At 40.4% G+C, this 72089-nt stretch overlaps 2 protein-coding genes across 4 annotated transcripts in view; both read left to right on the top strand.

The window, feature by feature from the left end:
- Positions 1–2336, top strand: part of LOC131233754 (uncharacterized) — a 2416-nt gene extending 80 nt beyond the window's left edge. Inside the window, exons 1-3 of one of the 3 annotated variants that reach the window (XM_058230541.1) lie at positions 1–177; positions 253–431; positions 2009–2336. The exon at positions 1–177 is cut by the window's left edge and continues 80 nt beyond it. In XM_058230541.1, the coding sequence (XP_058086524.1) occupies positions 58–177; positions 253–431; positions 2009–2066 (357 nt within the window). In that variant the 5' untranslated portion in view covers positions 1–57 and the 3' untranslated portion in view covers positions 2067–2336. The other 2 variants (XM_058230542.1, XR_009165345.1) reach the window with 2 other exon arrangements.
- Positions 2337–29561: 27225 nt separating this feature from the next.
- LOC131232809 (pentatricopeptide repeat-containing protein At5g43790) lies at positions 29562–31846 on the top strand. The gene has a single exon (XM_058229292.1). The coding sequence runs from the start codon at positions 29996–29998 to the stop codon at positions 31778–31780; it is 1785 nt and encodes a 594-aa protein (XP_058085275.1). The 5' UTR covers positions 29562–29995; the 3' UTR covers positions 31781–31846.
- Positions 31847–72089: the final 40243 nt, after the last annotated feature.

Genomic DNA, 72089 nt, shown 5'->3' with positions numbered 1-72089 from the left:
CGGTTGAAGCTGCCAGCATGATCTGATCTTCAGACCCTCTCATGGAAAAGTCAGATCATGCGGCAGTTTCACCCGTTGATGGGGGCACGAAAAAACCCTAATCCTTCCCTACTTTGCTTTTCTAGGGTTTTCTCAAGAAACCCTAGAAACCCCGCAATAGCTGAAGAAACCACAAGGGTATGTTGTTTTTGTATTGATTAATTTTTCTTTTTTGGGTGTTCTTTTATTTGAAACCTTCTTTGTCTATATGAGGTTATGTTCTTCTCTTTTCTGCTACGCGGGTGGAGTTTTCCAGACAAATGTCACATGCTTGTCCATATGTGGGATCTGGGACGTTCATCGTTTGTTGCTCTGTACATTCGTCGCCCACCTGATGAAATGACCACCTGGATCTTTGGGTTGATGAATGGTCACCAAGGGGACCACGCCATGTAAGTCTTGGATCTGACCCACATGTGCTCCTCAGCGTGTTTGCATACTGCTATTCATGGTTTTAAATATCAGCTGATATGTATTGTATCGGCCGATATGTATTGTCCATTGGTTGTGACCTATACAATAAATGGATGCTTATGAGAAAAATCATGAGGAAAAAAATATCAAATAATTAGTTCTTTTTTACTTAATCTTCAAACAAAATATTAATATCATTTATCAATACAGAAGGATTTTTAAAAAGCAAATATATGTAAGAATACTAATAAAATCTTATTTTCATATTTTATCGGATTCAAAATTTCACTTCTCTTTGTCCCACAAATCGGTCGCATTAGTGATCCAATATCTATCGTATCTTGTATCATAGGTCACAAGTATTAATACAATACATGATAATTTGAACCATGCTGCCATTAGAAGAAGAGATTGTTTTCCCAAATCCCATCCCTATGCTCTTTCCTATCAATAGTGTTTCCATGGGAATCCATATGCAAGTTATCCTCAAATCCTCTTGCATGTTCAATCCTACAGGATTTTAGGGATTCCTGCCCAATATCATCTGATGGTGGGAGATTTAGAAACATAGTGTTTAGTGTTAAAGAAGTGAGGTTTGCTGGAATACATCCAGATGTATTACAATAAGAATAGGTCAGGACTTTAGCTTTTAAACCTGGCTTATCTTCCATTGATTTAAACCGTTTATATACCATGGGTGGCACATTGTATGGTGGATATATACAAATCATTAAAGCTCCTAAGTTGGAGCTAGCATTTCAACCCTTGGATATTTTGGCCCTTAATATGGACAGCCATCATAAACATTGTATAATTAAAGGATTTAAATATCTCATCTATGAGTTTTTTGGGTGTCGCCCATCCACAACAAGCAGTTTGGGTGACTGAGTAGAATCCAAAGCCAACGGCTTAAGTCTCCACATACAGAAGTTCTGCTCACATGTGTGTTCGCACATTCACACGCCTGTGTTTTGAGGGTTTTTGATTATGTGGCTAGTGTGCATGCGTGCACTTGATATATGTTGTGTTTGCGCATGTGCAAAAATGCATTGCATGTTAGCCCATAAAATCCATGATTGAAATATCTATTCCTTTCAAATCGAAATTGGTTTTGCTTGAAAATTTTTAGGCACCTTTTATTTATTGAGAAATTACAACAACAACGCCTGTATGTGAAATTTCATATACAACTATTTCTTTGTGGCCAATGTGTGACATTTTTTCAATATTCAATTAGTGGAAAAGGTGACACACTGTGATTGATTGCCGGTGGGAAAATCAGGCCAATCTGATCACAAGAAGCACACACAAAGAGTCATGTGATCGTTTATTAATTGATATTGACATTGTGTCCTGTTCAATAAGTGCATCTCCCTGATTTTCAATTCAGGTGATGATCATGGTGTGACCCACATTTTTAACGGATCTGATATTCCACAAATATGAAACTTAGACAGGAAATAATTGGCTGGCTGTCCGATGTATGCATGGGGTTCATTGCTCTTGCTTATTTGGCTACTTACTCTCTTCGTGCATGCCATCAAAAATCTTTCAGGGAACAAATGACCAGACATGAAACAGAAGTGTTAAATGATGGTACACAACAAACATAGGTGGGCCAATCGCAGATACTAGAGCAAATATGAATTCCTCATATTTGGAGCTGGCATGTACTTATATTTCTCTGTCTTCTTATTCTTTTTTGGGTTATGAAAACAAGGAAGTTATTTGATACTCTGGCATAGGTTGATGGTTCATATGCATGCAGTCAAAACTGTACATGTGGCAAGCATGAGAAAGGTTAAAACCGTCCATGCATATTCAGGGGACCGATTTATATAGGTCATAATACTAATAAAATTGATTTAACGGTTTTAGATCAATTACAATGACCCAATGCAACAGTAAAGATCTTATTTTTCAAGGTTGGGAAACAAGGGCAGCAACAAAACAAATGACAGTAATAGCATTTAGCAAGAGAGATGAAGAGAAATGTTCCAGCTTTCCAAGTTATAGTGCTCCTAGTTGCATTGGGACATTTAGTCCAATCGATTGGTCTAGACTGTTCGTTAGGTTTAACAAATTTCATTGGCTACCATGCTAATATCACAACGATCAAACAAATATTAACCATTTGATCAATACCCTTTAAAATGGATGGTCAAGAATGTTTGATGAGAAGGTCTAACCAACAATTTGATCCATCATTTTCCTATGAGCCATCATGGATTTTTTATGATTATAAGGAATCACTTTAAAAAATGGAAGGCTGTCGAATATAAGGCCAAATCAAAGAGGGATTGTATCATCCGATCAGTATGAAGTTTATATAATAGCCTATGAAATGTTCTCTAGACTTAAATGGACAGTCCAGATTGATTGACTACACTGTTCAAGTCAACCAATGCATCTAAGAGCACTATAACTTAACAGTGCTGTGAGTGCATTGAATCATTTCCCAGAGATAAATCTCTGACAAAGATCTCAAAAGCACAACTCACGTTCAACGCAGCACATGCCTAAAAAAACAAAGGTACAATTCTTAGGAGCTGTTTGAATACACCAACGATGGATTAAGTTTCTTTTTTTCTTTTTTCTTTTTTTTTTAAAAAAAAAAAAAAAACAATCTGTTGACTATTTTTTAATCATGTTTGGTTAAGAAATGACCAGTGAAAAGCTTTTGTCCTTGTTAATCCTTCAAAAATTGGTTATTTTGTAATCTCCTAGTAGTGATTTTTCTTTTCAACCCCTTTCATATTTCTCTCCCTGTCACCTACACACAACTAGGGGAGGCAATGGATCCGAATTTGGCCGGACCTTGTGTGGCCCGACACTTAAGGTCCTTCATTCAAGCTCGGCCCATGCCTAGCACGAGCTTAGAACAGCAGACCCACCCTCAAGCCCGTAAAAAAATAGCTTGACATAGTCCTGCCCGCCAAGCTCGGCCCAAAAATTGATAAAATCCCTGTTTACCACCAAAATGTTACTAATCTATTGGCCACACATGTTAAAAACCATTAGAAGGAACAAAATTAATCATTTAATTACATTCATCACGCATGGGTTGCTTAATAAAAGATTAGGATGACATTCATAGGATAGATATATGTATGAAGTCAGCTCAAGTCGGGCTAAAATGACTTGTGCCCTACTTCACCTTGAAAAATTAATCAAGCCATGCATTTCAGACCCAAGCCTCCATGCTGGCCAAGCTAATAGGTCCGAGCCTAGCCCAGAGCTGAGTCAAGTTTGTTGAGCTGCCCAGCCTATTTCTACCCTTAACCACAACCACACATGAGGAATATGTCTCAAATTCAATCCAGATAATGGGTGCTGCTTTAAATGGATCATAAACCAAAATAAGATAGTCATATCATATTTTAATTTTCAAATTAGTAGATGCTTAATGGACAATACTTTGTATTTTTAATTTTAATTTCAGTACATTATTTTTAAACAAAGTTCAAAATTGTTCCATATTAGCACACGTGTTTACCAAATATGTGAAAGTAATCATTATTTTTAGTTAGTTTTTTAAACCATAATAATTAAAAAAAAAAAAAAATTTGTTGTATCCAAACGGCTTCTTCAATTCCTACGGATCTCATCTGGCAATTCATATATCATAGGTTCCATGATAAAGTAAAAGCCACGTGGCAATGTTTTATTGGATTTTGAAATCATAACTTGGACAATCATCAACAAGCATGACATAAAGAACATACGTAATCTAAATGCTTTGCATGTTGTTTATTGACTTGGAGAGTTTATTTACACACTATACTGCTTCCAATATCCCCCTTAAATTAGACTATCTAAGGTTTACATAGTTTTATAAACTAAGTATGAGTTTAAAGATTTTCTGAAATTGTCTGCAAGTTGTTCCGAGTTCTTGGAAAGGACAAGAGTGTTGATTGATGTCTTAAATGAGTAAATCAACAGGTCTGTCGATGCCATGTTCGATGCCATCGAGCAGATTTCAATGCCATTGAAGTTAGCTCGATGTCATCAATAAAATCCAGAATTTATCAAGTACGTTGTTGAATACTTTAGGTACGTATCTTGTTCGATGTCATTGAATCGATGCCATCAAAGACTGTTCGATGACATCGAAAGCCTACTAGTTGCTGGAACGTTTGGTCTTTAGTTCGATGCCATCGATGGTCTGTCAATGCCCTAGAACGATCATGCAAAAAATATGCAGAATTGCGTAAGTGCAGGATTTTTTCTTATTTTAATTGTGATTCACCTAGAGGCTATATATATGGGTGTAAAAAGGAATAGGGTATATCCAAAATCTTTCTAATTCATTCATAGGATTTTAAGGGCTTAGAAGAGGAGATTCGAGGCTTGTTCGAATCGGGTATTCTCTTTATCTCTTGTAATTTCTGCTTTCATAGTAATATTTGTCGCTTTGTGCTGCGATTTTTTCTTGCAAGAATTTTTTTACATTAAATTCAAAGTATTTATGATTGGACTTGATTGTGCGATTTTATTTATTTATTTATTTTTTAAAGGTGGACGTGCACCACCAATTTTATTTATTCAAAGAGATCAGATGTACAGTCCTTCGGTCAGGCTCCAACAAAAAGGAAAGGAGCCCTGCCTATCATATGCTGGCTCACCCACACTACTATGAACATCAGATCCTAGGGGCGAGCTAGGGAGTGCCATGCAGCAAAAGGCTTGACCAAAACTCCCTAACAAAAGGAAAAGAAACTACACCGAAGTTAGACTCTCAAGTAACCCAACCCGACTTTATCGGCTTGAAATACTTTACTTGATTGTGCAATTGAAATACTTTGCTTGATTCATCTCTGTGTGCTTCCACAGTTCCCCAACAAATGATATCAGAGATAAACATTGGGGCGCATGTTTAATCTGAAAGCTAGTATCAAGGGCATTTAATATAAAGTTCGATGTTGAGAATTGTCACGCCCCGAACTCAGAAACTAGGTTCACAAAATTCTCGATTACCAAATCCGGCGCCGACAACCTCCGTAGAACTCCATTCTCGGCTCCTGGCACCCATTCACCAGGTTCTGATCCTGGGATACTAGAAGGAGGATTTATAATCACCAGTCTGATTTATAATGAGCACAACCAAAAGCATAACCCACGAACAATAATCACAAGAACACCATCACAAAATCCACTATGATAAACACTTTTGAGTACAATGCGTCTGAAAGTGAAAAAATACAAGTTAATGCAAAAGACAGAAACTCCAAAGCTCGTCTGCACGCTCCTGCTGCTATTATGCTATGGCTGCGTCTTGGCGTCACCTGCACGCATCAATCGTGCATAAGTTTATAAAAAGCTTAGAGGGTGGTGTAAGTGTGTGTGCAGGTCAGAGTAATGTGGAATCATGGTGATGAGTACATGAATGCAATTAGTCGTACCAAGGCTATGCGGTGCAAGATATGAATGCCATCGGCCATAACACGGCCATGCGATGCGAGATGCAACTCAAGCACGCCAATCCTCAACATGTATCAGTACAATTCTCATTCTGGATAATCTCCGGGGTTTAGTACACTCCAAGAGGCACTGCCGCTCTCCAAGCCGCACAGTCCAAGTGAGCATAAGAAACCTCACTATCCACCTGACTAATAGTCTGCCAATATCTATTCGGCACGTCGATAGTGGACCCATTCATGAGCTGGTCAAACTCAGCCTAGTATTGCCCCCTACCCTCGGGCGAGTAAGGCCACACTCCTTTCCAACCGACCACGACACAGTGGGAGACACGGCCTCCTCCTGGTATTCAGCCCTCGTATACTCATATATCCACTCGGTCTCGACATTGGAGTCATCCTCTGGTACCATCGGGTTTAGAAATTTTTACCCAGGGACATCTATGGCGCTCCGATACTTAGTAACAACATTTTCGGTATCCAATCCAGCCACCCACGATGTGTCTGTGGAGGCTATGGCCCTGATGTCGCTAGGGCATACAATAATTACAATCACACAAATGCAAGTGCATGAATCATACGATCAGACATGCAACAATTCCTGCGCGTACCGAGCGCTCATGTGGGGCGACTCCACCTATTAGGAAGCCCATAAACAATCTGCCCGAAGGCATATGCTATGATTGGTCAATCCTCACCTCAAGCATACATATGATGCGTATGATCATGAATGATTAATCTATACTAAGCATATATAAAAAGATGAGCTCTGTGTATAACGGAAATAGGCCTTGACGGCTTACTTACTACAAGTATGGGCTTATCAATGAGCCTTTGGGAGAGTGACAATGCGGACATTTAACCAACATTGTACTTGCAATGTGGACGTCAAACCAACATTATTCTCAAGGCATGGCCCACTACAATAATTAACACATGAACCATGGTAGAATCACGTTGTAATGGGCCTTATATAGATCTTGTTGGGTCTCGACCCAAGGGCCCAAATACATCAAATGGGCCTCAAACCATGGGCTCATATATCTCAAGTGGGCCTTAGTGGGCAGGCCACAAATACATCAAGCTGGGCCTAAACACACGAGTCTTACATACTTCACAATGGGCCTCATAATATGGGCCCTATACAAATCAAGGTGGGCCTCAACAATAGGCCTTAAATTATCTCCAAAATGGTTGGACAGTTGGATGAAACACATGCATCATGATGGAGCCCACTCTAATGGAGGGTATGGTTTACAATACATACATAAGTGGGTCCCATGTGAGGCCTACCATAATGTTTATTTCTCATCCAACCCATTAGTAAGGTCATTCAGACCGGGGCCCACAATAATGTTTATTTTTCAAGCAACCTAGGGCCCAACATAATGTTTATTTTCCAACCAACTGTTCATAAGGTCATGTGGACCAAGGGTAGGGCCCACTGTAATATTTATTTATCATCCAATCTATTCATAAGGTCAGGTGGACTAGAGGAGGGCCCACTGGATTGGGGCCCACTGCACTGTTCTTATGACCCCCAAACCGTTCATAAGGCCACTCAAACTTAGGGCCCGTTGTACTATTTATTTGACATCCAAACTATTCACAAGGTCACGTGGGCCTGGATAGGGCCTACTGTAATATTTATTTGCCATCCAAACGGACAGGACCCACAGTGATGTTATTTTTTTTATTTTTTATTTTTTAAAATTTTTTATTTATTATTATTATTTTAATCACGTGGACAGGGAGTCCACTGGAAGGTGGTCCCCAAATCCAGTCCACCCATTATGTGTGTCCCACTGGATTGATGGTTCAGACCAAGATTCAGCTGCATCCAAATTTTAGGTACGCCCCACAAGTGATTATATATATTTTTTTTGGCATGTCTTCACATGATTTTAGATGGTGTGGCCCACCTGAGTTCCGTATACGGCTGACTTTTGGGGTGGACGCCTGGTCTGTGGGGACCCATCAAATGCAAGGAGTAGATGTTCAAAATGCATCACGGTGGGGCCCACAGCTAGGGCCGTGAGCCCCAGCCCGTCCGCCTGTCCGTCACGCAGGCAGCGCCTGCTGCGTGTACTAATAGCAGCAGCTGCTGCTGTCTGATTTTATTTTTTTTTTGTTTTTCAGTGGTTTTTAGTAGGTGGGGCCCACATAAGCAAGATCCACTCCAGCCATTAGATTCCTTGGTCCAAGACCGACCAAAAAAGTCCAATATGCGGCCCATTTTTGGCGAATAGAAGGGTCAGGGTGGATTTTAATGGTAATACCGCTAGTTCCTATGGTATGGCCCGCCAGAAAATGGGATCAGCTTCATTTTTCGGCTCAACGTCTAAAATGACCTGAAGAGTGGAATGGACGGCGTGGATCAGATTCATGAATCAAGGTGAGGCCTGCAGGAGCAGCCCACCCTAAAAGTTAAAGTTTTTTTTTTGTTAGCTTGTCAGTACACACCCATTGTCAGTACACACACTGTTAGCCACCCCAGCCCACGGCTACACCATGTTGCTACAACACTTGCACCATGGTGGGTCCCACATGTACGTGGCCCATCACCATGTATATATACATACATACATATATATAATATATATATATATATATATATATATATATATATATATATAAACATAAAAATAAATATAATATATCATATAATATGTGTAACTTTCCACCATCCTAAAATGGACGATGGATTTTGCCTAAAATGTGGTGGGCCACACCATTGATGAATGGAGTGGATTTAACATGATTTGGTATGGCCCACTTCATTCTAAGGAGAGGAAAGAAAGAGAGAAAAGGAGAGATATACGGTCATAGAGAGAAGGGACCCCGCCACTATGGGCTCTCCATTGATACAACACATACATCAAAGTGGGTCCCACAACAAGTGGCCCTTAAAATTGGAAACAACGGTAGATCACCCACCTTATCTTCCTTCTTCTTGGTCCCTTAGACTCCAATGCTCCTTAGCTTGCCTTTTGATGGAGGTTGATGGACTTTTGATGGTGGGGATGAGGGATGAGAGGGTGGGCCACACTTGTGGCTTGGGAGAGAGAGAACATATGGATGGGTGAGGTGTGATGGGTGATGGGTTGGGTTGAAAATTTTGTAAAAGTGGTATGGTTGTGGTTAAAATTTGTAAAAAGAGGAATGGTGAGGTGGAAAGAGAGTGGACTTTTAAAAAAAGAGGAAATGGGTTGTTGTACTTGAGGTAAGGCTTACACTTGACATTGATTGATGAGACATATCGTAGAGATTCCCTCGATAATCGTAATGCGCGGTGTTTCTTCAGAATAAACACAGATCGACATCTTCTAACCTAGGTATCGGTTCGGTGCGCGAGTCGTGGCGTTGGAACCGCGGCGACGGCGCGGTCGCCAAGATATAGGTTTTAGATCGAGCCGACGTCGGTGTGCGGAACCTGGCTCAGGATCGTGCACAAACGTCGGTTACGGTGCGAAGGTTGCCGGAATTAGATCGAAAGGACCGCGGAAGCTAACGAAACGGTACGGACTAGGACACGGGTCTTACAAGAATACTCCTGGAAAATTAATTTTGAATTATGGAAGGTCAAGATGATCGTGCTCTTAGTTCAGTAAAGATATATAGGATGATGCACTCACTGAGAAGCGACCTAAAATCATGACGGATTATGAATGGAACAAGATGAATAAGAAAGCAAGAACCTCTATCCAGTTATGCCTAATAGATGAGGTCCTCTATAATGTCATGAGAGGAAAAACTGCAGCGAGTTTATGGGTGAAGTTAAAGGACATCTATGCGAAGAAATCTCTTGAAAATTGCCTATACTTAACATTATAATTGTTCAATCTACAGATGATAGAGGGAGGTGATGTTAAGGCCCACATTGGCAACTTTAACAAGATGATTTGTAAATTACTAGATGTGAAGGAAATGATTAAAGATGGGAATCACGCATGCATCCTGTTGAATTCTCTTTCGGCTTCGTATGAGTCATTCAAGGACTGGTTGTGCATCGGTAGATCAACCCTTAGTATCGATACCATTATCTCAGCCCTTCAAGGAAAGACGATGAGAAAGAAAAATGGTAACACGTGCAGCTTTATTGATGCATTGGTTACGAGAGGCAGAATTCTGAGTGAGACTGTGGATCTTCTTAATTGAGAACCAAATCCAAGGGCAATGGAAAGTTGAAGTGATAGAACTGTGGGATGTTTGGGTACATGTAGAAGGATTATACAAATCCTAAGGCAAGAAAAGAGAACTTAGAGGGCTTTTTCTAGAGAAGCCCATACTATCGAATTTAATGAAGGTACAAATGGAAGTAATATGTTGTCAGTATCTATGGTCGGACACTTATACGATGATCATAGGGATGAGTTGATTTTGAATACTGGGGCATCATATCACATGACTCTTCATCGGAGTTGGTTCACCAATTACAGAGAATGCGATGGTGGCCAGGTATTTATGGATAATGATAATGCCTGTAATATGGTGGGTGTTGGAACAATACACATCAAGTTGTTTGATGGCAAGGAATGTACCTTGACCGAGGTGAGATATGTTCTTGACATGAGGAAGAGTTTGATCTCTTAGAGCACTCGAGGCGCTCAGGTGTGAGTTTATAGGTTTTGATCATGTCCTTAAAATTTTAAAGGGGGCGCTCATTGTAATGAAGGATTATATGAGCAGGAATCTTTACGGATTGGTTAGGAGTACTTCATTGGGTGAAGCTATAACATCTATAACGGATTTTACGTCTGCACGTATGTGGCATGCACATCTGGGCCACATAAGCAAGCGAGGCATGAAGGTACTTTCTGACCGTTATTTAATTTCAGTTTTTAAAGTTTTTTATTTAAGTATATGCGAGCATTGTATATATGGTAAACATTTAGGGTTATCTTTTAAATAGGGAAAACATGTATATAAGAGTGTTCTTGATTATGTGCATTCTGATGTATAGGGGTCATCGCCCATGGTTTCCGCCAGAGGGTCGTCATGGTTTGTTACATTCATTAATGACTACTCCAAGAAGCATGAGTTTATTGTATGAAAAATAAATTTGATGTTTTCACCAACTTCAAGTAATGGAAGGCGATGGTAGAAAAATAGTCAAGGTGATAGGTGAAGGTTCTAAGGATAAATAATGATGGAGAATTTGCTTCAAGTGAATTTAATCAATATTGTAAGGATGAAGGGATCGTGAGGCATAATACAGTGCGCCACACACCAAAGTAGAACAGTATGGCTGAGCGGATGAATCAGACTCTCTTAGAGAGGGCCCGATGCATGATTAGTAATGCTGGGTTGGATAATGAATTGTGGATTGAGGCAATTAATAAAGCTTGTTACTTGGTAAATCGGTCCCCTTCTACGGCCATTGATTGTAAAATTTCAAAGAAAGTATAGAGTGGTCAGCAGGTACACTACTCGGTACTGCGTATGTTTAGTTGTGAAGCTTACTTTCATATACCGTCAGTTGAGAGAGATAAGCTATATCAAAGGGTAAAGAAGTATATCTTTGTTAGTTATAGTGGTGGTGTGAAGGGGTACTGGCTGTATGACCGGGTCACATGAAAAATCATCATTAGCTGTGGTGTCAAATTTAATGACGGATCCTTATTCCATAAAGATGAGCAAGAGGGATTAAAAAATTTGGTTGTGGATGATCAAGTGGACACAAATGATAAAGAAGTACAGACAAAGGTACAGGAGTAAGTGGAGCAGCAACATGTGAGTAGGAATCCGTCGTGGGATCGTAGGTTACCAGAGATATACAGGGATGGCTCTAATATAGCATATGCCCTCATTACGGATGAGGAGGATTCGTCTACTCTTTAAGAGGCTCTTGATGAGCCTGCTGCAGAAAAGTGGAAAGCAGCAATGAATAATGAGATGGACTCCTTGTATAAGAACAAGACGTAGGAATTGGTGGAACTTCCCTTTAGCCAAAAAATGATCAGGTGCAAGTGAATCTTCAAGAAGAAATATGATATATATATATATATATATAGATATATATATATATATATATAAGGCAAGGTTGGTAGTGAAAGGATATGCTCAGAGAGAAGGCGTCAACTTCATTGAAATATTTGCGCTAATTTTAAAGCAAGTATCTATTAGATTCGTATTGGCGTTAGTTACCCAATACGATCTCGAGTTGTAATAAATAAATGTGAAGACTGCCTTCCTACATGAGGAATTGAAAGAGCATATCTACATGAAGCAACCAGAAGGCTGTGAAATCAAAGGGATAGAGAATAATGTTTGCAGGTTAAAGAGGTCGTTGTACGGCCTAAAACAGTCGCCTAGGCAATCGTACAAAAAGTTTGATTCTTTCATGGTGAGTCAGAAGTTCATTAGGAGTAAATATGATCACTGTATCTATTTCAAGACATTGAGTGATGAAAAGTTCATTATCTTGGTATTGCATGTTGATGACATGCTGATCGCTAGTCATAGCATGTCTGAAATCAATGTATTAAATGCTCAGTTATCAGGGACATTTGAGATGAAAGATTTGGAGCTTCAAAGAGGATTCTCGACATTAATATATACAGATATAGGGAAAGGAGTAGGCTTTGGTTATCTTAGAAGGAATACCTTGAGAAGTTATTGGTGAAGTATGGGATGAACAGGGCAAAAGTCGGTTAATGTTCTTTACGTGGCTCATTTTAAGCTTTCTACTAAAAAGCAACCTAAAACAGATGAAGAAAAGCAGGAAATGTCTCATGTGCATTATTCGAATGTAGTTGGTAGTTTGATGTATGACATGTTATGTACTAGACCAGACATTTCACATGTGGTTGGTGTTGTTAGCAGATGCGTGTCTAACTCTGGAAAGCAACACTGGGAAGTAGTGAAATAACTACTTCGATACATTCGAGGTATGCATGATTACGTCTTATCTTTTGAGAAATCAAGGGCCAAGTTAGTTAGATATATGGATTTTGATTATGGGGGCAGTATGGATTATAGAAAGTCGACTTCAGGTTACTCATTTATGCTAGCAGGTGGAGCAATCAGTTAGATGTTTAAGGTTCAGTCTATGATGACTCTTTTCACAACCGAAGCTGAGTATATGGTAGTAATAAATTCATTTAAGGAAGGTGTTTGGTTGAGGGGGATGATAAATCAGTTGGAGCTTTAGTAGAAGACCGTGCTAGTTAATTATGATAATGAAAGCGTGATCAATTTGGCTAAAAACTCTATTTATCACTCATGTACTAAAAATATTAATGTCCGTTACCATTTTATCCGACAAGTGATTGAGGAAGGAGGTGTTACTCTAGAGAAGATTCACATGAACGTGAATCCAGTAGACATGCTCATTAAGGTGGTTCCCATAGAGAAGTTCAAGTTCTATGTAAATTCTCACTGAGGTGGTTTCCACAGAGAAGTTTAAAGTCGATTTCAGGTTATTTGTTTGTGCTAACATGTGGAGCAATTAGTTGGATGTCGAAGCTTCAGCTATGGTGATTCGTTCCACAACCAAAGCTGAGTATATGGTAGTGATGGAGGCATTCAAGGAAGGTGTTTGGATGAGGGGGGTGATAAATTAGTTAGGGCTTTAGCATAAGGCCATGTTGGTTAATTGTGACAGCGAAAACGTGATCAATTTAGCTAAAAACTCTGTTTATTACTCATGTACTAAAGACATTGATGTTTGTCAGCATTTTTTCCAACAGGTTCTTGAGGAAGCGGGCATGGCTCTGGAGAAGATTCACATAAGTGTGAATCCAACGAACATACTCACTAAGGTAGTTACCATATATAAGTTCAAGTTCTGTGCAACTTCACACCCAGATCCATAGCTCAACTGGCAGACTAAGTGGAGATACCTCGTTTCAACCCTTGAGGTCTTGCTATCAATCTCTGGTGGCTAACATGGAGTGTGTGTACGGACATGCATGGGTATGTACTAACAAGCTAACTCAAAAAAAAAAAAGTTTTGTGCAACTTCTTTGGGCTCAGCAAAGGTGTAAAGGAAGATACAGGATGCACGAGAAGCGTTGGTGGATCTATGATGTGAGGTGAAATTAGATATGGAGGAAAAAACTATAAAAAATGACGATTGAAGACATGGTGGAGATTGTTGATCGATATCTTAAATTTGTAAATCAACAGGTCTGTCGATGACAAGTTCAATGCCATCAAGGAGATTTCGATGCCATCGATGTCAACTCGATGCCAACGGTAAAATCTGAAATTTATTAAGTTGGTTGCTAGACACTTTAGGTGTCCTGTTCGATGCCATCGAAGGCTATCCAATGACATCGAAGATGTGCTCGATGCTATCAGTAAAATATGATAAATTCATGATTAGTTGTTAGAACGTTTGGTATTTAGTTCGATGCCATCGACGGTCTGTCGATGTCATCGAAGTCTCATCGAAGGTTCCATTGAACAATCGCGTAGAAAATACGTAGAATTGCGTAAATGTAGGATTGATTTCCCATTTCAATTGTGATCCACCTAGAGGCTATATATATTGGTGTAATCAGGAATATGGTATATTCAAGATCTTTCTAATTCATTCCTAGGGTTTTCATGGGCTTGTAAGGGGAGATTCGAGGCTTGTTTGAATTGGGTATTCTCTTTATCTCTTGTAATTTATTCTTTCATAGTGATATATGTTGTTTTGTGCCATGGTTATTTTTCACAAGGGTTTTTTCACGTTAAATTTGGAGTCTTTGTAATTGGCCTTGATTGTGCGATTGGAATACTTTGCTTGATTCATCTCTGTGTGCTTCCGTAGTTCCCCAACAAAGACTTAGTATTTTCTTTGAGCTGGCTTTTTGGACAATGATATCTAGTACTTATTTGCAAAAAATCAACTCTTTAAGTAGCTTTCTTAATCAAACTACTTGGCAAGCACATGATGCAACTATTGTACATTTTGCTATGGTTATGTGGGATAGACCAGTCGAGGCACGCCAGAGGTGATTAGAGATGGTTTGTGGATGATGAGATGTGCGTTCCAGAGTCACCACTAACAAAAAAATTGAAATTTATTATAGGCGAGATATCATAGCATCATGACAACCCAAAGATCAAGATGAACAGTTTGGATTTGAATTACTCCATGTATAGTCTATGTTTGTACATTTTGAATAAGGGCCTCGACACACCTCCATGGGAGAAAATGATCGGAGCTCTTAGATCTTTAACTATACTTTATGAAATTTAGATCATAAGACGATGGGCCTTGTCTAAAGATGTGAGCTAGGACGGAAGAACACTAGCACTCTTATGAGGGAGAAAATGACTAGAGCTCTTCAATTTGAACCCTGCTCCTAGGACCTACTTTACAAAACTTGTGCAATAGTGTCGATTCTTCCTCGAACCTGTGGTGTCCAAGAAAGTGGAGAGCGGATATCATCTTAAATTTCGAAGACATCCTTACCTAACCTTTCTAAGCTCGGTGTGGGAGAGTGGTATGTGGATTCTCCGCCAAACCTATATATGTGAGGGTAGTCTAAAAGAGAGGAGAGCAAATAATTTTTAATCTCAAAGACATCTCCAAAGTTTGAACATGAGGTCATGGGTTCGAGTATCTACTGTGATGTGAGTGCGTGTGTGTGTGTTGGGTGTGAGTGCATATGTAAAATAATTATCTCAAAGGTATCTTCACGTTTGGTGTGGGAAGTGTAGAGTAGTGTCGTTGTTGTGAGTGTTATGTTGGAAATAAGAGAGGTGCAGAGTTTGTATAGACGGGGTTTATGGTATTTTGGCAATTTAGGTGAATGTTAGGGGCAAAATATCACATAACTTATCGTTATTTGTTCTTGAAAGCTCTTGGAATACCTGATATTTTTACATTGGTTGGTTAAGATAATTAGCTTGATAATTTGGGTAAAGGTTTATTATAAAATGGTAAAATAATTATCGTTTAAGTATTTTTATAAATATGGTTGAAAATGGCTTACGATAAGGGAGAATGATTTTTTTTTTTTAATAAAAATTATGAAAATGATGTTATAAATGGGTTGTCGTCAAAAGTAAAAAATTTAATTTTCGTTAGTGATCTCTGACCTAATCTGATACTGACTAATTAGCCATTGATTGCGAAGATAGTTGGTAGCTTCAGGATAAGAAAAGATGACAGCGGAAATTGAATTTCCGATCTTTGTCGTAATAACTTCCGGATGAATGAAGAAGGCAGAAAAAAATTCGATTTTCAAAACCTATCTTTGACCCAAATACCAATGTGTAAGTGGTTTGTTGTTGATTGGGTGGACATATGGTAGCCTCCAGATGAGAAAAATGGTAGCAAAAATTGAATTTCTGGTACATATCTTTGTCCCAAGTTCTAATGTGTGATTGTTTCATTGTTGACTGTGGAGGTACGTCGCAGCTCTCATATGAGAAAAGAGAGTAGTGAAAATTGAAATTTTGCTACCTTTGTCCTTTATCATAATATATAACTGATTAGCTATTGATTGTAGAGACTGGATGCAAAGTGTCAGCAGATTTTGATTTTTTGCTATTGTGAAGAGGTCAAATCGGCCTTATTTAGGGTTTGGATAGCTTCAATTAGGCTCTAGGTTCATTCAGATTAAGTTGGGGGTAATCTGGGATGGGCTTATACATAGACATGTGCTTGTAGTTCCAGGGTTCTGTGGGAGAAGTAATTCATTTAATCAAGCATGATCAGTCATTCCATGGCCATATGGGGGTATCTATAGGTTGTAAATAGTGCCACTATTAGTTGTTATTTTGAAGACCAAAAGATTATGCTTGATCCTAAAAGAAATATGTCATAGATATGTTATAAAAAAAAAAAAAAAATTTAAAAATTTAAAAAAAAAAACAAAAAAAATCATCAAGATCACCATCATAGTCATTATAAGTTAACCCAATCAAAATTTACTTCTCTCCTATAGAAATGCCGGGATCGTTGGTCCCCTTTATATAATGCAAAGCATGCCGCACCGTCTGAAGATGCATGTTCTTCCATAAGTTTCGCCATGTATTAACTAATCAATCTCGCCGCAAGAAAAATATCTGATTGTATAGTTGTCAAATACATCAAATTTCTCATGATGCTTGTAGAGTGTACCATTCACTTCTCTTCCTATGTTATCTTTCTTCAATTTCAAACCTGCTTCAGCTAGAGTACCAAGCTTTCTTTTTTAATGTCTTTTGACTGCCCTTGTATATATCTTTGAAAGTTTAAAATTCCTTCATCAGTTTGCACGACTTTTTTCTCGAGTTAATAGTGCTTGAAGCTTATGCAATTATATAAATTGGTAGGCAATATCAATCACTACTGATATTGAGTCGTATTACTCGTATTAGCCATTACAACTTACTAGCTAATATCGACCAATACTCCCCCATTCAATCAAAATTAAATGGTTAGCATTAATTTCTAAATCATTGTGACCGTAGATATGTTGTCCAAGGTGTCCTACAATCTAGGTATATAGTATGGATGGATGACTGTAAGTGCACAAGTGAGAATGATGAATAATCACCACAGTCCAAGCTCCAACTATATATACTATTTCAACAAATGAGTAAACATGAATCATATATTAGGATCCTTTAACCAATTCGATTTTAGAAGCTTAAATCATAAACCATGGTTTAGCTGGTTTAACCCAACTTGAGTTACTATATGCCATGTGCCTGGTTTCTAAATGCACTAATTATATCAGGCATCAAACTCTATTAAAGTATCTAATGTTGCGGTGCTCGAAAAAAGTGAAGAGATCATGTCTTCTTCTCAAGTGTAGCCCTTGAATCTATATGAAAAGGAAAATATCTTTAAAAAAAAAAAAGTAATATTATTGATGAAGGTGTTGATTACAACACATTTGATATGTTTATATAAGTAAAAGAAGCCCTAGTGTAATTTGACCCAAAGTAAGATTTTTTTTTTTTTTTTTTGAAATAGTAAAAATAATAAAAAATGTTGTCTAAGCTTATTAAAACTAATAAGCAACTTTTAGATGATAAAAAAAAAAAAAAGATTTTGAACCACAATTACTAAACTCTTAGAACTCTAAAAATAGAAAGATAGAACTTACTAAAAACAGTAACTCTTAACTTCTTTTTAATTTAGCTAGGAAAAAAAATGAAATTTCTGAAGCCGTTTAAGTGTCGACAACTTTCTAAATGTATATAAATGTAAGAAACGGATAGCCAGTTACAAAGTTATAGCCACCAGAAGCTAGGATGCATATTTAGGCTGTTTTCCTTTATATGAGCCCTCAGCCTAAATTTGTAGGATCTTGATCCTCCATTTAGTTATTCTTTATTGTTTTACATCTATATTAAATAAGGTTCTTTTAAAATTCAAATTAACTATGAGAGCTATGACATCTGTCATAGGAAGGGGTCTAATCCATACTATGGCTATATGTGATCGATGCTTGATATATATGCACTTAGAAATGGTACATGTGAAAATATTAACTCCGACTAAATTGGTTAAATTGTGGAACCTTGTTCTTGGTATTAATAAGTAATCCATGGCCTAATAATCAGGTTTCAAGCATGATCTGACCATTAATTATTAAAGTGGATCGAACGTGAGCCTTTGAAAATTTTCTTTTCTATGATCGATAATGGCCAGAATCACCTATTCATCATAAATTTCTGACATAGGACATGAATCAAACACGTTCATAGTACACATGGATCGGAAGAAGCCTAAAGAGAAATTGATAGAATTTAGCATAGTTTGATTGATCGAGCTGACATGTTAAAATTCCTGTAGAAATTTTAGATTGGTTAAAGAAAATTTCTGCCAGTTTCAACAGCTTGACATATCTAGTCAATAGGTTGAAAGCCATGTTCGACAGCTTGACCAATTAGGTCGATAGGTTAAAATTCATAGATTTTTATTTATTTATTTATTTTTATTTTTTTTGTTTTGTTTTAGCCTTTGGATGTTCTTTGGATGTTTTTGAGCATGTTCGACCGATTGACTTGATCGGTCAACTACAAGTCGACAAATGAAGAAAATTTGCACGATTTTCAAATTTTGTTTCCTTATTTGATATTAAGACTCTTTTGATTAAGTTTTAGAATTTGTTTAGGGTTATTTAAGTATACTAAACTCGTTTATTTTGGGGAAGCTATCAATAAAATTTCTTAGAAGCTTTTATATCTCTCTCGTGGATTCAAGAATTTTTCTCTTATAGATTTAAGAGTGCCTTGTGGATTTAAGGTGTTCATCGATCGAGGAAGACGGTGATCGATCTCATCACGTCCTTCCTTGCATAAGTTTGGTATCGGAGCAATGCTTCTCCTCGGATCGATGGCTTCTAGCAATGGGTCGGGCCACAATCTCATGGACAATACTTTAAGGAATTATCCTTTAACAACTACGGCTTTCGAAGCAGCACAGTAGGAGAATTAACAAGTCATGTAAGGGTTGCAGACTGCTATTAATTGCATGATGGAGACCCTGGGGAAGCTCCATGTACATGGCAATGATTCGCTCCGGTAGATGCTAGAATTTACAATCATGTTGATTGCTGGGCAATGCCGGCAATGGATCACAAAATCACACCTGAGGTGATACTCCAACATCCCGGATAAGGCGACAATCGAGTAGATCGTACGAATCAAGAATTCAAGATGAAAGTCGATCTTTTTAACTTCAACAACCAAGTCCACATCAAGGACTTAATTGATTACTTAAAGTTGGATGTCTCTTCAACTATATGAACATTGCTGAAGAGAAGAAAGTTAAACTTGTGGCCTACAAGTTTAAGGGCGGATCCTCAGCTTGGTAGAAAAAACTTCAGCTCGAGTGGACGAGACAGATGAAAGTATCAATCCAAACATGGTCATGGATGAAGCAGTTGTTGCATGTGCAGTTCCTCCCCAGCAATAACGATCAGCTATTATTCTAACAAAACTAAATTTGTTGGCAGGATAGTTGATCGATGAGGGGTTATGCAAAGAAATCCCAATGTTTGACGGCGAGAGGTGACTTGTTCGAGATGGAGTCACTACGGGCCACCATATTCATTAGTGGCGTAAGTGTGGCCCTCGTGGAAGTGGAAAACCAACCCAATACTTCTAAAGTTTACAAGCAGCCTCTCATAAATGAATGAAATTTCGTCAAACGCTTTAAGGAGAGGAGAGCGATAGTGGCATTAGTAGAGAAAGAACTAGATGTGGAGTTCATGAACATTCCAAAAGATGTAAAGGCAGTGTTGCAAGAGTTCAAGACGATTGTACTCACTGAACTTCTTGATGAATTGTCCTCTATGTAGGAGATTGCTCTTTCTCAAGTTAAGTTTATCGTCAACAAAACAAATAATCAATTTATCAACCAGGCCCAATTTAAGCTTATGTATGCCCGAGTTCCTAAACATGCACTCAAATTATTTCAATTTCCCAAACTACTTGGAATGAGTGTTGCAATGAAGAATATGATAGTTCAAGTAGCAATTATTCATACTGATGTCTAGGAAAAATTGGAAAAGCATACTACAAAGTATAAGGAAGGGGCTAATAAATGTTGGCACATGAAGTTGAATACGTATTGTGAACCAAGTCTGTTGAAGAACTCGAGGAATTTGAACACGTATCGTGAACCGAACTCGAGGATGAGTTGTTTTTTTTTTTCAAGTGGAGGGGTGTGATGTAGGATGTGGATCAAGCACGATCCTAACACACATAGACTGGAAGAAGTCGAAAGAGAAATTGACAAAATTCACCATACTTTGACAGATCGAGTCAATAGGTCAAAATTCTACCAGAAATTCCAGAATGGTTGCTGGACAATTTCTGCCATTTTCAATAGGCCAAAATTCACAGAATTTTTTATTTTAGTCTTTGGATATTTTTGAGCTAGTTTGACCGATCAACTCGACCGATTGATGACAAGTTGATTTATGGATGAAATTTGTACGATTTTCAGAATTTGTTTCCTTATTTGATTAATACTTTTATTTATTTATTAATTATTATTATTATTATTTAATGTTTTAGGATTTGTTCAAGGTTATTTAAACATGCTATATTTGTTTATTTTGGAGAAGTTATCAATAAAATTTTTAAGAAATTTTTTTACCAATTCTAAATTTGAGAAATTTCCCATGTATTCAAGAATGCATTATGAATTCAAGGTGTTCATTGATCGGGGAAGCTCATGATTTACCTCATCACATCCTTCCCTTGTGTCAATTTCTTACCGTGACCTGTATAGAAAAGCGTCCTCAACATGGACAGCTTTGATCATCAGTCCATCTAAGCATGTGGGCCCCAATGGAGCTGATGATCCCGAGGCGCAACCGTGAAGCATAAATATTGAAACGAACTCGTATATATATCCTGCTGAGAGACTGTAGAGTACCGATACAAGCTTTCAGCTGTCTAATTGGGGCCATTATCCGTTGATTCATACCATTGATATTATGGTCCTAGTTGCGTGTAGTCTCTGTCTCAAAACTCTGTCCGGAGTCGTGACATTTAAGGATGTTGCTATTGAAGACCTGACGCTTACCTGCCTTTGTCTTTATCTTTCGAAGGAACTGTTGCATAGCCTCGTGATCTGTGACGTAGGCACGCTTGGAAGAGAGAAGAACTTGGATACTCTGGCAGAGCATGATGGTTGATACGCAAGCACCTAGAAAATACACACACGCGGTATTGATGCTTCAAGCGAACCGTCCAAATCATGGGTCCCATCTTTGATTGATTTCAAAACAAAACTTTGACAGATTAGATTCCTTAAGTTGCGGGATGGTAGACATTTAAAAAATGTTCATTAATGAGGGGTTGCCCTTGGCTCCTGCTTGGCTGGCTTTGGGCTGGACTTGGGTTGGCATATGTGATTTGAAGGCTGAGTCAGGCTTAAAGTGAAGCACATTTTTTAAGGGCCTGTTTGGTGAGTGGAATTGGATGGTATTGAATTGTATTAAATGGGATTAACATAATTATTGCCCATTGAATGCATGTATGGAAATATCATGGTATTGTAGCCATCCAATTTCATATTTGGAATAAATTTTTTGCTATGGAAAAACATAGGATTAAACAAAATCATGTTTGGTAGACCATAGAATTATAATCAGAGAACCAAATTCACAATAGATGTTATTCTCTTGTGCACGTATATAATCGGAATATCACGTGTATATGGTGTATATGAATGGACGACATGGATAAAAGCATGGTTCAATGCAGGGCGGATTTGAAAATCCTAAGAAATCCTGGATAAGACCATATGCAATTTCATGGGACTAAATGCAATTCCATCCTACTTAATCCCAATCTTTCCCATCCCCTTCAAATGATAGATGGAATTGCCGGGACCAAATGCAAGTATATCCTACCCAATCTCATCTAATACCCTGGGCCAAACACCCCCTAAGTCGGCAAGGCTTGTGTTTATATATATGGACCCTGGGCAAGTCCTTCATGGTTTTCAAGAATATATTCAAAAGTTTCAATTTTTTTTTTCTTAATTTTTATGATATTACCCGTGATGCAGTGTACTTAAGTCTTGAATAGAATAGAATAAAATTTTATGATCCATGGTAGAAATAGGGTGCCGAATATGATGGACGGTGTGCATCTCATGCACATGCCCCCACATGGCGCTAACTAACCAGGTGTAGCCAAGTCCACACATGATATGATGAGAGAAACATTGATATTACCTTCCCTAACTTTAACCCAACTTTATATTATTATAGGTTTCTATAGAAATTTGGATATTGTGTCGTATTAATATTGCCTTAGATTATTTCTACGGTGTGTTCAAAGAAAGTATAATTCATGATATTTAGACACTTGAGGGACATTTGAATAGTAAGTTATTTAAGATAAGCTATTTATGCCTTGAGTAACTTATTTTGATTTTTACTTATTTAGTAACTTTAAGTAAAAAAGTTATTACTTAAACCAAACTTACTTATCTCAAATAAGTCACTCATAACTATCAGATTGATGGACATTTATTAGACGGCTAAGATGAAAAATATAAGTGGTCCTATTTTAACAAATAATAGTCCATGAATCAGAGGTTAAGATTGCTCAACCAATCTGAGTTGGAGATTCTGACTTAGCAACAACAGGTTCCACAATTTTGTCAGATTGATTTGAGGTCAGATGCCACGTGTAACAACTTATGAGTGCATGTGCATCAAGCGTCATAGGCTCCTGGAGTATTGAATACATTCCTAGTATGGTCCTTATCACATGAACATGAATACCGTACATGGCACTCATTTCAACTGTAGAGAAGAGTACACCTGGCATAAGATACATCAATCTGAACGGTCAATCTAGTGACCATGATCATGGATGGGCTATGGTTCCAAACCCCTTCCCTTGGGACATTACCATCCATCACTTTCATGCACTCTTTGCACTGAATGTCAACCATTAAAAACTTGTGTTAGGACTGCCGCTTCGTAAGGGGTTTGGGTCGTGTTGGGTATGTTGCTAGGTTCTCGGGTAGGGTCAGGGGTCGTTTGGCACCGTGGATTGGAGGACTGGTTGTTTGACTGCATAGAGTAACAGGCGGTTTCAAATCTAGGGTTTTCTAACGCCCTCTTGAGGGGGGTTTGTAATCCACGGTTAGAGCTTGGATTAGGCGCGGATTAGGTACTTCCCCACCTGTTCCGAGCTCAGGACTGATAGGCACTATGAGGGCCACTGAGGGTCCACTGTGACGTTTTACTTTTATCAAAGCCGTCCATCCATTTTTATGTATCATTTTAGAATACTGAATAAAAAACAAGACAGATCCAACACTCAATTGGACCACACCACAGGAAGCAGCAGTGCTCAGGATGCCTACCATTAAAACCTTCTTAGGGTCCACTGTGTTTTTTATTTGACATCCAACCTGTTGATACAGTCATATACACCGGGGTGAATTGAAAAAATAAATATCACCTTGATCCAAAACTTCTGTAGTCCCCAAGAATTTTTCAACGGTAAGACTCTAATCCCCACATTGTGGTTCATTTGAGCATTTGATATTCTCCATTTTCATCTTAATAATTTAAAATGATATGGAAAGGACGGTGTGGATAAAATTAAAACGTCACGGTGGACCCTCAATTGCCCTCAGAGTGTCCGCCTATCCTTAGCTCACAACAGGCCAGGAAGTACCTAATCCGCGCCCTTTGGATTACACCTTTAAATAGTTGCAGGTGTAACATGTGTGTCACTATACACTATCATTTTATTGGGCATATGGCCCACTAATGATGATCAACATCATCCAAACATTGTCCATATAAATCAACACCATCCAAACATTGTCTAGCACCCTCCAAATATTGTCCACGTGAATCAACGATAAAAAATTATTGGTTAGTCACTTAGACATGATCTTGTTCTTGAGGCCCATCCAAGACTTGAATTTCATCATTTTTTGGGAAAAGCATATATTTCAGCGGGCTTATCATAACCATTGTGTCAAAAATTACATATCTCACTAATTAGAGATATTAAAGTTGATTTAGTAATTAAATTAAAACCCCCTATAAATATACCATGGATAAGTACTTTCGGGCTAAAGTTGATTCACACTGGGGAGGATTGCAGGTCCAGGGTAAATCTGGGGGTACTCAATCCAGGGGGTTCCAAATCCACGCTCCCAAACAGGCCCTCAGGGTTGGAAAAGACCAACCCAATCTGAAATTGGGTTGGGTGGTGGACCAGAATCGTGTCAGGTTAGTCGAGGATGGGAAGTAACGAGATGTATTTGGGTCGGTATTTAGAGGAATTGGGATTTAGTTTAGGTTCGGCACCTGGGTTTGGAATTCGGGTCGGGTCACGTGGCAGATTAGTCCTCTTGAGCTCTGGTCATGAGTTGAGTCAATTCGACCAAGTGCCATTTGAGAACTTGTGTCGGATTGACTATTCTTAGGGATTTTCCATACATGATGAGATGAGATTTCTGGAATATAACATTTGGGAATGTCCAATTGCGGCCTTGTCAACGGTGGCCCACTCCAACGTATTCATTGTGGAGCCTAAAAGTTAGAGCCAGGATCCAACCACTAAAAATCAAGCCCGGCTCATCTAAAACCAAGTTGAAAGAGGGCTGGACTCAGGAATATCGGGATTGCCCTGTCAGCCCATCCTATTTCAGGCCTTAGCTGCTAATGAAAACGTTAAAACGTAAAGCGTGGCCCACTTATGTGAGTTCAGTCTGATTTATTTATTTATTTATTTTTAAATCCAGAGCATCTACATGGTGGGTGTTGAATAATCAATGAATATTTGCTGTTGAATCTCTCTCTCTCTCTCTCTCTCTCTCTCTCTCTTATATTCAATTTTAGAAGGTGATTGGATGGTTGGGCCATTTTTTTCTCCTTTAGTTTTGAGAACAATTAGCAAGTTCGTGAGAAATAGTTGTGGGCGTGGCCGTCGTGGTGGCGATGGGCCAGGTGGTTCGGCCTAGGGGCAGCCTGACTTCGAAGGCTTGGGCTCGGGTTCCTAAACTTTGGAGAGGAGCAGCCCCCGGATTGAAATCTAGGCCAGTGTTTAGGGTGCGTGACGCCAATGATGAATGGCCCCACATGGTTGTTGGCCTGGTTAAATCATCAAGTGGGCTAACGTTATAAGCAAAACTTCAAAGACACTTGGGCCCACTTGAAAGGTGGGATTAGGTGTGATGGAATTGAATCCCGTCCTTGCAAAATTTACTCAGCATTTGGAAATGACAAGAAGGATTTGATTCATTCAGGTATTATATCATCCTGTCTTAATATTAAATACTCCAAAAATTTTGGCAGATTTTGAAATCCACTACATCTGTGGGCTCCACATTAATCAATATATTTTATCCACCCCATCCATCCATATACTCCCTTTACACATGACATTCGAGTTGCAGATGCATACAAGTGACTGTCATCAATTATGATATTTAGTCTATTGATTACAATTCCGTGGTCTAGCGAATGTAGGTTTCACTTCATATAATGTTTTTTCCAACCGAAAAATTTTAATTCCAAACATAAAATTCGGACAGTCAAAATTTTATTGTATTTCTAGACATGCAATCCGTGGGAGCTGGGATGCATATTAGTACTTTCCCCACCCAAATCAAAGCACAAGATAGACTCTATTGGCCCGAAAGCCCAGTCAAAGATGAGCGATGCAAAGCAAGTTGAAAAGTTATTTAGTAGAATATGTATTGTATCGGCCCTCATCTCTGATGGGGCATGTGAACTAAACAAATCCACCCCATCGTGTTCATCTTGTACTACGTACGTTTGGGTGGAGGTAGTATCCAATCCATGTCCTGGGAGCGGTTCCCATTCACCACAATTCATTGGATTAAAGTCACATGATTTCAATCATCCATACCATTCATTCGATAAAAGTGGTCAAGCACGGCAGCTAAATAAAAAATTGATTTATAAATTATTATTTTTCTCATATATATTCTCTTATACATCACTGATCTAGTACAATAAAGGTGTATACGATACAATGTACATGGACCATGTCCAAATATGGAATTCCCATATTTGAGAGATTTGAGAGGCCTTGATTGATAATCAGTGAGATTTACGAGAACATCTAATTGCCTAATACTCTCCCTCAAGTTGCTTTGTGAATATTGAGGACACCAAACTTGTAAATAAGATTGTGAAACTGATAAGGGGCTTGGTTAAGACATCAGCAGGTTGTTGATCAGTTGGAATGTGAAGAATAGGGACTAATCTTGATTGAATCTTTTTGCGAATAATATTACAATCAATCTCGATATATTTTGTTTGTTCATAGAAGATGGGGTTTGCAGCAACATGTTGCGCTGCCTTATTGCCACAAAAAAGTTGAACATGTTGAGAATGTGGTATGTCAAGATCACGTAGGAGGTATAAAAGCCATGTGATTTCACAATAAGTAGAGGCCATGGCACAATATTCTACTTTGATAGAGGATTGAGAGACCGTATACAGTTTCTTAGACTTCCATGTAATGGGAGAAGTGATCAACATAATGTAGTAACCTGTAATGGAATGACGAGTTTCAGACACCTCGCCCAATCAAAATCACAAAATGCTTTGAGTTGCAAATCTCTAGAAGATGAGAACAAAATGCCTTGGCCTGTTGATTGTTTGAGGTAGCGCAGAATCTGATTAGTTATATTAAGATGTGGTTGAGAAGACTTGTCCATTAATTGACTCAGGATATGCACTGAATAAACGAGATGTGGCTGTCGAAATTACTAGATCAGTGTGTCATATCAAAGATTGGCTCTGATACCATAATAAAAAATTATTTATGAATTATTTTCTCATATATATTCTCTTCTATATGAATGATGTATATAAACAATAAAGGTGTATACGATACAATGTATATGGACACTGTCCAGAGATGGATTTCCCATATTTGGGAGATTTGGGAGCTTTGATTGATAATTAGTGAGAGATCTGGGAGAAGATGCACTTGCCTAATACATTAAAGTCCCGTGATGTACATTGATACTCCATTCTTTAACAGCTTGAGCTTTTAGAGAAAATGGTTGTTTTACATGGTATTGGAGTGAAAGGTCTTGTGTTCCAATTTCCTCCTATAGAGAGTCAGGAAATCATGTCTGTTGCAGTGATTGGGAAATCAAGTCCGACCTATTTATGGAGTTAGTATCCCTCATGATTGGTCCATTTTCGAAAGGACTAAGATGAACAGGTATTGGGCAATGAGTAATTCATTAGGCAACAACTTACTAAGTAAACTCTATAGAGCCCACACATGATGTACGTGGTCATGTCATCCATTTGTTTTTTTTTTTTTTTTTTCTTCTTAAACACATTTTAGGGAATGATCCAAAAATTGAAGTATATCTAGAGCTCCAATTGGACCACTCCATAGGAAATAGTAGAGACAAAGGTATCTACGTTAAAACCTTCTTAGATCCCACAATGATGCTTATGACAATCAAAACTTTCTTAAGACCTATGGTGATATTTATTTGTCATCAATCTTGTTTGTAAGGTTACATATCCAAAACTTTAATAATCCCAAGAAGTTTTCAAACACATTTAATTTATTATGTTTCCTTTGTGTAGTCCACTTCTTATTTTGGGTTTTTTTTTTTTTTAACCTGCACTCACACACCACACACACTCACACACTTACACCACACTAGAGTGGGATTTCACCAATGACCTCGCATTGAAACTCTTGTTAGTCTACCATCACAGTAGAGTGGGATTTCACTAATGACCTTGTGTTGTAGTCTGCTTAAGCTTTGGATAAGATTTAATTTCAAACTCGTCTTAAATTGAGTTTGAAAAACAGAAAGGAGAATACTCAGTGACCCCTCGGAGCTTACTCAGTACACCACTCAGTACATAATTAAAAGTGGGCATCGAGTCAAGTCGGACCGAGTTAGGTCCAATCCGACTCAATCCGGTTTTGAAAAATACCTGACCCGAATTCGATCCGACTCGGTAACGACTAGATCCGAGTCTGGGTTTGGGATAGGCAAATCCGAATCGAGTCCGAGCCAGTCAAAAATACCGAGTCGGATCGAGTTGGCACCGATTTGAATCGGGTCATCGGGTTGGCTGGCCAGCCATTCGAAAAAGATGATGGACGGATGGGATAAAATGGACGGACAGAGGGATAAAATACATAAATCCTGGTAGACTGCTAAGCATACTAAGTTACTCGGTAGGCAACCCGCTTCCTTCCATCTCCACCATTTCCTGTGTGTGGTCTATCCTCTTAACATTTAAAATAAAAATAATAATAAATAAATAAATAACTTTAAAAAAAAAAAAAAAAAACTAGACATGCACCTAATGGGCCGCTTGCTGCAGCCTGCTGGACAGGAGAGAGAGAGAGAGAGAGAGAGAGAGAGAGAGAGAGAGAGAGGGTTGCTGCCACATGCCGTACAGGACAGGATGGCTGATGGGCGCCGAATGAGAAGGGGTTGAGTTTTTCGGATCGGGGCGTGCGGTAGATAGGATAGAGAGGATTATGGGTTAAAGTATGTGTGTGTGTACACACACACACTATACCTGACAACCTAAGTCAAGACAGGTTTTGGATTGGGTTGTCTGACGGACTAGTTTCGAGTCGAGTTACTATGTAACTCGAACTCCACTCGGTTTGAGTTTAGGTTGGGGGAAGCCTATTTGGTTTGGACTGACTCACCCATTCGGTTCAATTCGAGCCGGGTCCCAACGAGTCCCAGAAGTCTAAGTTAAGCGAGTCGAGTCCGTTGGTGCACAGCTCTGTACACAATCCTCATTGGGCTTAGATTAAGTAAATCATTGGACAGATTGCCTGTGGCCAGAAGGTGTATGGGCCCCACAGAGATGTCAGTGGTAAATCCACTCCGTCGGTCAGTTTTAAAAGACCGCAATAGGACAGTTGCATAAAAATCAATCAGATTCAAAACTCATGTGGCCCATACCACACGAAACAGTGGAAACAGACACATCTACCATTGGAAACCTTTTGGGAGACACAGAAGTTTTATATCACGATAATAATTGTGCCTGCAGTTTATCTGAGTGGTAATTACCCTGTGAACGGTTTGGATGGTATATAAACATCATGGTCGGACGCATCCGTTCCCACCGTTTGGTGTGGTATGGCCAACATGAGTTTTTGGATCTGCCTGATGTTATTATAGCCTTTTGAAACTGATGGACCGAGTGTCACGGACATCTCTGCGGGCCCCTGCACCGCCAGTCCGCGTACACTGGAACATCTTTTGTCACCGTGCAGTAAATTGTGGCATACAAGCACTTGGTGTACATGAACAATCATCCAGACCATCCAAGTTAAGGGTCCCGTTGCGTATAATGCACGGCCTCAAAATAACACCTATTAAACGATCTTAACCGTCTATTTTACTCATTCAATTTGGATCAGAAGCACTTCACACCTTCGGATTCCAAGGGCACTAATTGGAGGGTTAGGATTTCCACTTATTTCACATTTACCATTGGGCCCACAATGTAAAAAAAAAAAACGCCTAGAAGTTGGACGTTTCTGATCATCCAAATATCTCTATACTTGTGGGGCCCACGAGGAAAGACATGCTGGATGAGTGTAAGTCGCAACAAAACCAACTCTACTTTAGACTCTAGCCCTTAACAAACCTCCTCCCTCTCTGTTGATATGCAACCCAACCAATCTCTACCGTCCATCCACCTTCAATGAGACCCCAAAGTCCAATCTTCAACCATCCATCTCTCCTCCTCTTTGAAAAATGCAAGTCCCTAAAAACACTCAAGCAAATCCATGGCCACATGATCACCACAGGCCTTATCCTCCACACATTTCCTCTAAGCCGACTTCTCCTCCATTCCTCACTCCCACCCATATCCTCCACCCTTGGCTTATCCTACGCCACCTCCATCTTCCACCAGATAACGTATCCACCGTCCATTTTCTTATACAACACCCTCATCTCAGCCCTTGCTTCCCAGAACCACACCCATGAGGCCCTCTCTCTCTACACCCGTGTCCTTTGTGACCAAACACTCTGGCCCAACAATTTCACTTACCCCTCCCTCTTCAAGGCATGTGGGGCCCACCCATCATGGCTAGTGCATGGACGAGCCCTCCATGCACACGTACTAAAGTTCCTGGGCCCCACATCTGACCACTTTGTGCTGTCCTCATTGCTCCATTTCTATTCCAGATGTGGCAAATTGGCCCTCTCTCGCCATCTCTTCCACCAAATCCAAAACCCTGATTTGGGTGCATGGAACTCTATCATGTGCGCCTATGCGCATGTTAGCACTGGTGCTGATACATCATCCATTGAGGCATTGCTTCTATTTAATCAGATGTTGCATTCTCTAGCCAGACCTAATGAAATTACACTTGTGTCATTGATCAGTGCTTGTGCTGATTTGGGGGCCCTTAGCCAAGGTGCATGGGCCCATGCTTACGTGGACAGACATGATCTACGGTTGAATCGCTTTGTCGGGACCGCTCTGATCGACATGTATGCAAGGTGTGGCCGCGCCGATATGGCTAACCAGGTGTTCGACGCATTGCCTAGAAAGGACACCCTATGCTACAATGCAATGATACGTGCGCTCGCGGTCCACGGTCACGGCCAACGAGCGGTCGGGCTCTTTGATCAGATGACACACGAGAATGTAACAGTCGACAACATAACAATTTTAGCCGTGATGTGTGCTTGCGCACACGTGGGGTGGGTCGACGAAGGCCGTCGATACTTCGACTCGATGAAAGAGGCGTACGGGATCGAACCAAAAATCGAACATTATGGGTGCCTGGTGGACCTTCTCGGCCGAGCCGGGCGGCTCAGCGAGGCCATGGACATAGTCCGAAAAATGCCCATGAAGCCTAATGCAGTGCTGTGGAGGTCCTTGCTAGGAGCATGTAGGACACATGATCATTTGGAGCTAGGAGAGCATGCACTTACACATTTGATACAGTTAGAGCCTGAGAATAGTGGGAGTTATGTGCTTTTATCAAACATGTATGCCAACATCAATAGATGGGATGATGTGAGGAGGGTAAGGAAAGTGATGAAAGATAAGGGTGTCCAGAAAATGCCAGGATGCAGCTTTATTGAGATGGATGGGGCCATACATGAGTTCATGATGGGAGACAGGGCCCATCCATGTACGGTGGAGATCTATGCCATGCTTGATGAGATGGGTAAGAAGTTGCATGCATGTGGGTATAGACCATGCACTATGGATGTGTTGTTTGACATTGATGAGGAGGAGAAAGAGGGTGCAGTTTCCTACCATAGTGAAAAGATTGCAATTGCTTTTGGCCTACTTGCATCTGAGTCCGGTGCAACCATCCGTATTATAAAGAATCTACGTGTGTGTAGGGATTGCCATGCAACCACAAAGCTTGTTTCTCAAATCTACGGTAGGGAAATAATTGTAAGGGATCGAATTCGGTTCCATCATTTTAGAGGTGGGACATGTTCTTGTTTGGATTATTGGTAAGAATCTACATTTACAAGTGTGAAATTTATACTAATAACAGAATTCTTTTGGGTTTTCTTCTTTTTAGTATTTTGTTGGGATTTTATTCATTCATCCTTAGCTTTTAGGCATATACAGCCGAAAAAACAAACAAATTGGATTTGGGGGGCTGAAATGGATGGACGGTGTGGATTTCATAGAAATATCATGGTGGGCCATCCCATCTCAATGTTCAACCACAAAATGTTGTGTAAGCCAGGATTGGGCTTAGGAGGAATGTAGTCCGTTCAGAGCTCAAAGATTGGACCCTTCAGTAGAATGTGATGGTCCTGGGCCTTTCTGAGGTTTGAATCTTGTTTGTATTGAAGCTCGATACAAAGTAGAATTGGTGTTGGGTCTGTCTGGGCCCACCAACCAAATAGTCAGCTCAACAATGTTGAGCAAGTCAGGCCAGGCCAATGTTGGGGCGTTGGGCCTTTGGGCAGATGGAAGCTTATTTCTAGCCCAATTGCTGATCGGGTCTAAAACTTAGACCCAGATCAATCCACGGGACTCAAAGCCCAGACCAAACCAATCCAAAGGTGGTGGACTGAGTCAGGTTGCTGCGGGAATTTAACATAAGCATCACTGCAAGTTTTCGTTTGTGGGATATTGTGATGTGATCAGGCCCATTGCTTTGAATTCTAGTGAGATTTTATAACAAATGCATTCTTTGTCTTCCTTAGTTCAAAACCACACTTTCAATCCTCCTTTGTTGGTTGGATTTCAGCCGTTTGTCTGGTGGGCCTCATCGTGGTTAACGCAACACTGATTGGCAGAGCCCGGCATGTATCTTGAAAGTAGACTGGTAGCTATTAAATAAAAATTAAAATCATTCCCTTGTAAATATGTGGCCCACCAGCTCAGGGGACTCGCCTGATGTTTGGGCCAAGTTATTAAAATAGTGGGGCCCACCTGATGCATGGATCAGATGTCCCCCAGGGCATGCCAGGCTGGTATGTAATTGAGGTGCATGTGGACTTCTCTAAACTACATATTGGTTTGTTTTTAATTATTAAAATACAAAAATCCAAAGGAGAATGATCACTTGATTTTGAAGGTATGGTAATTACCATAGGTCAGAGTTGTATGGATCCACCGTTATGATTGAGTGCCGTCCAACCGTCCATTAGATACTCCCCCATGTTAGGCCTAGATCCCAAAACCAAACCTGATCCAAACAGCTCAAGTGGACCACACCAAAGGAAGGGACACCCACCATAGAAAACTTCCATATGGAATGTGGGGTCCACCATGTTTTGTATATGCCATCCAACTTATCGGTACAAATCTGAGGTGGGCCACAGCCAGTGAAAATATTGTTTTTAGCCATGATTGTATATTTTGCCGTGCAGGTGTCCCACCTGAGTTTCGGATCGAGATGATTCGATGTATGATCAATATGAGGATTCCCAGCAGATGTACAGCTTGTATTCCACATACGCATTCTGGGTGGGACCCACATAGCTCGAATTTTTGTGATCATTACCAAAATCAAAATTCCATGGCTCAAAAAGCCTAATTTAGTTATCACAATCCCCAAAACCTGATTCAAAATGTGTCGTTTGGGTGTGCAATCCACCCAAAAATTCTATATAGCATAGTTCTAAAACATCCCATAATGCAATTTGTTTGGATATGATCATCATGTATTTGATTATTCCACTTTTTCAATAAATGGGCCATTAATTCTCCTTAAACAATGAACCCATAAAAAAAGAAATAAAATAAAAGTGATCCACAAAAGCAAATTGATCTTGATAGAGGAGTTTTAAAATGGAAAAAATAAATAAAAAGAAGTTCATGGGCAGACGGTGCGCACCGAGAGTTAATGCTGGCATTCCCCCACCATATGAAAATTATTGGTGGGGACCGAACGTGCATTCCAACGAGTGGTTTTGAAATCAAAATTTGAATTGCTTCTGTTTTCCCGCCATTCATCTTTAAATTGGCAGACCTACTTTTCAAAGCCACAAACCTCATAAAAGGAGGATTAATATGGTTTGAGACCAAGGAATGCTTGATATAATCTTGTGTGGACCACGGTTCCAGGATCTGGATCTTTGATCTGATAAGCAGTTACTTTAGAAGAAGTATTTTGGTTTTCTACAATGTGGATTTGGAAATGATCATACAGGTGAAATGTTTTTGGAGAAAATACAATGAAGAGACAACCTGTTGTAGTGGCTGAATTATTATGCTGACTTTCAAAGTTGTTTTGAGAAGACATCAGATAATATAAGTCAAGCCGATTAGGCTTGTAAATGGCGGCACGTTACTGGCCCATCACCTTTGCTTTAGAGAATGGGCATTTTTCCAATGACAAAATAATAATTTTTGTATGTTTTGTGAAAGGTATCATTTCAAGGGAAATAGGGTTTTTTTTTTTTTCACGAATGTTTTCATTATATTTGAGCATGTTATAATACATAAAAGAGTCTATATTTTAATATATTCATTATATTTGAGCATTATTTCTTTTGCATCTTGTATTCTTCTTATTTTACTAATATAATGATTTCTTAATGCCTTCCGGTGAATACAATCATAATATGATACCATGATAAACACCATCAAGTAATATACAAACATCCCATCAAGTAGACTAACCCAAACCCTAACATATAGGGTTCATATTGTCTAGTCTAGTGGGCGCACCATGTACACTCGGCGGGTTAATTTGTCACAGCGGGTTAACTGACTAATCTACATGTTCTTGCACAATTAACCATCATCGTACATTATTAACAATACAATAGATTTACACGTTCAAACCCTATGTGGTTCTCAACATCCCACATTCATGAATCATGAACCGTACTACGTATAATTTAGGTAGACCAAACATTGTTGAAACTTCTTTCTCCAATCATAATTTTCATGAAATAAATCATCCATCATAGAATTTACAGTATTTAAACACCATAGGTCAGAAATTAATCATGGAGAATACAGTTCAAATCAAACAATTCAATAAACATACGAAAACATATATAGCTTTAAATAAAAATATGATATCATTGAAAATAAGCATGAAGCGATACCTTACTGCTGCCTAGACAAAACCTTAGATGAATTTAGGAGAAGGTAGAAGCGTGTACACATCCCATGGCTCAAGGAGAACACACGTGCAAGGGAAGAATGTGGAGATGCTCAGGGTTTTGGACATCTAAGGTGGGGAATGCACAAGGTGGGTGCATAGGCATGGGCATGAGAGGATTTACACTAAGGTATGTGATGGGGTTTTCCTCCTCAGTTTAGAGGAGAGATTGGGCAGCATAGTGTAAATCGGATGTATTTTTCTGCACTGCTCGGCCGATCGAGGATGGTACTCGACTCAAAGTCTAGCGAGCTATTGGTTTTAAAACTCCTTGGTGCTCGACCAGTCGAGAGAAGTGCTGGACCGGTCGAGTGGGCCGCTCGACCAGTCGAGGTTACGTAAATTCATGTCTGAATTTTATGCGGACTACATAAATTTGAAGCGGTTTCGCAAGAGGTGCAAAAGGGAGTTGCCTAAACTATAAATAGGGGTTCCTAGGGCTGTTTTAAGCAATGTAAGAAAGTTTTCTAAAGCTTTGCAAAGGTTTGCTAAAGGATTTAGGGCTATCGAAGTGTGTGTGTGTGTGTGTGTGTGTATGTGTGTGTGTGTGTGTGAGAGAGAGAGAGAGGAAGTTTGTGGAAGGGAGGTTCTGCTCGTAGAGGTGATCTATTGTGCACTCGATATCTCAGGGCTTCTACATCCTCGCGATCGGTGAGATCTCTCCATTTTTCTTTATTATCTTATTGTTTATCCACTCCTGCGTGAGTGAAAAAAGTTTGATCCAAACGGTGTGTGCTTGTGATCAGTTGTAACGTTCTATTTCATAGTGGATTGTTGTTCTGAACGAAGTCCCGTGGTTTTTACCTCTTTGAGGGTTTTCCAAGTAAAAATTCTTGTGTTGTGTGGTTTATGCTTTGAGTTATTTAATTTCTTTATTATCCCATAATTCTAGTGTATTTGGGAGGCTAGATGTTAAGGTTTTGTGTAATGGCCCCCAACAAAGTGGTATCAAAGCGTCCAGGTTTATTAAATGGAGTGGGATCGGTTCTGAATTATGGAAGGTGGCTCATCAAGGATGATCAGTCTCGATGGTTCTATCTGGACCATATTGAAGGCTAAGATGAGGACTTGCTTTATTGCAAAGACTTGTATGCTCCAATCTTAGGCATATTAGCAAAGTCAATGGATATGTCAGATGATGATTGGAAGAAGTTAGATCGGAAGGTGGTAGAGTTTATTAGACAATGGCTAGATGATTCCGTATTGCACTATGTGTCTACGGAAACCTCATCCACTGGCCTATGGCTGAAAGTGCAAGGGTTGTATGAGAGAAAGACGGCTGGCAATAAGATTTTTCTGATAAGACGACTTGTGAATCTCAAGTTCAAAAATGGTGGTTCTGTGGCTGAGCACATGAATGAGGTCAACAACATGTTGAACCAGATCTCAGCTATGAAGATGGTCCTGAACGATGAACTACAGGCTTTGCAATTGCTTAGCTCATTACCTGATAGTTGGGAAACATTGGTGGTGTCTCTGAGTAACTCCGCGTCAGACAGAAAGTTGTCCGTGGAACAGGTAACTAGTTATCTTTTCAATGAGGAGACAAGGAGGAAGTCTCAGGGGTCTACTCAACAAGAGTCCCTTATAACACAAGATCGAGGGAGAGGAAAGAACAGAAAGGGAAGAAAGGCCTGAGATAAATCAAGAGGCAAGTCGAGTACCAGGAAAGATGTTGAATGCTGGAATTGTGGCAAGAAAGGCCACTACAAGCATGAATGTCGTAATAAGAAGAATGACAAGAAAGGAAAAAGGAAATGAGAAGGAAGATAAATCAGATTCCACTGCGATCGCTTCAGATGGCGACGTTGTAGTTATTCTTTTAGCAGATCATGTTGTTTGTCTCACAACTACGAGTCAAGACACCGACTGGGTGATAGACTCTGGAGCCTCGTTTCATGCGACTCCACATAGGGACTTCTTCACAAACTACAAGTCAGGTGACTATGGGACCGTGAAGATGGGAAATTCTGGCGTATCGAAGATCGTAGGGATTGGTGATATTTATGTAAAGACTGATGTGGGCTACACATTGGTTCTCAAGGATGTGAGGCACATTCCAAACCTTTGCCTCAACTTGATGTCAACGGAAAGGTTGAATGATGATGGTTATGAAAGTCGATTTGTTGATGGGTGCTGAAAGCTTATTAAAGGTTCATTGATCACGGCCAGAGGAAAAAAGTGTTGCATCCTTTACAAGGCAAGTGTCAGTATGTGCAAGGGTGGGTTGAACGTAGTAGAAGATTTAGCTATTGACATGTGGCACAGGCATCTAGGCCACATGAGTGAAAAAGGGCTTCAGTTACTAGCGAGGAAGTAAGTCCTTCTAGACGTGACAGGTATACCTCTCAAAACCTGCATTAATTGTTTATCAGGGAAACAACATAGAGTTTCATTTGTTGAATCTTCTTCTCATGTTAATAAAGTGCATGTATTAGATTTGGTTTATTCTGATGTTTATGGTCCTGTGAAGACAAAAACCTTGAGTGGGGCATTGTATTTTGTCACTTTTATAGATGATGCATTTAGGAGGGTTTGAATTTATGCTTTGAAATCCAAGGACGAGGTCTTTGGTGTGTTTAAATTGTTTCATGCTATGATCGAGAAAGAGACAGGTAAATCATTAAAGTGCATCCGCAATGACAATGGTGGTGAATATATCGGTGACTTTCATGAGTATTACAAGTCCCTAGGTATACGACATGAACAAACGGTTCCCAAGATCCCCCAGCATAATGGTATGGCTGAGCGAATGAATCGCACTATTGTAGAGAGAATCAGATGCATGTTATCCCATATGAAGTTGCCCAAGACGTTCTAGGGAGAAGCAATGCACACGGCAGTGTATTTGATAAACAGGTCTCCATCAGCTCCATTGAATAGAGAAGTGCTTGAGAAGGTGTGGACTGGATAAGATCCATCGTACAGTCATCTCAGGGTATTTGGATGCAGGGCATCCATTCACATACTAAAGGACGAGAGGTTCAAGCTCAATATGAAGATCAGTCAGTGTGTGTTCTTGGGGTATGGTGATGAAAAGTTCGGTTACAGATTGTGGGATCCGACTGAGAAAAGGCTCATCAGGAGCAGAGATATGATTTTCTTTGAAGACCAATGTATTGAAGACATTAGTAAGGCAGAAAAGACGCAGCCTAGTTCAGGGGAGCTGGAGGATATGGATCCAGTTATTCATCCCGTAGTGCCTGATGACGGGGGAGTATAACAAGGTATAAAGGACAAGGGAGTTCCTTTAGAAGATGGACAGGGGAAGCAACCCCCACCTGATCCACCTATTGAGCCATAGGTGAGGAGGTCATCTAGGGACAGACAATCATCCAAGAAGTACTCGCCGTATGAGTACATTATGTTCACCGATGGGGTAGAGCTAGAAGATTATTCTGAGGCCCTAGTCGACGAGTATAAGGGTGAGTGGTTAAAAGCTATGCAAGAGGAGATAAAATCCTTGCATAAGAACCACACTTATGATATGATGAAATTGCCTAAGGGCAAGAAAGCTCTGAGCAACTAGTGGGTGTTCAGAAAGAAGATTGAGGAGAAGAATTCACAGACGAGGTTTAAGGCCAGACTTGTGGTGAAAGGTTTTGGTCAGAGGAAAGGTATGAACTTTGAGGAGATATTCTTACCAGTTGTGAAGATGACATCCATACGGTTGTTGCTTGGGTTGGTGGCTAGCATGGATATGAAGATAGAGCAGGTAAGACTGGTGTCCTAATCCGTACCATTCTGTTAGCTTCCGCGGTCCTTCCGGTCAAATTTCGGCAACCTTCGCACCGTATTCGGTGTTTGCGCACGATCCTAAGCCAGGTCCCGCGCACCGACGTCGGCTTGGTCCGAAAGTTATATCATAGCGACCGCGTCGTCGCCGCGGTTCCAACGCCGTGACTTGCGCACCGAACCGATACCCAGGCAAGAAGATGCCGATCAGCGTTTATTCCGAAGAAACACCGCGCGTTGCGGATTTCGAGGGAATCTCTACAATTAGTCCCATCAATCAACCATTAAAGCATCCCATACTTTAAGTACAACAACCCATCTTCACCTTTTACAAAAGTCTACCCTCTTTCCACCTCACCACTCCTCTTTTTCCCATTTTCAACATCAACCATACCTCCTTTTACAATTTTCAACCCAAACCATCCCCCATCACTCCATCACCCATCTCTCTCTCTCTCTCTCTCTCTCTCTCTCTCTCTCTCTCTCTCTCTCCCTTACAAGTCTCTCTCTCATTCAAACTCTCTCATAGCAAAAATTCCTACGTATGGTCCTCCCATGGTGAGAGAATTGCATTTGTGAGGCCCACCTTTCCCACCCCTTCATCTCTCATCTCAACCATCCATTTCTCATCTTCCTCCATCAAAGAGGAGCACAAGGAGCTAAGGAAGCCAAGGGAGCAAGAAGATCAAGTGGTGGGTGCCTTGATAGGGTAGATTTTCATATTTTTAAGATGGGCCAAGTGAGGCCAACCGATCAATGGTTTGGATCTTACTTTGGACCCTAAGATGTGGCCGATGGCTTAATTTGTCACAGCGGGTTAACTGACTAATCTACATGTTCTTGCACAATTAACCATCATCGTACATTATTAACAATACAATAGATTTACACGTTCATACCCTATGTGGTTCTCAACATCCCACATTCATGAATCATGAACCGTACTATGTATAATTTAGGTATAGACCTAACATTGTTGAAACTTCTTTCTCCAATCATAATTTTCATGAAATAAATGATCCATCATAGAATTTACAGTATTTAAACACCATAGGTCAGAAATTAATCATGGAGAATATAGTTCAAATCAAACAATTCAATAAACATACGAAAACATATATAGCTTTAAATAAAAATATGATATCATTGAAAATAAGCATGAAGTGATACCTTACTGTTGCCTAGACGAAACCTTAGATGAACTTAGGAGAAGGTAGAAGCGTGTACACATCCTATGGCTCAAGGAGAACACACATGCAAGGGAAGAATGTGGAGACGCTCAAGGGTTTTGGACATCTAACGTGGGGAATGCACAAGGTGGGTGCGCGAGCATGGGCATGAGAGGATTTACACTAAGGTATGTGATGGGGTTTTCCTCCTCAGTTTAGAGGAGAGATTGGGCAGCATAGTGTAAATCGGATGTATTTTTCTGTACTGCTCAACCGGTCGAGGATGGTACTCGACTCAAAGTCTAGCAAGCTATTGGTTTTGAAACTCTATGGTGCTCGACCAGTCGAGGGAAGTGCTCGACCAGTCAAGTGGGCCGCTCGACCGGTCAAGGTTACGTAAATTCATGTCCGAATTTTATACGGACTGCATAAATTTGAAGCGGTTTCGCAAGAGGTGCAAAAGGGAGTTATCTAAGCTATAAATAGGGGTTATTAGGGCTGTTCTAGGCAATGTAAGAAAGTTTCCTAAAGCTTTGCAAAGGTTTGCTAAAGGGTTTAGGGCTATCGAAGTATGTGTGTGTGTGTGTGTGTGTGTGTGAGAGAGAGAGAGAGAGAGAGAGAGAGGAAGTTTGTAGAAGAGAGGTTCTGCTCGTAGAGGTGATCTACTGTGCACTCGATATCTCAGCGCTTCTACATCCTCGTGATCGGTGAGATCTCTCCGTTTTTCTTTATTATCTTATTGTTTATCCACTCCTGCGTGAGTGAAAAAGGTTTGATCCAAACGGTGTGTGCTTGTGATTGGTTGTAACGTTCTATTTCATGGTGGATTGTTATTCTGGACAAGGTCCCGTGGTTTTTACCTCTTTGAGGGTTTTTCAAGTAAAAATTCTTGTGTTGTGTGGTTTATGCTTTGAGTTATTTAATTTCTTTATTATCCCATAATTCTAGTGTATTTGGGAGGCTAGATCTTAAAGTTTTGTGTAATGGCCCCCAACAAAGTGGTATCAAAGCGTCCAAGTTTATTAAATGGAGTGGGATCGGTTCTGAATTATGGAAGGTGGCTCATTAAGGATGATCAGTCTCAATGGTTCTAACTGGACCATATTGAAGGCTAAGATGGAAGACTAGCTTTATTGCAAGGACTTGTATGCTCCAATCTGAGGCATATTAGCAAAGTCAATGGATATGTCAGATGATGATTGGAAGAAGTTAGACCGGAAGGCGGTGGAGTTTATTAGACAATGGCTAGATGATTCCGTATTGCACCATGTGTCTACGGAAACCTTATCCACTAGCCTATGGTTGAAATTGCAAGGCTGTATGAGAGGAAGACAGCCGACAATAAAATTTTTCTGATAAGACGACTTGTGAATCTTAAGTTCAAAGATGGTGGTTCTGTGGCTAAGCGCATGAATGAAGTCAGCAATATATTGAACCAGCTCTTCGCTATGAAGATGGTCCTGAACGATGAATTACAGGCTTTGCTATTACTTAGCTTATTGCCTGATAGTTGGGAAACATTGGTGGTGTCTTTGAGTAACTCCGCGCCAGATAGGAAGTTGTCCATGTAACAGGTAACTAGTTGTCTCTTCAATGAGGAGATAAGGAGGAAGTCTCAGGGGTCTACTCAGCAAGAGGCCCTTGTGACACAAAATCGAGGGAGAGGAAAGAACAGAAAGGGCGGGAAGGCCCGAGATAAATCAAGAGGCAAGTCGAGTACCAAGAAGGATGTTGAATGCTGGAATTGTGGCAAGAAAGACCACTACAAGCATGAATGTCGTAATAAGAAGAATGACAAGAAAGGAAAAAGGAAAGGAGAAGGAAGATAAATCAGATTTCACTACGATCGCTTCTGATGGCGACGTTGTAGTTATTCTTTTAGCAGATCATGATGTTTGTCTCACAGCTACGAGTCAGGACACCGACTGGGTGATAGACTCTGGAGCCTCGTTTCATGCGACTCCACATAAGGACTTCTTCACAAACTACAAGTCAGGTGACTATGGGACCGTGAAGATGGGAAATTCTGGCGTATCGAAATCGTAAAGGTTGGTGATATTTATGTAAAGACCGATGTGGGCTGCACATTGGTTCTCGAGGATGTGAGGCACATTCTAAACCTTTGCCTCAACTTGATGTCAACGGGAAGGTTAAATGATGATGGTTATGAAAGTCAATTTGTTGGTGGGTGCTGGAAGCTTATTAAAGGTTCATTGATCACGGCCAAAGGAAAAAACTGTTGCACCATTTACAAGGCAAGTATCAGTATGTGCAAGGGTGGGTTGAACGTAGTAGAAGATTTAGCTATTGACATGTGGCACAAGCATCTAGGTCACATGAGTGGAAAAGGGCTTCAGCTACTAGCAAGGAAGCGAGTCCTTCCAGACGTAACAGGTATACCTCTCAAAACCTGTATTGATTGTTTATCAGGGAAACAACATAGAGTTTCATTTGTTAAATCTGTTTCTCATGTTAATAAAGTGCATGTATTAGATTTGGTTTATTCTGATGTTTATGGTCTTGTGAGGACAAAAACCTTGAGTGGGGCATTGTATTTTGTCACTTTTATAGATGATGCATTTAGGAGGGTTTGAGTTTATGCTTTGAAATCTAAGGACGAGGTCTTTGGTGTGTTTAAATTGTTTCATGCTATGATCGAGAGAGAGACAGATAAATCATTAAAGTGCATCCGCACTGACAATGGTGGTGAATATATCAGTGACTTTCATGAGTATTACAAGTCCCTGGGTATACGACATGAACAAACGGTTCCCAAGATCCCCCAGCATAATGGTATGGCTGAGCGAATGAATCGCACCATTGTATAGAGAATCAGATGTATGTTATCCCATATGAAGTTGCCCAAGACGTTCTGGGGAGAAGCAATGCACACGGCAGTGTATTTGACAAACAGGTCTCTATCAGCTCCGTTGAATAAAGAAGTGCTTGAGAAGGTGTGGATTAGATAAGATCCATCGTACAGTCATCTCAGGGTATATTTGGATGCAGGGCATCCATTCACATACTAAAGGATGAGAGGTTCAAGCTCAATATGAAGATCAGTCAGTGTGTGTTCTTGGGGTATGGTGATGAAAAATTCGGTTACAGATTGTGGGATCCGACTGAGAAAAGGCTCATCAGGAGCAGAGATGTGATTTTCTTTGAAGACCAATGTATTGAAGACATTAGTAAGGCAGAAAAGACGCAGCCTAGTTCAAGAGAGCTAGAGGATATGGATCCAGTTATTCCTCCCGTAGTGCCTGATGACGGGGGGAGTACAACAAGGTGTAGAGGACGAGGGAGTTCCTTCAGAAGATGGACAGGGGGAGCAGCCCCCACCTGATCCACCTATTGAGCCATAGGTGAGGAGGTCATCTAGGGACAGACAATCGTCCAAGAGGTACTCGCCGTATAAGTACATTATGTTCACCGATGGGGTAGAGCTAGAAGATTATTCTGAGGCCCTAGTCGACGAGTATAAGGGTGAGTGGTTAAAAGCTATGCAAGATGAGATAAAATCTTTGCATAAGAATCACACTTATGATATGGTGAAATTGCCTAAGAGCAAGAAAGCTCTGAGCAACTAGTGGGTGTTCAGAAAGAAGATTGAGGAGAAGAATTCACAGACGAGGTTCAAAGCCAGACTTGTGGTGAAAGGTTTTGGTCAGAGGAAAGGTATGGACTTTGAGAAGATATTCTTACCAGTTGTGAAGATGACATCCATACGGTTGTTGCTTGGGTTGGCGGCTAGCATGGATATGGAGATAGAGCAGTTAGATATTAAAACTGTCTTTCTCCATGGTGACCTGGAAGAAGAGATCTACATACATCAATCAGAGGGGGGTCGAAGTCAAAGGCAAAGAGTATATGGTGTGTAGGCTGAGGAAGAGCTTGTATGGGCTGAAACAAGTTTTACGGCAATGCTACAAGAAGTTTGACTCGTTCATGTTAAAGCATAGATATGACAGAACGGAGATGGACCACTGTATATTCACATGCAAGTTCTCAGATAGTGATTTCTTAATTCTGCTATTATACGTTGATGACATGCTCATCATGAGAAAAGGCATCAAGAAGATTGACAGGCTGAAATAGGAGTTGGGCAAGTCGTTCGCGATGAAAGAGTTGGGCCTAGCTAAGAAGATCTTAGGAATTGAGATAACCCATAACAAAAGCAGCAGGAAGCTTTGGCTGTCACGAGAACGGTATATTGAGAAAGTTCTAGAGTAGTTCAATATGAATGCAATGAAGCTGGTCAGTACTCCACTGGATGGTCACTTCAGATTGAGCGACAGACAGTGTCCTAAGACGAAGGCAGAGGTGGATGAGATGCAGAAGATACCCTAAGCGTCTGTAGTAGGAAGTTTAATATATGCTATGGTGTGTACGTGCCTAGACATAACTTATGCGGTTGGTGTTGTCAGCCGGTATCTTGTCAATCTTGGCAAAGAACATTGGGCAGTGCTGAAGTGGATACTATGGTATCTAAGAGGCTCATCCAGGTTGAGCCTATGCTATGGTGACAGAAAACCTGTGTTAGGGGGCTACACAGATGCGGATAGGCAAGTGACATAGATTCCAAGAAGTCTACATCGGAGTTTATGTTCACGTTTATAGGGAGAGTGGTCTCTTGGCAGAGCAAGCTACAGAAGGTCGTAGCATTGTCGACGACAGAGGCCGAATACATTGCGCTCACAAAGGCATGTAAAAAGATGTTTTGGATGAAGAGGTTCTTATAGGAACTTAGCCAGAAGCAGGAGCAATACGTGGTCTATTGCGATAGTTAAAGTGCAATACACTTGAGCAAGAATCCAAGTCAACACTCCAAGTCGAAGCATATAGAGATTCGGTATAACTATATCAGGAATACTTTGGAACAGAAGTTGCTACAGCTTGAGAAGGTCCACACGGGCGATAATAGATCAGATATGATGACTAAGGCTTTGCTCAATGGCAAGTTTGAAGTTTGTAAAAACCAAGCTGGCTTGAAGAATGTGAACTCCTCCTAAGTCAGAAAGTGAAAGATTTGATGGGGTTTTGCTCTTCAGTTTAGAGGAGAGATTGGGCAGCATGGTGTAAATTGTTTGTGGGTTATGTTTATGGTTATGCTTATTACAAATCAAACTAATGTTGAAAATCATCTTTGTAGGATCCCAGGATCGGAACCTGGTAAATGGGTACCAGGATCAGAGAATGGGGAACTACGGAGACTGTCGATGCCGGATTCAACGATCCGGAATTTTGTGAGCCCGGTCTCCGAGTTTGGGGCGTGACACATCTCATATGATTGAAATATATAGATTTCACATTAGGATAAAAAACTAAATCTAAACAACAGATAACATGCATACACCATTCTTCTCATTATTAAAATAATCAATTATTATAACTATGAAAATATTAAACCAATGTACTTCCCTTCTAGCTTGGAATAGAGGGAACTTAGAAAATTATAATTAAATTGCAAAATAGAAAATCAACAAGAAGAAAATAAAAAATTTGTAAAAAAAATAAATTAAAACTATGAAACTTTTCAAAAAAATCTTATATAAAACTCTCTAAAAACCACAGATCTTGCTTTGGAATGCTTTTAATGATGCTTAAGAATGTCATGGGAAGTCCTATTTATAAGTGAGGAACTCTAACTTTCGCACCAAGTTGGAAAACTCTAGAAACCTCCTCAAATTTACGCAATTTGCTAAAATAGACTTCACTCCACGTAATTTTTCAAAATAAACTTCATAGTTCAAAATACATTTTTTCAGGACGATTTCAAGATTTCTTTTCTTCACTTCAAATCTTTGATTCTCCCCATTCCTCACTTGATTTTCTTGGATCTTGGGCATGTGAATTCTTCAATCTTGGTCTCCTAAGATTCATCCGTTGTCTTGGTAATTCTTAAGCATTAAATCCATGCTTTTAGCACCCCTTTCAATCTAAGCTCTTAAATTCACCTTGCAAGACAAACATGAAAAAAATAGAACATTATGCTGACTCATGTTCATAAAACCAAGATATAAATAGGGAAAATCATGCAATATTTGAGTCACAATAGCGAGACATTGAGCCGAGATCATGTCTCGAATCATTTAACTTGAACTCGCAAGGCGAGTGCTTGAGTTGTGCGAATACCTTAGATGAAAATCTGGAACTTAAGTGAAACTAGCCGCGTTGTTCTTTCATGAAGTTGTAGCTTTCGAACTGTCAATTTATGGCCAAAGTCAGAGTACCGACTAAAGATATTTCTCCACACATATTCATATAACCGATGCCCCGATCGACCATTAGTAACCGTCGAACAAACTTTTGATCATACCAGTTGATCAATGCATTCAAATGATGGATCGATCATATGCATATGTAGATCATCATTAGGGCTATCCTACGATGTGTATCGACATGTACACCCCGTAAAAGGCCCTAGAGGTTAGAAACACTCTCCCATAGGGCTAATATAATGAAAACCTAGCCTTTGGGGCCATTTGTACAACTTTTGAAACTATATAAGGGCTTCATTTGGGCACCCCATTTCTTCATACGAATTTTGCCCAATAATGAAGGAAAGAAAGAGAGAAAAAGAGGAGGAATGAGATCTTGTGAGGGGGATCTTAGAATATTCTTGATGGATTCCCTTCGATCAATCCCTAGCTTCGACGTTCTCCTCCATCGAATCCATCTCACTCGCGATTAAGAGGTAAAAAAATAAACCCTGCTCACAACCTAGGCTTTTATAGATTAAATTTCATGAATCTTATCTAATTATTCTAAATTGGTATATGAATCATTTTCCCCAAATTCCTAATCCTATGAGCGATTTGAGTCGAGCGGATCATTGCAAAGGTGCGGACCATTATACCTGGGTTTCCATTTATCGACCCTTGAAGGTCTTTAGTTAATGATTTCTTGTGGTGAACGATTTATAAATAGCTAGCATGTTTATATTTTGTGTTTGATTGTAATAAGTATTATTGCTTGTCTATGCCTGCTCACATATTTGATAAAATGTCTAAGTGATTAAACGTGTTATTTTAATAATGCTTACATGTTTGATTGAATGTTATACTAAATGTGTTGATTTGTTGATACTCACGTGTTTGATAAAATGCTCCAGTAAATGTATTACTTTATTGAGGCTCACATGTTTGGTGAAATGCCCAAGTGTTTGCGTTGTTAAATCTATAATTCTTATGAAATCTCGCAATGATCGCATGATGAGTTGATAGGTCCGTAGTGATATTAGAATTACCTACAATGTTGGGTCAGTCGACTAACTGCCCAATTTAAGGGGAGGCCCGAGTTAGGTCATCCACCCTAGACTTGTTTGGTCAACTCGGGTCGAACATGGATAAACGACAGTATCTGAACTACATGAGATGCTCGCACTTAATGCCGGTTGTGTCAGAGTTCTCCATGTCAATCAAATTAGCCCAATAGTCAACTGACTATGTATGTTCACAATGTATGACAACGATAAATAAAATCTAAGATACCTTAATTCCTATTAACTGAGTCTACTTATAACTGTTAGTGGTATGATCCGCAAGATTCACGAGCCGGGCATGGTGGTATGGGACACCATGTCCGAGCTGTCAGCCTATGCTGGGGTGACGAAATCCCTGTAGTGACTAATGAGCAACCAAGAAGGTTATGAGCCTAGTTGTAATACCCCGAAAATCGGCACCGGAATACAAAGACCCCGATCCCGAGTTCTCAGGTGTTAACCTAATGAGAATGCACACGTGACCTCATTCAGATTCACATTCATTCCACACAAAGATAATCAAAGTAATGCAATTCACTTAACGGATTCAAAGCGAGGTAGAGATAACAAAAGATTCATAAATATAGGGCTAAGAGTCAAAAATACAATTTCAATAGTAATGATCGCCCAAAATGAGATTATATAAGTCACAATCCACAATATACATACCCAAGACGGTTAAAGTATAAAGCTTTCAGTTTACACTCAATTCTCTAAAACATAACAGTGTTGGCATAGCCCGATATAAGTCTACTTGTCTGAGGTCTCACTAGTACTTGCATCAATGATACGCTTGGTTGGTGTTTTAAAACAACGTCTTAGGTGGAAGTGAGTAGCTAACTCAGTGGTTCCATTAGTTCTAAGTTACACATGTTATCAACCCAATAAGCATAAGTAATAATAAAATAAGAAATCAAATATTTCCTAAATACTCTTGTTAAATGCGCATATGAAGATATGACATGATGCATGTTCTCATCATTCGACACTCCCTCAACACGCGACTCTGACCACCTGGTTCATAAATGACAACACTTCCTCAACATGCGACTTCGACGTCTGTTTCACCATATTCTAAACTAATGCGATGCGATGAATGATCATGTTAGCTAAATAATTATTAAGTTCAATTCATCCAACATATTGGTGAAACTAGGATACCGACGTTATATCACTAGTCCTTATACGGATCACGTGCCTCGTTGCCGCACGTAGTAACTTACTACTAGTGTCCCTTGATCCAAATTTAGGTATCACCCTTTTATCTTACAAATCAATAATTTCAAAGGTATAGTATGATACCTAAATGTATGAGGATCAACCCGTTATGAGTCGTCACCCAAACCGGGTATGATCGCTCAGTACCGCTGGCCAGCACGCTGCCCTGACCAACTAGACCACTATTTTTGAAGGGGTTCCGGATCAAGTGGCTCACCCCAACCCATGCTCAGGCCACAGCCTAGATGAACAATGGCTGGGGCATTACAGAGGTGTGGGCTTAACACATAAAATTAAATCACTACAAGGAGAGGGCTCATCACCCAATTCCATTCATGCCCAGGTCGTTCGAATGGTACTCTGACATGCAATCATCGGCCAGATAATTTGATAGGAGCCGTTCGAACAATGATTTATCACATCCATCAGTGCTCACTGCTCACTATGAGGAGGCTCGTCACCCCAGCATAGGATGACAGCTCTGACACAGTGTCCCATACCACCATGCTTAGCTCATGAGTATTATTTGCTCACTTGTCACTACGGGGAGGGTCGTCACCCTAGCATAGGCCAACAGCTCGGACACGGTGTCCCATACTACCATGCCGGGCTCATGAGTCTTAGTGGGATCGTATCGCACTAAAGGTTATGAATGGCTCATCCACTGGGAACGGGGTATCCTAAATTTGATTTGGTCTTATCATACATTGTAAACATACTTGATCAGTCGGCTAGTGGACCAATTTGATTGACCTGGGAGAACCCCGGCGTAACCGGTATTGGGTGCAAGCATCCTATATAGTCCAACTACTGTCGGTCATCCGTGTTCAACCAGGGTCGATCGAACAAACCTAGGGTGGCCGCCTTAACTTGGGCCACTCCTTTAGTTTGAAAGGTTAGCCAACTGACCCAACATCATAGAAATCTTAAGTATCGCTATGGACTAAACATTACATTACACAATTATAGCATGCGTTCTACTACACACCCACTCAAGCATTTCATTGAACATATGAGCATCCACATGGTACTGCATCCACTAAAGCATTAAATCAAATATGTGGGCATGCATAAAGTAATCAATCACTTAGGCAATAGATTAAGCATGAACATCAACAAAGCAACACATTCTATCACTTAAACATTTCATCGAACATGTGAGCATCCATATCCAATCAATAACATATAATACAATCAAACATGAAATATGAATATGCTAGTTATTACAACTCATTCAGCACAAGACATCATTAACTGAGACCCTTAATAGTCGATAAATGGAAACCTAGGTATAATGGTCTGCACCTTTGCAATGATTCGTTCAACTCAAAGTGCTCCTAGGATTAAGGTTATAGAGAAAATCTACCAATGCCTAAACAATCACACAAACCATTTTAAGGACTAGAAAACCTAACACAAAAGACTATATTAGATAGTATATTCTATTTCTTATCTCCAATCGTCGTCGAGAGAACTCCATAAAGGATCTGAAAGTGCCAATGTGACTATAAAGAGGGATGAGAGTGAATGCGCACAAACCCTCACACTTCTAAGCTCTCTCTCTCTCTCTCTCTCTTTCTCCTCTTTCTCTTCTCCCTTTCTCCCTTATTCTCTTATTGAAATTTGCATGGGAGGAGGGGGTGCCCAAACAAAGCCCTTAAATAGTGCTAGAAGTAGTGCAAATGGCCCTAATGACCCTTTATTCATTATATTAACCCTAAGGGGGGTTGTTTCCAACTTATAGGGTCTTTTTGGGAGCCCACTGGCTCATCCATATCAAGGGAAAGGTGCCCCACTATAGGATTTATGGTTTGTCAGAATCGGGCGACAATCTAACACTTCGATCAATCGTAGGGGGCTCCACTTACGATGGACGGTCGTCAGTGATCGATCAGGGCCGCAACTATACGGATATGAGCAAGGAAACATCCTTAACTCATACCTCGAGTTTGGTTGCGATCTAACCATCGAAAAGCCACAACTTCACGAAAGAGCGAAAAGTTTATTTCACTTAAGTTTCAGGCTTCAGCCTAGGGTATTTGTGCATTTCAACCTCTCAGCCTCTGGCCCAAGTTGTGCAGTTTTGTGTATATCTTGATTCTCCAACCGTGATAGACATCAAGCCCAACGAGAGGGACATTATTCTATAGTTTCGGAACTAGTGGCCCACTAACAAGTGGTTTAAAACTTGTTCAAAAAATTGAGACATTTTTGTAATGAATTAGGTATCAAGATTTCTTGTACGCAATTATTAGGATTTAGATTAAGTACGTTCATAGTGTAACTTATTTATAATTAGCGGAAATGGTGATTCGGTTTTAATAACCCTAAACCATTGGTTTTTAGGCTAAAGGTGTAACTAGATTGATTTGGTTTGTTAATTAAGATCTGAGCCCTATTTGTCTTGACTTTAGGTAGATCTTTATTTAGTTACGGCTGTCTTGATTAGTCAGTGATAGGTCGGCTAGATTTGGACCCTAAGTGAACAAATCCCAAAGCTAAGCTCGATGTTAAAGTGATCGGGCAGATTCGTTGGCTTCTTACGGTTGATTAATCAGATTTATGTTATTCTTTACTGGTACTACTCGTGTATAGGCTCACTTCGAGCGTCAAGGGTTAATAAACGACAACGTCGTCTGGCCATATCGAATATTTTCAAGGGTTTTTGGAAATTTAAAATAACAAAAATATAGGACGTTACACTAGTACATTAAACTGTAATAATGTCACAATCGCTCCACATTTGTATTTGGGTGATGACTCTTATATCATTTGTGGTCGTCCACCACCCGTTGATGGGCCGCCTAACCCTGTGCATCCAGACTGTGTCATTCAGGTCCTTGATGTGGGATCGGTTGGGCCAGAGTTAGCCTCACATTGATTGGAGAGTTGTCGTCTAGGTGGTAAATAAGAATACGGATCAAGGGACATAGGTAAGGAGCAGCTTCTGCCGCCTCGAGCCTAGTGATTTAGTTAAGACCACGATAAGATGAGGGTACCCTAGCTTTGCTAATATGCTGGATGAATGGAACCTAATAAATACTCGACCAACATATGCATCAATCGCAATGCATGAGATAGGATGTAGCGATTTGGCATTGGAGTCGCGTGATGAGGGAGTGTTGGCATTTGCCAACTAGGCATTGAAGTCACGTTGTTGGATTGAAAGGTGTATGCATCATTACATAATCTCATTCGCGCATTTAACAAGATATTTAGGAAATGTTTGTTTTCCTGTTTTATCATTACCTACGCTAATTGGGTCAATAACATGTGTAACTTAAAACTAATGGAACCATTGAGTTAACTGCTTACTCCCACCTGAGATGGTGTTTTAAAACACCAACTAGGCATTATTGTTGATGTAGATTCTATTGAGGCCTCCGGCGAGTAGGCTTGTATCAGCTTGCACTTCCACCGTTATGCCTTGGAAGCGTCAGACGAAACTAGAAGACTTTGCTTCTATTTTAGTTTTGTGCATGTATATGTTAAAGTCCCCGATTGTGCATGATTTATGTGTAAACTTAGTTGTATGTTCATTGTGGCTTGTATAATCTCCATTTAGGGCGATCACCAATATTGGAATTGTATTTTTGACCATTAGCCCTATATTTATGGATTTTTGTTATCTCTTCATCGCTTTGGTTCTGCTAAGTTGAATTGTGCAACTCTGATTATCTATGTGTGAAATAAATTCAAATCTGAATGAGGACACATGTGTATTTTATTAAGTTAACTCTTGGAAACTTGGGACCGAAGTCTATGTATTCGGGTGCCAATTTTTGGGACGTTACAAACCTATTGGATGAATTGATTGTATATCTATATCAGTGCCATATGTGCCCTCGTAAAAAGTGTTGTAAATATATTTGTAAGTTTTTCTGCATGTTATTCCTTGTTTGTGTGGCAACATGTGTCATTCCTGATTTGTTAATTTACCAATGGATAGAAATAAAGTATAACAAAAACATCTAATCTACGTGTCCTACTAAGTTGTATATGTAACATCTCTACTATTTTTATTTTTTAATTTAGTTGTCCCCCGCCCGACTTATGTTTTAGTTTATCAAATGGCACCTAAGTTTCAGGTTGCTTTACCAGGAGCATGGAACACCAAAGCTCTTTAAACTCCACCATATTATATATAAAAAATCTACTACGATTTGTTACGAGGGGACTTCAATGCCACTATCTTTCATGAAGAGGGGCACGCTCAAAAGCCACGGCCGCTTTTTACATTATGATAGGAAGGCCAAAAAAAAAAGTAGTATATGAGACAAGCCTTATTTTCAGCATACGTACAAAGGATAATCCAGTTGAAAAAGAAAAAGAAAAGAAAAAAAAAATAGGGGCCACATCAATGTGAAAAAGCACCTAAAACTTTTAAGATCACGTGTTGTGGACAGCCTAACTCTTAAATTAGGTTGATTTTTGTGAAAACCCTTTGATGAAAGATAAACACTATGGTTTGTGTCCTATGTCCCTATGCTCATTACTCCGTGTGGTGTGGCTCATCTAAGTTGTGTATGCCTTTTATTTTTTATTTTTCCTTTTTTAAAAAAAAAATCCCTCGAAGAATCTAGGATCTTACCGAATGGATGGTGGATTTTATTGTTGGTGGCACACAAAGATGTGGTAGAGGATTCCGGTTCAAAGGAAAATAGGGGCCTGTTTGGTTTTTAATTACCACGGTATTTGGAAGTAAAGAAGTAATGATTGTTGTTTTACTTGTATTTCTAATGATTGCTTATATTTCGATTGACTACAGTCACATGTTTGTTTTCTACAATCTTTTGAGTGGACTCTATACCAAATCAGCAATCTTGTATTTGGTTTATAGGAGTATTACATGCATCACACCGGCTGTAGTGTTATGGTGTCCATCACCTCATTTTTAACTTCATTGCAATGCTGTTTGATTTTGTTTGTTTCCTTGCATTCTCATACAGAAGAGTGGACTGATGGTCTCTGGTCAATTTGTTGTGGGCCCCACCTTCGGTGCATGATCCTCCCTGTCTTGGTATATGGGCCCCACTGTAAGACCCGTATCTTAGTCCGTACTGTTCCATCAAATCCTGCGATCCTTCCCGTTAAATTCTGGCAACCTGCGATCGATAATCGACGTTTGCAATCGACCCTAAGTCGTATGTTGTAGATTTAAGTCAGCTTAATTCGAGACTTGTATCATTGCGACCGCACCGTCGCCAGGGTTCCGACGCCGCGTCTCTTGCACCGATCCGATACCCTGGCAGGAAGATGTGCGCCGGCGTCTATTTTGAAGAAAATGCCGCGTGATTATAATCCTAAGAGAATATCTACAATATGTCAAATCAATCCCATCAATCACCTCATGTCAAGTACAAAGTCAACCCTTTCTCACCCTCTCTCTTACACACTCATGCTAGTCAAGTACACCATCACCTCACCCATCACTCACATCCATCACTCCTCTCCTTAATCCCATCTCTCCCTCTCTTTCTCTTCACAAATTCCAAGCTAAGGAAGTGGTGGACGTCCAAGCCATTCTAAGAGAGAAAGTGAGTTGTGTGACCCACTTTTCCATCCCAAAACCCATCATCCTAGCCACCCATTTCTCATCTTCCACCATCAAAGAAGAGCACAAGGAGACCGGCATTCCAACGGACCGAGAAGATCGACCGGTGGGTGCTCTATTAGGCCTAGATTTTCTTTTTTTGATGAATGGCTAAGTGAGGCTTACCGATTGATGGTATGGATCTCATTTTGGACCCTAGGTGTGGCCGATGGCCCACCTTGATGCTCATGATCATTCAATGATGGGGCCATTCTCCATGGACCCCATCATGATGTTTATTTTCCTTACATGAAAAGAGGTCATCTAGACCTTACATTTGGTGGAGAAAGGATCTCCACCATTAATTTTTTATTTTAGTGGGCCCACATGTATTGAGACCCACTTGATGTATGATTGAATGCAAGGAGGGCCCATAGTGTCGGGGTCCCTCCATCACACGTGTCCCTCTTTCTCTCTCCCTCCCTTTTTATTTATTTATTTTTGTGTGTGTGATGATGTGGCCGTATGGCCCACCCGGATGGACCCCACGATGAGGCATGTATTTTATCCAAGTGATCCATAAGTGGGGGCCCACTTTATATGTGTAGCCATGTGGTGGCCCACCTTAACTTTATTTGTATGCCCAAACAAAAAAAATATATAAGGAAAAGAAAAAGAGAGTCCAGCGTCTCTGGACGTTAACTGGGAAAGCACAAATATTAGCTTTTCCAAAGCTTATTGGTGGGCCACTTGTGTGGGCTCCACATTGATGTATGAGTTCAATCCATGCCATCCATCCTATTTACCAACTCATTTTAGGCGTTGAGCCAAAAAACAAAATCCATCCGAACTTTGGGTGGGCCATAGCATGTAAAGTAGTGGTTTCTACCGTTGAAAGTCACCCTGTCATTTTTTTATGCACCGAAAAATATCGGATATTGGACTCGTTAGAACGGTCTTGAGCCATAGAGAGCAATGGACGGGGTGGATTTGCTTGATGCGGGCCCTACGAGTGAAAAACCATAAAAAAAAAGGGTTTTCAAAAAAAATAAAATAAAAAATACCAACAGCAGCATTGCTTCTGTTGCGATGTCAGGCGCTGATAGCGCGCCAGGTGGGCGGGCGGACAGCAGTGACCCACGGCTCCAGCCGTGGGCCCCACCTTGATGTTTATTTATCATCCAATCCATTCATATGGTGGGCCCTCAGAGTAGTGGACCACCCTCCAAAATTCAAGTCCATCTAAGACTCAGGTGGCCCACATTATAGGAAACAGTGTGAATTGAACTCTACCATTGAAACCCTTTTTGGGTCCACAGAAGTTTTGGATTAAGCTGAAATTTGTTTTTCCTTTTCATTCAGGTCATTGTGACCTTATCAACAGATTGGATGGCTTATAAGCATTATGGTGGGCCCCATGTGGGACCCACAATGATGTATGTATTTTATTTGCACCGTCCACGGCTGTGGATGGTGGACACCACATTTATGTGTTTTATCAATGTCGTCCAGGCACTCGCTGGACAGCCAGTAGGCCCCACCATGTCTGTGTTATATCCAACCGTCCTTCTATCTGGTGGGCCACACATGTGGACCCTACCATGAGGTATATGACCCACCATGATGCATGTGTTGCATCCCAACCGTCCACCATTTGGCAAGCTGTCTTAGATGCTGGAGACTAGAAATAAGACAGGCCTATGGTTCAAGTGGACCCCACCTTAGTATTTGTATGGGGCCCATATTGATTTATTTGTGGCCGCCCAGTAGGCCCACCTTGGTATATATCTAGGGCCCATATGATTAGGCCCATTTGGCATGCATAATGCCCATGTTACAAGGCCCATTGTGATGTTTTCAAAGGCCCATGGGACATGGCCCATTGATGTGGCCCACTTGATTTATATAAGGCCCTTATGAGGCGGCCCATTTGATGTATCTGAGGACTATGGGTCGAGGCCCAATGAGATGTATATAGGTCCATTGCAATGTGTGATTCCCTATGGTTTGTGTAATGATATTTTATGGTGGGTCATGCCTTGGGAGCAATGTTGGTTTGACATCCACATTGTAAGTACAATGTTGGTTAAATGTCCGCATTGTAACTCTCCTTAAGGCCCATTGATAGGCCCATACTTTTTGATAGTTCATTACTTTATAACATGCTTAGTGTACTTTCATGATTCATGCCCATACGCATCATATGTGTGCTTGATATGAGGAATGTTTGATCATAGCATGAGCCGTTGGGCTGAGACATTTACAGGACTCCTTATGAGACGGAGTGCCCCACATGATCGCGTGGTACATGCAGGATTGCTGCATGATTGTACAGTGTGACTCATGCATCTCGCATATGTATGACTTGAACACTACACGTCCTAACGACATCAGGGCCGTGACCTCTACAGACACATCGTGGATGGTCATATCGGATACCGAAAATGCTTGGTTCTAGCACTGTGGGCACTGGATGTCCTTGGGTGAAAGTCCCAGAACCTTTTTGGTACCAGGAGATGCTCCAACGTCTAGACCGAGTGGATACACGAGCGCCAGAGTGCCGAATACCAGTAGGCCGCGTCTCCCACTGTGTCATGGTCGGTTAGAAGGGGGTGTCGCTTTATTCGCCCGAGTGAGGGGGATGTAAGCTAGGCTGAGTTTGACCAGCTCGCAAATGAGTCCGCTATCGACGAGTCGAGTAGATATCGGCAGACTACTGGTCAGGCAGATAGTGTGGTCTTTTCCACTCGCTCGACTGTGCAGCTAGGGAGGAGGCAGTCAGTATGAGGTGTACTAGACCCCGGTGATATCCAGAGAGGAACTGTACTGATATGTGTACTTGATGAGTACTAGCATGCTTATTTTGCATCTCGCATATGACATTTGGCTACATAGGCCTCACATTGCATGGCCTTTATATGGCCGATAGCATTCATTCCTTACATCACATAGCTTTGGTACAGCTGATAGCATTCATGGACTTACCGCATATTTCCACATTATTCTGATATTATACACTTGGCACTCGCCTTACACACACTTTCACCACCCTCTAAGCTTTCTATAAGCTTATGCACGATAGATGCGTGTAGGTGGTGTTAGGTTGTAGCAGCGTTGAGCTTGGAGCATGCAGCCGAGCTTCTGGAGTTTCTGTTACTTTCATTATATTGTATTTTCCTTTCATACGCATTGTACGTAAAGTTTTCAATATAGTGGATATGTGGTGTTGTTGTTTTGTGACTTGGTTATGCTTGTGATTATACTCCATTACAAAAAAAAAAAAATCATACTGAAAATCCTCCTTGTAGGATCCCAGGATCGAAATCTGGCGTATGGGCGCTGGGAGTCGAGAATGGGGTACTACGGAGGCTGTTGGCGCCGGATTCGGCGATCGGGAATTTTATGAGCCCGGTTTCCGAGTTTAGGGCGTGACACCCACTTTCTGCACATGCTTCTATAACGCTGTGCATCAGTGCGCCACACCTTTGCTTTTTTATTCATCCACGTTGTTCATCTTCGAGCCCCAGTTTCTGACGGTGTTATATCCACGTCGTTCATATGTGGGCACAACTATTTGAAGTTGTAGTATTCACGCAGTTCATTTGTGGTCCTCACTTGCTATAGTTTTTTATCCACGCCGTTTAACTGTGGGCCCCACTGGCCATAGGCGTTAGGTTCCATATACCAACCGACCTTCATGATATAGGTCATGAAGATATTTGGAAATGGTTCACAAAAAAAAAATACTTCACAAAGCCGGTTCCACCACTGTATGTGGATGCCAAAAATATCACCACTTATTTGAAAATAGCACATGGGTACCTGATTAGTCCAATATTATCTATTGGAAGAAAACAGTCAGAGGGATTGAAAAGATACACTGCAATCCAAAATTACATAAACCAAAAATTCCATGTCAAACAACGATTATCAAAATACGTAACACTGTCCATCAATAAAGGTAAACAGAAAGTTGTCCAAAACAACCCCAATAATGTCCATATAAACACAACTATATATCACTACTTCAGCTTTGATATAAGCTGAATGACAGTAACTATTACCAAGATTCCAAAGATGAATCTTAGCAGTGCCCCATAGTCTCCAACGTCTGCGACACCTTCTCCCTGTCTGTATATGTCAAATTCATATAGGGCACAAGAGGTCATTGCCGAGACAGCTTCTCCCTGTCTGGTTGTGTCAAATTCATATGGGGCACAGGAGGTCATTACCGAGGTCCGTCCATATGGACGACTCATGCAGATGGCACTGCGACGCTCTTTAGGCTGCGACCTAACACTCTCATGGTCATCAACGATCTCGTCCCGTGGGACAGCTAGAAGCCCCATTTTCTCAGACCATTCAAGAAATGCCTCGACTGCAGAGTTGTATCCACGAAATGTGCCCGTGAAAATCCCTCCACTTGCACCCGACACTCCTCCCAGTTATAATATATTCCAGGGCGTCGGCTGTTGAAGACAGTGTAAGCCTTTTTTGCCATCTGCACATTGTCAAATAATGTAACAATATCTGAGTGGAATATACCAAAAAATAGTTGATCAATTTCAAATATCATTACTTATTCCGAAACCGGAAGAAATAACGTAAAATATTACTGTTGAAATCATTATATTACAAGGTATTAAAGTATTTCATCTCACATACCTGAACCGGCCTTATGAAGATCACTGATAGAGTAAACCAAAAATAAAAACATGCGATGCAGTATATAAGAAAAACGTCCAAACAAACTATAGTCACCAAGTTCAAAAAATGCAAACTGTCATGAAAATATCAGATAGTTGACAGGTTGTCCAACACTGCCAATCATCTAGTAGCAAGCACAACCTACAGAGCCTGTTCTATACAGGCATATCCATTGCCTGTTCTAAACAAGCACATTCATCCACATATTGTCACCAACAGTTACCCAAAATAAGATAAAAAATTGTCACAACAGAAAATGTCCAAACAAACAACCATCCAAAATATCAAAGTCCATATACGTCCAACTGTGATCAGTCGAAGGAGTGGTCCAGTGCAAGCAGCATCAACACAAAGTCCAACCTCCTGTGTTCGGGGAGTGAAAGGAAGGAGGTAGACTGTGGCTCATCTTTCGATAGAATCGTTGTAGCACGAAGCTCTCATGTCCTGTCAGCCCTTCAATCTGCTCCAAGGCGGGAACAATCTGCGACATGTGTACCACGTCCTTTCCTTGGTGAATAGTTATAGCTAGTGACTTCACTGCTTCAGCAACCTCACTCATTCCTTGCCTAATTACGTCACAAGGACGACTTAGTTTTGTTCTCTTTCTTGACGTCGAAGTGCTACCGATGTTCATGGAGTTGTTCCTGTTTCCATCTGGACTTCGGTGGGCCCTGTGGCTGCCGTCACGACTATAATACGACCAATGGATGTCACCCGCACTGTCCCTTACATCGTCACTCGATAACATGAGCATATCGTCATTCAAATCAACAGACATTCTTAGAGAAATATCAATATCCCTAAACCTTCTAGAAGCCATAGAATCTAGAATGTTGCCTGTACTTGAACGACGTCCACTAGCATGGTCATTCCCAAACATGAAGGTCAAGTCGTCATACCTTCGCACCGCTTTGCCCCATATATGTTGTGCGTAAGGATGTGACTACTGACAATAAGGATGAATGTGTCAATACAATGTTACTTTTGAATAAATTACATTTACTAAATATAAATAAAAACAACAACATTAAGCGTATTAAAACTTGGATCGATGTCATTCTCACAACAAGAAACACTCAAAGTCTCGCGCACTTCAAAATACAACCTCTTCAGCGTATGGAGGCGATTCCCAACATGTTTCTCCTATAGCAATATCCCTATAGCACCCTTCACGGTATCGACAACCGTCTTGTATGTCTCCTTCTTAAACCCATTGGCACTCTTACGACCATTTGCGACAACTTCCATAAGAGTGTTAATAAGACAGTCGTCCATCTCATCAGTCCATCGCATGACACCATTAGAAGACCCATTTTCAACAATTGATTTCTATTTAATTTTCCTCGGGGTCCTCCATGCTGTAACACTTGGCTCCTGACTGGATGGTTTCGTAGGCGTCGATTGTTGGTTACTCTTGTTAGGTGACATATCTTCATCCGAATCTTTGGATATCTACATATATTGAAATGAGCATTTTAAAATAAGCAGTAAAATCCCAGATTGTCATGCACAATTGAATAATATTTTGCAACATATAGGCTAACACATTCATATTTCTAAATATTAGTTGACATGGAGTAGAAAAATGGTGTTTTGTTAAACCAACAGGGAAATATATACTATAGACAATTGAGTGACGGAAAACGAGGACAAACATCCCTTTCTCCCTTGTACAAAAAAATAAAAAAAGGAGATATTTTCATAAACTACGATGCATAGGATGGTAATCATTCCACATCCTAGTAGCAATATTGTCTCGAAACTTGTTCCATTTGTCTCTTTCATGTTGTGTGGCATTTGTAACCATCTGGCCATCTTCTTGAGAACCTGTCTCAACTGGAGATGGGTTTATACCATCCACTACAACCGTTGAGTCCTCATTCACATCAATACCATCTCCCCCAAATCCTCGGATAAAGTTGTGTAAAACACAACATGCGATAACTATCTTCAGTTGTGTTAAAAGTCTATATGGTGGAGCTGACTTGAGGATTGGAAACCGAGCTTTCAGTACTCTAAAAATTCGCTCTACAACATTTCATAGTTGAGCATATCTATAGTTGAATAATTCTTTCTTGTTGTAAGGCTTATGACCCGCGTGGTATTCATTGAGGTGGTACCGTACGCCTCAGTACCAAATCATGAATCCTGGCGAATGTGCATAACTAGCATCGACTACATAGTACTTACCTACAATTAATTACGAGTAATTATCAATATGTAATTTAACATTCGTTCAGTTAAAAAATAACTTCCATTCCATAGTTAAATACCCTCTGGGATTGTAAAACGATCATGTGAATGTATCAACGCACTCTGTAACACGCGTGCGTTGGAGGCCGAACCTTCCCATCCGGCCAGCATGTATACGAACTTCATATCAAACGTATAAGCGGCAATTATGTTTTACGAGAGAAATCCTTTTTGGTTACGGTAGGTGACACTGTCCATCGTAGGAACATAAGCAGGTACATAGGTTCCATCAAGTGCACCAATACAATCCTAATTTGAAGGTGGTTTATCAGGAAAAGAAATAATAAGAGACATAATCTTATAACAATAATGTTCTTGAATAGTAGTGATTAACATGATCTATACCTGAAAATACGTCCTCCAATTGGGATTGGATGAAATCTCTGTAGGTATTTCTACACTGGAGAGTTTTACAAACTCAGGATATAGTCCCACAATTGCGTCTAATGCTTTAGAAAAATATCGGCTTACGGTTTGTCCAGACTGTATAAAGCGATGCCCAATGACACCGTTTCGCACATTATGTCCTACTGTATGGAGGAACATGACAAGTTGTTCTTTCATAGTTACATGTTTCCCATCCGGTAGCAGATTCCTATCCCTGAGAAACGAACATAGCTGAAAGAAAATATCTTTTTTCATTCGAAGTTGTGTTAGGCACTCATTATCTCCGGCTTTAATTATCCCATTAATTATCTTGTTTCTTTCATAGTCACCAACTCTCCAGGGTGTGCTAAGAAAGAGATTATTGGAAAATTCTCCAATCGCAATTACTGTAGTTGTTGCTGTAACTGAAGCTGCAAAGGCAGCCATCTCCTCTTCCGTCCATCCATGTCCTTCCATATTATTATATGCACTTGTACAACAAACGTATAAAATTAAGTCAGCATCCACTAGTAGGTGTAATACCGCACCAGTTCCATTTGTAACTCTGTTTGTTCAAATATAACAACGAATTGATATTAATTTAAAAAAACGTCCCATAACGTTTGTAAAAGGACAGCACAACCTACAGAGCATTTAGTCAAAATCCCTCTCATACTAGCAGTTATGCCATATTCTTTATAGGAACAAACTCAAATTATTAAAACAAGACAATATGGAGTATGCACTGATCATTACTGAGGATACCATCACAACAGACAAACAAGAACACACTCCACAAAAAAATAAAGATTAAAATATTTTCTTTGAACTACGACAACATCATCATGTAATACCGCACTATCAGTTCACACTTCACTTGTAGCTTCAGCTACCTATTTACCAGGTAATATGGATTCAAATTTGTGTTAGTTTTTTTTTTTTGTTAATTAATCAAACCAGTATGTGGATGCTGTTGACTGCTCCAACTGCTTCAGCTTTAACTGGTTTTACAACCTTGTCAGTTTATTTGGTAACAGAATAAGTTACATGGCTGATTATAATCCAATGCAATCCAACTTCAGGCCCTATCCTTTGTTGGTTACAATTTAAATATTTTATGAATTTTTAGTCTTCTGCATGATTGGGATACTTAAACCAGAAATTCAAATTGACCTACGAGCATTACACATGCACCATTGTAGTCATGTGTACTGCTCATCTTGGCCTGCAGTTATTGCATCCGGACTGCTCGTACAACGGGACTGGCCACTGGTGAACCATTCAAAACTGATCATACAATCAAAACAGATAACCATAAATACTTCCAAAGAAAAAATATTCTATTCATTATCTGTAAAGTAATATGCATATGATACTATAAATATGAATGGACGATGTGGATATAACATATATTGAGTAAGTAGATTCCCACATTGTTGAAATCAGCATGAGTCTCTTTGACTATCCAATTATTAATTTTTAAAGCTATTAGAGTGCAAAAATATTGTGCTATTCTTCAAACCACTTTGGTAGAGAAAATCACCACCAACATTCACAAGACCTACTGCATGTATATAATATTGCAGGTGTAATAACATTTCAGCCCTTGTGATGATTAAATTTTCAATTCCACTGATACAAAGCAGTTATCAGAAATAAAATAAAGTTGAGATACAAGGTAAATAGTCTTTAATAAACAGTAAAATCACACATACCTCAATCACGGACGTGTATGCCAGGATTATTTGGAAGAGAGTCTCTGCCTATATACAATGACCAAAGAATTTTTAAAATGGAAGTTGGGAACAAAACTATCTCTATAATAACAGATCATGCTAGCTTTTGATAGCACCACCAAGCCTATAAGAAAAGAAGTAGCTAGAAAACTGTATACAAGCTCCAAAAGGCATGAGCCATAGGCGACTGATTCTCATAAATATGCAATGATAGGCAAACTAATCAGATGAGCTCAAGACTGATAGTGTGCATGCAACATGTTTAGAGCTGAAGATCCTCCCAGATTGAACAGTTGAAAAAGCAGATGGTTACCAAAATAGAAAAATACAAAGTGAGTCACCCATTATATGTTTTAGAGTTTTCATTTGCTGGGCCCCACTGTATAAATGACCCGGTTAAAAAATTAGACTGATCAGTTGATGTGGTTGCACAGGAGTGCAATGGATGTGCATGGTTAGAATTTTTCTTTACCTGCACATAAATCAGTAAACTCCCAGTGAGTTAGGTAGCCTGATTTTTATGCCAGCTCATAAAAACAAATGAAGGAACAACTGAAAATCTCTCACATATTTTCAACATTCCATTATATAAGAAATGACCAAACTGTTATCCAGACCCTTGAAAAGTTTTGGAATTTCTGTCAATGGTAGAATGTCACACACCTTCAACCCCTGGATATATCTCCCATCATCAATGTCAACCATCCACACAATATACAAATCTCCAACCTGGCTCTGATTTGCAAGCTGAAAGTAGTGTAAAAGTTTATACGCCAACCATCAGCAAGCCTCAGTAACAACTGAAACACAGTTAGAAGGAACTGATTTTCCTATTATATATTTTTCAAATGAACTCTGTTAAACAACTGCCTTCAAGCCAACCCATATACAGCCTAACTCTTTCAATTTATTAGACTAGTTAACGCATGCACGCATGCCAGCCCATCTAGAGGCCAACCCATGTGGCAATGCGGCCCAGATGTATGAGAGGCAAGCCTTTCCACAGATGGGGCCCCACTGTTTAGATGCGTCTGCCCAAAAAGCCATTCAACCTCGATTATACAGAAGGTAAACTGAGGATTTAGATTACTATGAAAAAGATAGTGTAAGAAAGAAGGTAAACAGAGAGTAAACATGCGGGATATCCCAAAAATCCAACAAAACAGAGGGTAACATCTTATGGAGTGGGACCCGTTCATTTTCAAATCCAAAAAAATAGTCCATGCACTGGAAAATTGGACGGGATGAAGACAGCAAATCGGACCACCCCATTCTGCCACATCCACCAAATGCGGGATATCGAAACGGCCGTAAAAAGGTATTTTTCTTTGTAGAAACTTCTTTCCAGGGGCCCGCACTGCTATCCCCTTCCATGCACATGTTGTTGAACCCTCATTTGCGATTCCAGGCTAGCAAATTCCAACATACTCAAAGTAAACCCCTCAACAGTGACAACACAGTTGCCAGTAAACACAAGGTTTGCCTGAAAAAATTAAAAAAGGAAAAAACTGTTGGAAATCCATAGAAGATAACAGCAATCCGAGCATTACCTCTACACTCTATTTCAGTCACCCAACGCAGCTATGAAGACAATATTTGATAAGGTTCCAGTAAGATCTAATCTCCCTAGACTGAAAACGAGAGAGAGAGAAGAATGGTTAGTATGGACGACATCTGGGAAGGATCCATGCAAAGGGAACTCGGAAGGCCCCGATCCTACCTTGCATGTGAGTCGTCGTCTATCAGTCCGCTCTCGCTGCGAATAGAGGGAAGGGAGACATTCTCTATGCAAAAATGAAATACCGAAGTGCATTTGTGCATTTGTTGTGAGACCCGTATCCTAGCTCGTAGTATTCCGTCGACTCCCATGACCCTTCCCGACGAATTCCAGCAACCTGCGACCTATGATCGACGTTTGCACGTGACCCTAAGTCGTATCCTATAGATTTGAGTCGGCTCAATCCGGGACTTGTACCATTACGACCGCATCATTGCCACGGTTCCAATGCCCGTCTTGCATACCGATCCGATACCTTGACAAGGAGATGGGGGCCAGCGTTTATTTCGAAGAAAACGCTGCGCATTTGCAATCCCAAGAAAATCTCTACAACATGTCCCATTAATCAATTAATCAATCAATCAATTACCTCATGTTAAATACACACACCCATGCTTTCTTTCTCTACAAGTCAAGCAACCACCAAGTCAACTCTCAAGTCAAGTACACCATCACCTCACATCCATCAACCATCACTTCTCTTACAACAACCCTCTCTCTCTCTCTCTCTCTCTCTCTCTCTCATTTCTCCAACACATTTTCCAAGCCATTCCAAGAGTAAAAAAGTGGACGTCCAAGCCTTCCCATGGAGAGAAAAAGTGCATGTGTGTGGCCCACTTTCTACCCCAAGATCCTTCATCCTAGCCATTCATCTCTCATCAAAGTGAAGCACAAGGAGATCGGCGTTTCATCGGACCAAGAAAATTGAACTATGGATGCTTTATAGGCTAGATTTTTATATTTTGATGATGAGCCAAGTGAGGTCTATCGATTGATGGTATGGATCTCATTTTGGACGCTAGATGTGGCCAATGGTCTACCTTTATTCTCATGATCATTCCATGATAGGACCATTCTCCATGGACCCCATCATGATGTTTATTTTCCTTGCATGGATAGGGTCCTCTAGACCTTGCATTTCGGTGGAGAAAGGATCTCCACCGTTGATTTTGATCGATGGGCCCATATGTAATAGGATCCACTTGATGTATGTTGTAAATCATGGAAGGAAGGGCCCATAGTGTCAGGGTCCCTCCATCACTCGATCTCTCTCTTTCTCTCTTTCTTTCCCTCTCTCTTTCAATTTCTTTTTGTGTGATGATGTGGCCGTGTGGCCCACTCGGATGAACCCCACCTTGATGTATGTCTTATCCACACCATCCAACTATTTGGTGGCCCACCTAGGCAGTACACCTGTAGGTGGGGCCCACCTTTAAATGTGTTATTGGCAACTGTTCAGCATCCAGGGATGCTGGACGTTTCCATGCCATGAAGTGTGAACAATGTGTGTGTGGTGTACTAACGAACTAACAAACCAAATGTCAGTTTGATTTTTTAAAAAAAATTGGGTGGGCCGCTCATGCAAGCCCCACCTTGATGTATGGATTTAATCCACACCGTCCATCCCATTCCCCAGATCATTTTAGCTGTTGAGCCGAAAAATGAAGCCAATCCGACTCTCTAATGGGCCATAGCATAGAAAATAGTGTTGTCTACTGTTGAAATTTACTCTGATGTTTTTGTACCTCAAAATATGTCGAATATTGGTCTCGATGGGTCTGTCTTGGGCCATAAAAACCAATGGCTGGGTCAGATTCCCCAGATGCGAGCCCTACCTAGGAAAAACCACAAAAAAATGTGATTTCAAATATATATATATATATATATATATATATATATATATATATATTAACTAGCAGCAGACGCTGCTGAGGATGGGACGTCCAGCAGCAGCGTCCTGCTGCGTGTGGACGCTGGACGATTAGCCGTGGGCCCCACCATGATGTATTTTGATCATTAACACCATGCATTTGTTAGGTTCCCTTTGGGACGGTGGGCCCCCAAATATCAGCCGTATACACAGCTCAGGTGGCCCACGCCACAGGAAACAGTGAGATTAAACGTCTACCATTGGAACCCTCCTGGGTGTCACAAAAGTTTTGAATCAGTATGAAATTTGTTTTTCCTTTCATCCAGGTCAGCGTGACCTTATCAACGGGTTGGACAACATATAACATTATGGTGGGCCCCACGTGGGACCCCAATGATGTATGTGTTTTATTCACACCATCCATGGACGGTGGAAACCACCACAGTGTATGTGTTCTATACATGTCATCCATCCATTTTGTAGGGATGGTGGGTCCCACTGCTGTTGACATCAGCAAGGCCTGTGGAACCCACGTATGATGTATGTATACCTACACCGTCCACAGCATGGGACGGTGGAACCCACCATGGTTTATGGGTTTTATCCACACCGTCCATCCTTGTGGAACCCACCATGGTTTATGAGCTTTATCCATGTTGTCCATCCCTATGGGACCCACCATGATGCATGTGTTGTATCCAAACCGTCCAACCATTTGGCAAGCTTATTTTAGTGCTTGAGACTAAAAATTAAGATAGATCTAGGATTAGGTGGACCACACTATAGAAAACAGTGGGTTTGACAATCCACCATTAAAACCCCTTTCAGGTCAGTGTGACCTTATGATCAGATTGGATGGGAAATAAATGTTATCGTGGGCCTTGGAAATTTTAATGGTGGGAATCATTATCACCACTCATCTTTGGGTATGGCCCATTTGATATGCATGGGGCCCAATTGGTGTGGCCCATTTGATATACATATGGCCCATGCGATGTGGCCCACTTGTCATATTTATGGCCGTTGTTGAGGCCCACCTTGATATGAAATGTAAGGCCCATGATATGAGGCCCATTGTGATGTATTCTAAGGCCCATGGGTTATGGCCCATTGCAATGTACATAAGGCCCATTGGTGCGGCCCATTGATGTGGCCTACTTGATGAATATAAGGCCCATGTGATATGGCCCATTTGATGTATTTAAGGCCCAATGGGATGTACCTAAGGTCCATTGCAATGTGTGATTCTACCATGGGTTATGTAATGATATTTATAGCGGGTCATGCCTTGGGAACAATGTTAGTTTGACGTCCACATTGTAAGTATAATGTTGGTTAAATGTCCGCATTACGACTCTCCTTAGGGCCCATTAATAGGCCCATACTTGTTGATAATCCATCACTTTATAACATGCTTAGTATAACTCCATGATTCATGCCCATACGCATCATATGTATACTTGATATGAGGAATATTTGATCATATCATAAGCCGTTGGGCTGAGACATTTACGAGACTCCTTATAAGACGGAGTGCCCCACATGATCGCGCGGTATGCGTAGGATTGTTGTATGACTGATGGTGTGACTCATGCATTTCGCATTGTGTGTCATGATCAGTGCTTGCCCTGGCGACATCAGGGTCGTGGCCTCCACAAGCACATCGTGGATGGTCGTATCGGATACCGAAAATATTGGCTCTAGCATTGTGGGCACTTAGAATGTCCTTGGGTGAAAATCTCAGAACCTTTTTGGTACTAAAAGATGCTCCAACGTCTAAACCGAGTGGATACACGAGCGCCCAAGTGTCGAATAACAGTAGGCCACATCTCCCACTGTGTCGTGGTCAGTTGGAAGGAGGTGTGGCCTTATCTGCCTGAGTAAGGGGGCTATAAGATAGGCTGAGTTTGACCAGCTCGCAAATGAGTCCGCTATCGACGAGCCGGGTAGGTATTGGCAGACTACTAGTCAGGCGAATAGTGTAGTCTCTTCCACTTGCTTACTGTGCAGCTAGGGAGGAGGCAGTCAGTGTGAAGTGTATTAGACCCCGGTGATATCCAGAGAGGAACTGTACTGATATGTGTACTTGATGAGTACTGGCATGCTTGTTTTACATCTCGCATATGATATTTGACTACATAGGCCTCGCATTGCATGGCCTTTGTATGGCCGATAGCATTCATTCCTTACATCACATAGCTTTGGTATAGCTGATAGCATTCATGGACTTACCCGCATATTTCTGCATTACTCTGATATTGTATACTTGGCACTTGCCTTGCGCGCACACTTACACCACCTTCTAAGCTTTTGTAAGCATATGCACGATAGATGCGTGTAGGTGATGTTAAGATGCAGTCGATCTGTGGCCGAAGCATGCGGTGGAGCTTTTGGAGTTTTCTTTGATATCTTTATATTGTATTTTCATTTCAGCATTGTACTCAAATGATTATATTAGTGGATATGTGATGATGATGTTGCCTTTGTGATTTGGGTTATGCTTGTGGTTATGCTCCATTATAAAAAAAAAAATCATACTGTAAATCCTCCTTGTAGGATCCCAAGATCGGAATCGGGCATGTGAGTGCCGGGATCTGAGAATGGGGCACTACGGAGGCTGTCGGCGTCAGATTCGGCAATTGGAAATTTTGTAAGCCCGTTTTCTGAGTTCGGGGCGTGACATTTGTATTATGAACGGTTTAAATGGTACGGTGTCCCGCAGACCACCATACTCATTTCAATCTAACAAACGGGCATTAGAGGATTACATTCCAGTACCTGCATTTCAGCAAGATATGGCGTCTGATCTTCCGCCGCCAACTACAGCGTTCTTTAAATTCCTTTTGAATACCATTAAAAATCAAACATATGTGAAAAGTCATAATTGCCCATTGCAGGCCGAATACTGTTATTCGGGAAAATAAAACAAGCCCTAAGTGCATCTGGTAACCGGCTACTCCCATTAGCAGATGGGTCGGGTCCCTCCCCCACTTGTCTCTAGGTAAGAATGGACAGGGGTTCCGAGTGGCCACTGTAATATATGGGTTTTATCCACATCGTTTATCTATTTTTCTATATCATTTTAGAGTACAAGCCCAAAATTGAGGTAGATTCAAGGCTCAGGTAGATCACACAAAGGGGATTAAACACCTACTGTTAAGAACTTCCTAAAGGCCATATAATTTTTTGATCAAGTCAATATTAATATTTTATTTAGTTATTTATTTTCCTTCACCTAGGTTTATGGGACCTTATGAACAGGTTAGATGACAATTAATCATCACAGTGGGCCCTAGGAAGGTTTTAATGGTGCTGTCATTATTACTGCTGCTACCTGTGGTGTGGTCCACCTGAGTCTCGTGTATTTCTCATTTTTGGGCTTGTACCATTAAATGATATAGAAAAATGGATGGACGGTACAGATAATACCCATACGTCATGTTGCCCCTCAAAGCCCCTGTCTATTCCTTCCTACTAAAGGGCGGGTTAGTACCCAGTCCGCGTCCATTCCTCCCTTTGAGGTTGAGACGTGGATTGCGTACTACCCCGCCCATCCCTAGCTCCGAACGAGCAGTTCTGTGGGCGGGCCCACCGTGATTTATTTATACATCCAAACCATCTATCCCTTTTCTTAGATTATTTTAAGGCATAAAAACAAAAATGAGGCAGATCCAATGCTCAAGTGGACCACACCACAGATGACTCTTGCATTTAATGCAACTGACATTTAATGCTTTGTGCGTTTTAACGCAACCAAGCTTATTATTTCATGTGGTCCACTTGAGGGTTGGATATGCCTCATTTTTGTGTTCATGCCTTAAAATAATCTGAGAAAAGGTATTGACGGTTTGGATGTACAGATAAATCATGGTGGGCCTGCCCATAGAACTGCCCGTTCGGAGCTAGGGACGGGCGGGGGTAGTACGCAATCCATGTCCTTGGGGTTGGGGATGAGCTGTCACATTCTTGAAATGGGTTGGCTACTCCCCCTGCCAACCAGCCCGGTGGCTGGTGGTCGGTGCTCTGTGTGCCCCACCATGATGTATGTGTTTCATTCATTCTGTTCATCCATTTTCACAAATCATTTTAAGACTTGATCTAAAAAATGAGAGGGATATAAATTTCAGGTGGACCACACCATAGGAAAAAATAGTGATTAGATATCCACCATCAAAATCCTCCTAAGGCCCACTGTACTGTTTATTTGACACCCAATCTGTTGATTATGTCGTACAGGCCCAGATGAAGGGAAAAAACAAAGTATTTTTATTGTACTTGATGTGCATCTTGTGATTGAGATCTTGTGGTGTATTTCTTATGTTAGCTTAGAATTTTGATCAACAGTGGATGCCATTAATAAATAATGGAGGGCTCTAGTCAAATCTAGTGCATGAATAAGGTAGCCCCATACAGAGTTTTAATGGTGTAGAACAATATGAAAATCTGTAAGAGTGAGCTACATAAATTTTTAATGGTAGTCATTCAATTCAGCTGTTTCCTGTGGTGTGGTATAATTGAACATTTTATATGATTCATTTTTGGGCTCAAGCTCTAAAATTATCGGGTAAAATGGATGGACGGAACGGATAAAATACATAAATCATGGCAAACCACACAGAGTTTACTCAGTACACTAAGCGCAGTGAGTTACTCACTACGCATCCGCTTCCAGTATTGGCGCGTCAACATGTGTAATGGAATCCACGTCCTGCTAGTCCCACCATCCTATGCCAATAGGATGGGTTGGGGATGCCCACCACGACGTGTACGTTAAATCCACTCCAGCCATGAGGTGGGTGATAAAAAATTATTTGTAAGGATCAAACATTAGCTCGATCCGTAATTTAGGTAGGGCACATTAATGGAAATAGTGTGGGAGGATGCTTACCATCCAAATTAATTTACTTGTTATAGCCCACATAAATCATATATGTGCCTAATTTTTTATAACCATAAGTGAATATTCATGAGACAAATAATGGTTAGAGTGAATTTCACATAAAGGTAACGGTGGGCCCTCTAAAAATTCAATGGTAAGTATTCCCTTCTCCCATTTTTTCCTTTAGTGTGGCCCACCTAAATTATGAATCTAACTAGGTTTTGAAATACGTTGCTAAATTTTCATCACAGACCTTGTGGTCATAGTGGATTTCACTAATGTATTGTGGCGGGGTCCACCACTGGCCTACAAGCTAGTAAGTTGGCCTCAATGTACACGAAGTCTCTTAAGGCTTATGTGAATGCGCACATATAACCTCCTCACGGTATGGTATCGAGGAGACCGGGTCTATATATATAGAGGATCGCTCAGCTACGCACCCGTTCACACGTCATTACGTGCGAACCTTCCTATCAACCGTCGGATTAGGCAAACGGTCTGGATGAAGGCGGTCTTAGCGCAAGCTTAAAAGAGCGAGCTTCCTTCTCTCGCACGCCTCTTCACCCTCTTCGCGGCGGAAGCTTTTTTACATGAAATTCCTCCGTTGGGATGCTAGGTGGGTCCCACCAAGATGTAAGTAATAAATCCACCCCATCCATACATTTTTAAAAACAATTTTATGGTATGAACCCAAAACTTAGGTAGATCAAAATCTTAAGTGGGGCCACACAACGTTGATTGAACTCTCACCATTAAAAACTTCCTAGGGTTACCAAAATTTTGGATCAAGTTGATATTTGTGTTTTTTTTTTTCCATCATCCAGGTCTTTATGACCTAATCTATAGGTTGGATGTCAAATAAATATCACAATGGGCCCCAAAAATTATTTAACCATGAGAATCATT

The sequence above is a fragment of the Magnolia sinica genome, chromosome 18 (genome assembly GCF_029962835.1).
Source record: "Magnolia sinica isolate HGM2019 chromosome 18, MsV1, whole genome shotgun sequence".
Classification (NCBI taxonomy): Eukaryota; Viridiplantae; Streptophyta; class Magnoliopsida; order Magnoliales; family Magnoliaceae; genus Magnolia; species Magnolia sinica.
Note: the sequence above shows the minus strand (reverse complement) of the source record. Positions and strands in the feature narration are given on the sequence as shown.

Bases quoted from the DNA above. Each gene is read 5' to 3' on its own strand.
- LOC131232809 (XM_058229292.1), top strand. From the start codon at position 29,996: ATGAGACCCCAAAGTCCAATCTTCAACCATCCATCTCTCCTCCTCTTT.